This window comes from Chenopodium album, chromosome 4 (assembly GCF_948465745.1).
Source record: "Chenopodium album chromosome 4, dcCheAlbu1.1, whole genome shotgun sequence".
Taxonomy (NCBI): domain Eukaryota; kingdom Viridiplantae; phylum Streptophyta; class Magnoliopsida; order Caryophyllales; family Amaranthaceae; genus Chenopodium; species Chenopodium album.
In genome coordinates, this window is record NC_137837.1 from 21,248,910 (window position 1) to 21,320,790 (window position 71,881).

The window sequence follows — 71,881 nt, forward strand, 5'->3', positions numbered from 1 at the left end:
CGGGGGCACAACTTAGATGTTTGAAAAAAGCATGGGCATATCTTAGAAAACGAAGAAGTTTGGGGGCATAACTTAGAAAAACCCAAGCACTTTTTAATAGATACTTCGTATTAAAGTATAGATTGATGGTATGAAATGAGAAATAAGTGCTTTCTCAAAAAAATAAAAAGTAATGAAGGAGAGTCACACGTGGCACATAAACAATGTTATTCCACTCTTAAAAATAATGTGTTACCAACTATACCTCAAAATTGTGTATTAAAAAAAACTTGGGCAAATATGTATGTATATCTATGATCATTAATTGTCTTTATACTTCTTGGAGCGCAGTGATTGGTTATTGTTTTTATTATTCTCTTTGTTTTTACAAGTAGTTGTAGTTTTCTTGTTTCTTTAAAAAAAAAATAATAATAAAACCATTAAAAAAATTCAAAACTTTGAATTTAGTGTCCTCTCTTTAATTAATTAGGTCCCTTGCTTCCTTCAAAAATAAAAAAACTTAAAAAAAAAAAATAGCTCATTTGCAATCCCTCCACCCACCGTTACCCTTTCTGTCTCTAAATTACCAAGAAACAGTTTATTTGAAATTTCTATCAAAATAATTCAATCACGATCAACCCATTTCTCTTCTGATTGAATTTCCTACAACGAGGCGCCATTGAAGCCAACTGATTTGGGCTTGAGGCTTGAGTGTCCATGTTTTCCATGCACACCGAGCTATGGTGCATACCAACGCCCCAAGGTTAGTGTTATTTTGAATTATGTATAACACTTAAATATTAAATTTATTATATATCCATGCTAATTGTGTAAACTAATCAAGATTAATTTCAATCATTTATGGAAATTTGATAAACAGTATTAGTGAAGTGTTTAATTATGTATCACTATTCAGCTAATTTGCCGTTTTAATGCTACTTATCTAAGCTAACCAAAACTAATTTCGTAGTTTAGACAAATATGGTGAACACTAATATGAAGTACGTTAAATCCTATATATAGTACTTGTATATCATTAGCTTATAAACTAATTCTCCTTTGGGGAATTTGGCGAACAATGTCATAAACCTTTGTGGAAATTGAATGCAAATGAGTTTACCTACTGTGTTTAATGAGGTTGTGCTTTAATTGCTTGAAAAATTAGCATTTAAGCTAGTCATATTAACTGGCCTGTTTTGCATGTCTTTTTACAATTGTAACACATAATTAATTAGGTAAGGTTGTAAAGGTGATCCGTGCTTTTGTATACCGGTTCTCAACTTTTTAAATCATGCTTGGTTTATGATGATACATTTCTTTGATGACACATAAACGTCATTGAATTGTGATCAGATTCATATTAAATACAATAGTTATATCTGAGAAGATGTTATCAAAAAGTATAAAGAACTTAAAAATCCTAAAATCAAGGGAAGTCGATGATAGGAAAAAAAAAAAGTGGTATTGATTTTGAGAGGGAAAATGAAGGAAAAAAAATAACTAAGTGCTTATTCCTTTAGCATTAGATGGTAGTAATAAAAATTAAAAAAAAAAAAAAAAAAAAAAAAAAAAAAAAAAAAAAAACTAAGGGCTTGTTTGGCATTGTTTTTTGTTTTTTGTTTTCAGTTTTTTTTTTAAACAAAAAACCAAAAACAGGAAACAAGAAAAAGGTGTTTTCACTTTTCTGTTGTCAGTTTTCAAAATTAGCATGATTTTAATAAGTTTGACTAATTTTTTATTCATTATTGACATGTATCATACACTTTTAAAATACAAAAACCAAAAAACTGAAAACCGCAACAATGCCAAACGAACCCTAAACTAAACTTATGTCATTAAGTTTTTAACTGCAAAATTTCACATATTATTAATTTGTATGACCTAAGCTCACAAAAAAAATATTTGAACAACACCACGCTAGAAATGTTACCGAAACATGCAAATCAATTAAGAGTTCTAAACTAACAATTGCCCCTTATTATATAAAAGGAAAATAATATGATATGAAAGGATACAAATCAATTAAATATTGTACCATTAATAATTTTGGAAAAATACTGTCAAACTTTAGAGAGTTTTAAAAAATAATCGTCATAAAAGATTTTGGTGGCTTTCAATCCCTTCTACAAAACCACCACATAGGCATATAAACCAAATAGTACATATTAAAACTAGCACCCAAACCAAGGGAGTAAACACAAACCAATATAACTTTTATGCAAGAGCTAGCCCATTTGCTACCCTAGTCTATAGCATAAGTATAGATAGATAAAAATCGATATAGACATATATTACAACTTAGACTAGAAAAAGACAAAAAATAGAAAGTAAAAATTTTGAATGGTGCATTTATAAGAAGGCAAAAGCTAATGAGCTCCCCCGGGGCATTAAATAAGAGAATTAAAGTGCAAATATTAGAGTAAAATTAATATTAATTACACCGAACGACGCGTGATTTTGTCATGAATTCCTAACTTAATACCATTTCAACCAATATAAATTAGGGAAATTCCCAATGGTAACCCTCTATTTTTTTAATTTCTCAATGGTAACTTCCAATTTTCAAAATTATCAAATATAACCCCAAATTAATAATTAATCATTAAATGTGACATTAGTGAGTTAAAAAAAGGGAAATTACAATATTTTCCGTTAAGTTGGGGGTGAATGAGTTATTTTGCTAACCATGGTTAAAAGTTAAATTATCATATATGTATTACTACTACTATATTGACTTACTGCTAGTGCCGCCAACCAATTTCCTGCTATAGACATTCTTCTCTTCGTAAAAAAAATAGCAAATTCTCCATTCAAGCTTTTGTGGAAAACGATTGAAAACGAGGGACACAACATATTCAAAGGGTTTTTTTGGGTCTTGGTGTTTTCATTCCAACTTTTTACCTTCAAAGTGTTTAGGGCTTCAGATTACAAGTAAGTGCATTCTCTCAATTTTAGGTTAAAGTGTCAAAATTTTTGGTAGAATTCTAGGTTGGGTTTGTATAATTTGTGTCAATTTTGCTAAAAATTTATTTGATTAAATATATAGAAATTAGTGGGTGGATTATGACAATAGAAATTGACAGAATTGTGAGAAAATTCTTGTAATTAGCTATTAGTTTTTCTTTATAATTTTTATATCAGAGTACTCTTTTGATCAAATTTGTGATCTTACCTGAAAATTGATAACTTGTTGGACCCAATTGAAGAACTAACGACATGTTGGTAATCAATTTACACTGCCTAACCAACTAGTGTAGAGTCATTGACTAATTGCAGTAGAGGATGAGGCTAGATAATATCAGTAAACTTTGACATAAAACAAAAGGTAGTGAATGGCAAATACAATTGAATAGAAAGGGAAAAAAATGTGTTGGTATATGTATTCTCTGATTGATATGTGTAGTGTCTTATATACAAAATAGTCATATGTTTGGAGTAATCAATGGACAAATGGCAAGCTAAATTGTGCAAGTATATATTGAATGGACAAATGGCAAGCTAACTAATACAAGTATATATATGATGCAACATATGCTAATTAGGCTAACAACTAACAAGTAGATTGCAAAAAGAGAGCCCCAACACAAAAGCAAAAAAAGGCACAAAGCAAGAAGAAGAATGCAATGTAGAACATTGTTGATTGTCCCATTCAATAAGAACATTAGTTTTCATTATACTATTGCGTTAGTTTCCGCTAGTTTATTATTGGACTACTTTTGTGTTTAAGCTTAGATTTAGCTTAGCTTTAATCTTAATTTAAGTAGTTTAGTTTAAATTATTTATTTAAGGGGACCTGACATGTTATATATCACCATTTACATTTTTTTTTACTGTTTATTATTATCATATGTCTTACATCATATTCTACTTCGTACTATTATAAGTTGGAGTACTATTTTTTAATATACTAATACAAAATGTATGTAAAAATATGGGGAAGCAGGTTTTCCACTTACTCACATAGTACTCCAACTTGATTGATTTTTTTTTTTTTTTTTAATTTTTTTGACGGGAACTTGATTGAAATTCTAAATATACTACAATATTTTTATTTGCCTTTTAGGGGCCTATTGCTAGTTGCTAGTAGCCGCCACTTTTTCTTTCATTTCATGGAGGCAAAGCATAATCAATTATCATGAACGTAAGATAGTTTCTGGTTAGTTGGTCAATTATCATGGAGAAAATTAGATTAACTATAATAATTAACCCAAGGTTAGGACTATTTAACAGAAAAAGGTTCATTAAACATGCATATAACCTACTAATGTCACATTTAATGATTAATTATTAATTTGGGGTTATATTTGATAATTTTGAAAATTGGAAGTTACCATTGAGAAATTAAAAATGTAGAGGGTTACCGTTGAGAATTTCCCTATAAATTATCCTTATCTAACGCCCCGGGGCGCTCGTTAGCAAGATCGTTATAAGAAATATGAATTATGTCAATCTTAAATAATAAATACAACACCCATTTGGGTCAACAAATTCAAAAACATTACAGGGTAGTAAATACGGTGCACATATACAAAGGCTAGGCTGCACATTTACATAGGCTAATAGTGTTTTGCATGTAATTTTTACTTTACCTACTTTGACTAATGTTTGTGATTTATACATAAAATAAAATTTTTTGTTGTAGGCATTTGTTGAAATTGTCTCAATAAATTCACTACTCCCTCTGTCCCAGAATAATTGAAGTGTTGGACTTTTTTTTTTTTTTTTTTTTTTTTTTTTTTTGTATATTAACTTTGACTATATATATATTTTTTTATTAACATATATATTAACTATATATTTTTTTTATCATAAAATGTCCTTAGATAGATATTGATATAAAGTTTCATAATATCATAAAATAATATAAAAAAAAGTTTCATATATTACTTTTTCTATATTTTTCATTAATATTTACTAATGTAAAAATAAAGTCAAACTAGTTGTTTCAGTTATTATGGGACAAAGAGAGTATTAATTTTTTATTGTTATAGTTTATACAAATACGTACTTATTATAATAAAAAAATATTAGTTAAAAATTTGTATCAGCATATTTTTCTAGCATGGAGAAGTAGAGCACTTTAAAAATAAAATAAAAATAGGAGTGAGTATATGATTTTTTATGTGTTTGTCATAATTCGGTGCATGTATGTGTCAAACATGAATACGAGTCCTAAAGTATGACTGGACATTGACTTAAAATATAAGTATTTACAAAATTACCAACAAATTGATTGCCAAACGTAAAAGTTAATTGCCTATCTCAAATTATTCAACACGATAGTTGCACAAATCTAGTAGCACAAAGCATACAACTAACCACACATTAGACCACTAAACTGAATCTTTCCCATCATCATTAACATAATCTTTCTTTTAGATTTATAGAATCTGGTGACGGAAGAATATAAATTTAGAAATAATTTACGATGGAAAGACAAAAAATGTAGTACTAGTTACTAGGAAATAAAGGGGGAAAATGCTTAAAAACAAAGGAAGGTTTGGGATAGCTTTCAAATTGAAAATGACAACAGTAAAAGGGATTGATAAAAGGAAAATATAAAAAAAGTAAAGAAAAGAAATGCAATATGGAGGGGAGAGGGGAAAGGTTTAGACTAATGAAGACCATCTTTTCTTTCTTTCTCTTTCATACACTCATTCAATCCAACCAATTATTACTTTATTTTTTGTCATTCTAATTTTAATTTTTTAATAATACTATACACAATACAAGTAGGAAGGACTTTAAAGAGAATTGTCACCAGCCTATGGAGCCCCATACGAGTCAAGCTGAATTCGAATCCCATCCATGTCTTAAATTCTTAATTACCGGTGTCAAAAATTAGCCTATAATAACCCGACTTAATCCAATTCAAATTTTAATTTGTAAGAACACAATAATATAGCACGTCCCGCATCCAAGGTAATCCGATCTAATTCGGACAAATAACCATAACCGACACTCGTAACTCTTAAGATACAAACCCTGACCTTAGCACAAAATTACTACTTGTCTCACATCCAAAGTAATTTGATCAAATCCAAACATATAACCATAACTGACACTCATAACTCTTAAGAGGCAAACCCTGACCATAACTAACGCAATAACATATCATGTCACACCTCTTAAGTAATCCGCCCTAATCTTGACAAATGACAATAGCTGACACTTGTAGGTCTTAAGAAACATTGACCACAACTGATTGATAGATGTCCCACATCCAAATTAATCCGGCGAGAACATGACGATACCATAACCGAGACTCGTAACTTTTAAGAAACTCTGACCACAACTAAGAGATGCCCCACATCCAAAATAATCCGGCGAGAACATGACAATACCACAACTGAGACTCGTAAAGCTTAAGAAACCTTGAGCACAACTAACGACAGATGTCCCACATCCAAAATAATTCGGCGTGAACATGGGAATACCGCAACTGTCACTCATAAAACTTATAAGAAACCTTGAGCACAATTGATGACAGATGTCCCACATCCAAAATAATCCGGCGAAAACATGACAATACCACAACTGACACTCGTAAAACTTAAGAAACCTTGAGCACAATTGACGACAGATGTCCTACATTCAAAATAATGCGGCGAGAATATGACAATACCATAACAGACACTCACAACTCTTAATTCTTAAGATACAAAACCATGACCACCAAATCGAGCAGATGAATACATTTATACTCTATATAAATACTCCATAAAGTCTATTTAATTAATCAAACAATTCTTGATTATGTGTGTATTTCCCTTTATTATATGAATCTAAACACAACCTATCTTTAAGAAGAAGAGGGTTCAATAATTTGATAATATTTTGATGGGCAAAAATCCGTACCCTCATTCTGACAACGACCACTGAAGGATGGGGGCACATGCCTGCTGTCATATCAGTGCGGAAGCATCAGCAACCCAACGCACGGTCACGATTTACTGCGTACGGCTTTTCCTACGGTTCTGATTTCCCCTTTTTCCATAAACATGCACCCTCTCTTCTTTCTTTCTCTCTCCTCTCCATTTTTTTTCAAATGAAATTGTGAAATCTATTTATTTTTTTTTATAATTATTACATAAAATTAAAATTAAATACTACCAAAAATATCCTCCTCTTCTCTCTTTCTTTTCCTTCTTCTTCATACTCAATTTTCTCTCTCCTCTGCTCATACTACTGCCTGCTCAGGTCGACTTCTGGTCGGGTGGTTGCTCCATAAACCTGTTCTTAGTTCATTAATTAAAAAAAAAACCCAAAAAAATTAGGAAAAACCCAGAAAAATAAAAAAAAAGAGGGAGTTTTTTGGTTTATGTTTGATGGGGTTTTAGTTTCATCATGCCTTGAAACTCGAGCTTTCATTGTATTAAGCTAGTGAACAAGGAAAAAAATAAAAATAAAAAAATTCCCTGTTTATATTTAATAAGAAAAGAGAAGAAAAATTGTTTAGTTTTGATGATTCTTACTAATTTGATGAAGTGGGTTTTTGATTAATAAAGGTTTAATTAGTGGTTTTTAAAGTGGGTTTTGTAAAATTTGATGTGGGTTTGGTTTAGTTTGGTGAAATGTGGGGTTTTTGACCCAAATTTGGGGGATTTATGTAGTTTTAGGGTAGTGAAATTTGAAGTGTACTAATGAAGGAATGGAATGTGGTTGTAATTAGAAGAAAAAGGGTTTTTATGGGAAGTAAGGGTTTTGAATTATTGGATATGTTGAAGTGGGAGATTATTAAGTTATTGCATATTAGTACAGATTGTTTGAGTTAGCTTTTTACCCAGATTAGTATTAAGTGGGATATGAAGCTTTCAACTTCAGGTTTGGGTCAGCAAGGTCATGAAGGTATTATCATAATCTATTCTCAATTTATTATTTGTTTTTTTAGTTCAATCTGAAATTTATGCATGTTTTTATGTAATTTTACTAGATTTTTAGATGTATTTATGCTTGCATAGAGATCTCTTTAGGGTATATTTAAAGTGTTATTAGTGTTACTGTATTTGTATCGATCATGTGTTTGAATGGAACTGTGATAGGGGGTGAGAAGAAGTGTTTGAATTCAGAACTATGGCATGCTTGTGCGGGCCCTCTTGTGTGCCTACCGACTGCCGGAAGCCGTGTTGTGTACTTCCCACAGGGTCATAGTGAGCAGGTTTGGCTGCAACAATTTATGTGAGTTTTGTGTTTGAGATAATTTGGTTTGCTGCTTGTAACTTTAGTTATTGAAATTTAGGTTGCTGCTACTACCAACAGAGATATTGATGGGCAGATACCGAATTACCCCAGTTTGCCTGCACAGTTGATCTGCCAACTTCACAATGTCACAATGCATGTTTGTCCTTTACTCCTGAACTTGAATTTTATGTTTAACTCTGGTTATGTGATTTAATATTGTCAATGAAGAATGTATTGCCTTTGCGACGGAGCAAGAAGTTCTGAGCTGGAAAATAAGAGCTAGACTGAAATTTTAAATGTTTGGGATTTCAGGCTGATGTCGAGACAGATGAAGTCTATGCTCAAATGACTTTACAGCCATTGAGTCCGGTAATTCTTGTACTATGATGGTTAAATTTGATTGAGTTGCAATGTTGCACGATCTGCTTGATCATCTAGCAAAGCCATTAATATCTTTATGCGTTCATGTGTGCAGCAAGAGCAAAAGGATATTTATCTTCCTGCAGATTTTGGGATCCCTAGCAGGCAGCCCACCAATTACTTTTGTAAGACATTGACAGCTAGTGACACAAGTACACATGGAGGATTTTCTGTTCCTCGTCGTGCAGCTGAGAAAGTTTTCCCCCCACTGGTAACGTCTTTGGTCCCTATTATGCTCTATGTTTAAAATTTTGACCCTTCTATTATCTTATAGATTTTGCTTTAAATTTTTTTTGCAGGACTATTCTCAGCAGCCACCTGCTCAAGAGCTGATTGCTAGGGATCTGCATGATGTTGAGTGGAAGTTTCGGCATATTTTTCGAGGTATATGCTTCCTGCTTTTAGTTAGTGTCTATAACTAGTAAGTTTGATATTTTAATAATAATAATTGTTATCATTCAAGATGCACGGTGAGCTTCTTGTATTGTACTTTTGAACCAACCTGTGCCAAAATCAGCAGAGAACTGTTAGCCCATTTCTACTCTTTCTTTCCAAAGAAAAGGAAATTTGAGAATTTCAATCAGTACTGCTTATAACTGACCTTAATCAACTATCTGTAACTGGTATCTTAATTAAATTGTTGCTGTTTTCAATCAAGGGAAGAGTGATAGAGGAAAGTGCTCATAGCCTCTTTCTTATCCCCTGTAATTCATCAAATAAATTTCATTAGTATAGAAACCTTCCATCATGCTTTAGCATACATGTATGTGTAAGAATAAAAAACTTTTGACGCAGTTTTGTTATGCTGTCTGAAACATTAGTCATTGCTATGTTGTGCCAGACATTGTGTTCAGCATCTGAATGGTGGGATGGAAGGGTGGTGTATGGGTACAAGGTGTTAGACTGATAGTAGAACTGAGTAATCATGATCTATAATGGAGCTCTAGCATAAGATCTTCGTTTGTGGCAGTTGACCTGGGATTTCTTTTTACCTTGGGCTACAACTATATAGGGACCTGAAGAAGTTGGAAAAAGGATACTATGTATCTTCTTTCCAAGATTAGGTCTATACTTGTGGGATTAAAACTGTCAACTTGTATCAGGGATGAAGCCAGAAAATTATTCCAACTGGGGCCAATTTTGCAAAAAGAATATAGAAGAAAAAAGTAGTTCTATTAAAAAAAAAGCAAATGCTGCTAGTGAAAAATAATAAAGGTAGCTAAAAATACATGTTGGTGTTGGTATTGGTATAACTAATAACTAATAAGATTTGATCACTCGACTCTAGACCCCTTACATTCATAAGAGATTCTTAACTAACACTTAACACTGGAGCAAAACCCAAATTTTAGTGGTAGACTGGTAGTATTGAAAATAATCTTATACAAATAGTGACAAGGCCATGATGTTGATGTTTATCTATCCATCTTTCAATGACTTCTGCTGAACTAAATTTGATTGTGATAAATGCCTTTAAGGACAAATAGTTTTTAATGGATTCTTTGTGGCGAGATCTGGTTAAGTTTTCAGATATTCGCAGTATGAATTTCTTCCACAAGTTTCGACTTGTTTTTTTTTTTTTTTAAATTTCAACTTGTTGCTTGTGTGAAAATGAGTTCAAAGATGGGGTGTCCAATTTTTAATGCAAGGGGTAATATATGCAGAATCATTATTACGATTATATTTGATTAGTTGAATTGATATTGGGTGGAATCATGCTAACAAGTATATGTTAGGTGATTGGGTGCTGAATATTTTCCATTCTTTTAAGTTATACCATCTTAATTTTCATTTTTGCCAAAGGACAATTTTGACCATTAGTATAATACTTCCCCTGTTCTTTTTTTACTTGATCTGCTTTGACTTTTACACTATTCACTACCCCTCCTTTGACCGTTTTTTATGAATAATATGTAAGGAAAAACATATTCATGTGGGATCTTTTTGAATTCGTCTCAATAAGTACTATCAAATTCACGTGGGATCTTTTTATAATTTTTATAAGTTTTTCATTGGCGAGCATGAAATTTGTCTAAAGTTGATAACTTGGAAATATATATAGACATAAATGCAATGACCTTTTACCTGAAAGCTTTTGTTTTTATATACAAGTAAAAAGAATATGGTGAAAGTGTGGTTTGGGAATAGCGCAGAAGTCGTGGTAAATGCTGTGTATTTAGGTCCGGCCTGAAAATTACATGATAGTTTTATTATACATGCAAAAGCTGCTTTTCTCAGTCAAAAATCAGGTTCTTTCTTGTGTAATCACTTGGTTTTTATGGAGATGATTATGAAACTCTCTCCTAATAGGCTAATACTTTGGGACATCGATAACTCCATAAGTCTTGTTCTCCTATACAACTATTACTTAGAAAAATGAAACATTGTCTTGTTTTCCTGTACAGCTTCAGATTCTAATTGTACATGTAAACAGTTACCTTTTATTTTTTCTCAGACTCTTCCTTTTGTTTCCTTGTTACCATGCGTATCCCATGGGATCTTATACCTTGTCTAGTATATAACAAACTCTCTACGTAGGATTGCTTTCCATGATGTTTTCTGAGCATGTACAATAATTTTTTTACTTTTTATTTTTTTTTTATATTTTTTATGTCTATGACATCCCATACGCATGTTTATGTTAGCTTCCTTTAGTTCACTAGTCTTGGCAATTTGTTCAACAACCGTTGCCAAGCAACACAATTCTTTGCCGGAGTCTTGAAAGACCGTGATAATATTTGCTTCTACCTTTATTGAGAAAATATTTGAGAGACTGTTTCTGGGAGAAATTTCTTTAATTTTACCTAGTTTGAGAAAATAGTTGAGAGACTGTTTCTGATAGAACATTCAGTAATTTGTTAACTTATGTTCTCCAAGATTGGAGGACAGGAATGCACATCTAGTTAGTGCTTGAATTGTATATATGGTAGCTGTTTACATTTGGGTTTATTATAGTTATATTTGCTGATGCTTAATTCATCTCATGGCATACCAATAATAAAAGGTGTGTGTGTGTGTGATTTTCCAGTATTCTGATACCCTGTTTCTCTGATTTGTATAACCTTCTAGTTATATCTCTCTTTAATAATTCACTCTTTATCTTATGCAGGACAGCCCAAAAGGCACCTTCTTACTACAGGGTGGAGTGTCTTTGTCAGTGCTAAAAGGCTTGTTGCTGGAGATTCTGTTCTGTTTATATGGTAATCTATTTTCTTTTCTATTTTTTTTTAAAAATTTTCCTTGGAGAATTCATGGTTGATTAGTTGAATGCCTTAGTTTTATCTGAAATTCATGGATTTACGTCTGAACTTAGGAATGAGAAGAACCAACTGCTTCTGGGAATTCGCCGCGCCACTCGACCTCAAACTGTGATGCCTTCATCTGTTTTATCAAGTGACAGTATGCATATAGGACTTCTGGCAGCTGCAGCTCATGCTGCTAATACTAATAGTTGTTTTACCGTCTTCTTTAACCCAAGGTCAGTACCTTATCGTTATTGTCTTGTTCTCCTTGCTCTTGGTTTTCCATGGTTGGTTTCCTGGATTTCTTTGACTATTTGGTTTTCTTTTTCATTCTAACTCATCGTGTTTATTGTTGTTTTCAGGGCAAGCCCATCTGAGTTCATCATACCTTTGTCAAAATATGTTAAAGCTGTGTATCACACACGTGTTTCTGTGGGGATGCGATTTCGTATGCTGTTTGAGACTGAAGAATCTAGCGTGCGGAGGTATAATCTCCATACAAATTACTGATAGCTTTTGTTCTTTTCCATGAATATATGTGGATTAATCTGCGGCTAGAATGAATACCTAGCGTTCAATCATCTGTGACACACCTTCCCCCGTTCTTTTATAATTGACCTGTTTCATATATCTTTTCTTGTGTGTATATCTAAAAAATGGTCAAAAGAGAGTCTGTGAACACTGAACAGTAGCAAAGTCAAACTGGATCAAGTAAAATAGATAGGAGGAAGTATTAAGTTCTTTGATGGTATCTTAGAATACCTCTGACATGCCTTCATACTGAATCTCTGTCACCTGGGTCATGCTTACAACAATTCAACTTGTTTTTGAAATGAATAGTCTTTCCTTGCACTTTGTGCTTTCTATGACTTGCACAAGCAACGATTTATCCTTTTTTTTTTTTTTTGATCTGATGTGATTACTTTCAGTCTCCATTCTAAAGTTCTTTGCTCCTCGTACAATACAGTGATTATAAATTGCAAACATGTCATGATGTCTTTATGGAAAAGTATTTTCCACAGCAATTCTAAAGTATTCGTGAATCTAAATTCTGTCATCTAATCTGTAGAACCATATGGCTACTTCTCTGAAAATTTGACTTCTATCATTTCATTATATGTTTGTGTTACTCATTATGCTAAATTACTAATTGCTTCACCCTCATAATTTGCAGATACATGGGTACCATCACTGGTATTAGTGACTTAGATTCTGTTCGTTGGCCAAATTCTCACTGGAGATCTGTGAAGGTATCATTGATATGCAGTTTTATTTATTAGTTAATATTCTACATCTTAATCTTCTGTTAGATTTTTACTTCCCATCCATTCATGCCCACTTCGAATACTTTGACTGAGGAGTGAGAAGAAATATAATTCTGCAAAATTATCAAAATTTGTCTCATGGAATTGATATCCTGAGTAGTTTTCTACTGATTATTGCATACTAATGCAGAAAAGCCTCCACATAGTAAAATTTTGTTGAATAGTTAAATTGGGTTATACCTTGTTTGTCTATATTTTAGCATCACTGAAAAACAATTTTAAATGAATTGGGTGCATATGGATCTGGCAGACTACTGAACCTACTTATCTAGAGTTCATGCGAATCCTGAATTACAGTTGTGTTTGTCAACCTTTATCATAGCTGTAGCTCTCCTCATAATTATTTTAGATGAAATTTCTTTGTGCTGTCACCCATTCTGTTACAGTTCTCAAAATCTGCTGACACTTAACCATGCGTACTCCATAATTGACTTAGTTCTAAGTCAAAAGCTCAATAAAACATGGTATTACCTTTCACATACAACTTGTATTAGATTATCTTATTGTGTTTCAATTCGATGTTTTTGTTCAGGTTGGTTGGGATGAGTCAACTGCTGGTGAGAGACAACCACGAGTGTCATTATGGGAGATTGAGCCATTGACAACCTTCCCCATGTATCCATCTCTTTTTCCATTAAGGCTCAAAAGACCTTGGCATGCCGGCACTTCATCATTGTCAGGTAGTAGTATTGATTTCCCTTTAACTCTTTCTTTCTAGTGTTATTGTCTCTTTTTCATTATTTGTGTGGCAACAAGAAACCTATACAAATTTGAAGTATACTACTATACTAGTAGAAGTTAGCAATGGCTGGCAGGCTGGTGGTTACAATTGAAAGGAGAAAAGAAAATGGACAGACAATTTATGAATTCTATTTGTCTTGTTTGGTGTAAGGTAATAGTTTTAGGACATAGTAATGAATTTTGTGTATAATGCAGAAGAAAATATTCCACTTGAATGTTCAGGTTAATGTATCGCCATTTACTAGTATGCATATATCTTCTTTAGTTTTCATCACCATTCATGCCTACATATCTTTGAAGTCATGAATGGTATTGACAATTATAAAAGAAAAACACATGTTTTATTGGTGTAGATGCATTACCTTGGATGTTCATGTGGGACTTGGGACCTATTAAATCTTACAAAATCAGCATTCCATAATTTATTACTCCCTCTCACACTTCCTTGATATGGAATATGGATGCGCCAAATTGCTTTTTAAAAACACCTATTTCGTTCCCCACAATACCTCTTTGGGCACCAAATGCAGATGGTGCTTTCTGCATTCTTCTCTTGGAACTTTATGTTTATGTCTGACCTGAATTCTAGATTTCTAGCCTTGATTTATTTGCTTCCTTATTGTCAAAAATAACAAGTGATGGAAGGACTAGGTGTATGGTAATGGTATACCCAACTTGGCCATAGAATTGACCTTTTTATAAACTTCAGAGATCTGCTGGGGAAAGAAAGTAAATGCAAATAATTTTTTTACAGTTATCATTGGTTAATTAATAGATTAAGTATTGTTTGTGTTCTTTATTGTATGCTTGAAGCTAATTGTCAAGCTCATATAATGTCAAATGTAGCCTCATTTATGCAATAGCATCAAAGTTTTACAGTTCAATGTTTTCTTATCTGGCAATGTAAGATTGTAAGGTTTTGGATACAGATATCTTGATACTTTGATTTGGGCAATTGAACATTTTAAAATGAGGCATACGGGATTGAATTGACCATTCTGAAAAGTTTATGCTACTGATCTTTCTCACACCTTTAATGGCATACAGATATTCAGAATTCCAAACAATTTGCCTTTTGCTTCCCTTTTATCTTTGGGCTTTATGGCTCTTATCTGTTCCTCTTGAAGGGGAAATTATTTTTGCTAGGGTTATGATATTGCTTCCTGTTTTTGATGTGGGTTGTGTCTTCATAACTATAATAGGATCTGCTGACAAATGAAAAGGCTTTATCTGTTTACCAAATTTATCCGTTTAATTTCATATTGCAGATAATATAGATGATGCTGCGAACAGCTTAATGTGGTTGAGAGGACAAGGTGGAGAACAAGGTCTTAATTCCATGAATTTCCAATCCCTTGGAATGTTTCCTTGGATGCAGACAAGAGTTGACAACATGCTTCCACTTGGCAATCAAAACCAGCAATATCAAGCCTTGTTGTCATCCAATTTTCAAAATTTAAGAGGTGGCGGTGATGTTCTAAATCCCCAGATGATGCAATTTCAACAGCCTATGCAATACCTTCCGCAATCAACCAGTCAACTTCCCATGTTGCAACAGCAGCAACAAATGATTCATCCGTCAATTGCCCAACAGTTCATGCAAGGGCAGTCCCAAGTTTCCAAGGATAACCTTCCTCAGCGTGTTCTTCCACAGGAGTACTTCAAACATAATGAGGGACTAGCAAATCAGCAGTTATGTGGCCCTGAAGCATTTTCACTTTCGAATAATGGAATGCAAAGCAGGCAGCAACATACTATGTCATCATCACTTGGAAAAGCAGACACTAGCACTGCAAATGCTGAGCTATCCACTCATTCTCCTGTACAAAACATTATGTCGTCCACATGTACTGAAGGGATTAGTAATTTGTCTGACATGTCGAATGTAAATCATACAATGTTAAATGAACAGACTTCCCAACATCCCTTAGTATCATTGAATTCGTATACACCCGCTAACGCCTTTGGGGATGCTGTCTCACTACCTCCATACCCTGGAAAAGAGGCTTCCTTGGAGACTGGAAATTGTAGCTTAGATGTGCAGAATCACAATGTATTTGGTGCTAATCTTGATTCTTCTGGGCTGGTGTTGCCGATGACAATGCCGACCAATTATCGTACTTCTTCAAATGATACAGATCTGTGTTCAATACCATCTGGTGCTTCAGGGTTTCAACTCTCAATGTATGGTTGTAATAGCAACTCCCCTGAGTTGCACAGTGAAGGGCAGGGTGACCTGTCAACCCCAACAAGAACATTTGTCAAGGTACATGCTCTGGAAATTACAAAGAATAACTGTTTTTGCCATTTATCCTTAGTATCAGAGTAATTATGGTATTTCTTGGTTTCAGGTGTATAAATCTGGATCAGTTGGGCGTTCGTTAGACATCTCCCGGTTCAGCAGTTATCATGAGCTGCGTGAGGAGCTGGGTCAGATGTTTGGAATTGAGGGAAAGCTCGATGACCCTCTGAGATCAGGCTGGCAGCTTGTATTTGTCGACAGGGAGAACGATGTGCTTCTCCTTGGAGACGATCCATGGGAGTAAGTAATCATTGTTTCCACTTATTTGATGAACACACATTTTGCTGCTGACTTCATTTATTCTAGTATTGTTGAGTCTGTTCTTTGTTGCATGCTTTATTATTTATTCATGATTTTTGTTGAGTTGTTTTTTGGTCTCTGTGTACCTCTATCCACCCTCGTCTTTGGTGTTTGCTTGCCGCCCTTGTTCTGTTTTCATTTGTGTATCTATTGGAATTTCTTTCATACTTTATCTGTTGAATTACTTTTCATTTTTTTTTTTTTTTTTTCCCTGCTCCTGCTTGTTATAGATATTTGCTTCTTTCCCTTCCTGGATTTTTGTAACAAGCTACTTATAATTTCTCTTACAGGGCATTCGTGTACAATGTCTCCTATATTAAAATACTTTCACCTGAGGATGTTCAGAAGTTGGGGAAGCACGGGACTGAGACGTACTCATAGATTTGCCGTTAGAAAGATGCAGATTGAAGTTACAGTATAGTCCTCGCTCCATATCTACCCTCTTCCATATATCAAGCAAGTGAAGATAAAATCCTTTTATTAATTTACTACAGCATGTCCTGAGTACTACTTAACTCAGCTTCTGGGAGGCATCATGCCGTAAAATTCTAAACATCAAATTAGTAGCTTTTGTTCAGATACACATTTTGTAGCTCACCTGAAGTTTATATTCTGAGCTTTCGCAGGATCTATGTAGAAACTGTTATAATTTGTAGCCATTTTGGGTGAGTAAGATTTCCTTGGCCAGGTTCGTGAACAACCGGTCATGAAATTGTTGTTATGATAGTAGAATTTGAGAATCTATTACTATAATGTCTTCGTCGTTTTCTCTGTTTTTTTCCTAATTTTTTTTCCATGCCTCAAATTGTTGCGAAATACGAGTTTCATTGTTGCCTGCGAATTTTTATAAGCTTTGAAGTTGAATATATTCATGATAAAAACTGGTTTATGTTAATTTTGATTTACTGCAGATGACATAGAAAAAGATTTTGGACATAATCCAGTAATTTAGGATTTTGAACAGGAACTTGTCGGTATGATATCCAAAGTCCTGTCCAGAATATGCAGAAAACAAGCAAATGATTACAACTAACTTTATCCAAATTTGTAATTAACTTATGCAAAGGTTGACCAATCCATTTTATTAGTCTAATTAATAGAATTATCTTAATCAATGTCATGAGTCAATATTGCTTTGACTTTTTGGTTGGACTAGTGTGAAGTGTTTTCTGGTCTACGTTCAACCAAATTATTTTTGAAAGTACTGAATAAGATCAATAAAATCATTGTGTTTAGATTAATTAAGATTCATTAAAATCTCTTTCAGAAAAAAAAAAAAAAAAAAAAATCATTAAAATCAATTTGTTTTTGTTGACCTAAACTTATTACTACTAAATTGTTTATACGGTTTTTTCACCATATATCACCGAGTTTTAACTTAATTTACCATATACTCCCCCATCCCCTTTTGATAGTCCCTTATGGACAAATTTTAGTCTCAAAATGTTCACCCCCATTTGCTTTTTCCAACAACTATTAATATTAATTTTTTTACCAAAATTCCCTCCAATTTGCAACATTATTTGTGCAAATTTAATTTTTCCATATAAATTTTATTTTTCCATGTACTTTTATTACTTTCTCTCTCTACTTTTTTGCATACTCAATGTCAATTTACTTTTTCAATGTACTTTAACTATTTTTTTTTGTTTATTAATTCCCGTGAAAAATGCCCATAAGGGACTATCGAAAGGGGACGAGAGGGAGTACCATAATAAACTTTCAAATTTATACCATTTTGTTTTAGGAAAATATCACCAAATACCTTTTTCGTTTATTGTGTTAGTTATTAAAGTTAACAGTGCTACATGGCGTCCTCTAATTAGTTCTTATTTAATTAATTAAAAAACAAAAAATCATTAAACAAGAAATTTTTTGTAAAAAAAATGACCACCCCTCCTTCTCAACCTGCTCACCACCGTGCTGGCGCTCCTCCACTGTGTCGGCACCTCTTCATTGTGCCGGTGCCGTCCCTCACCCCGACCCCAGCCACCACCTTAGACAAATTCCCCCACCACCACATTAGTCGATTTCCCCTTGAACCCAAAACCCCTCTCCACCTTTCCACCTTACCCGAAAACCCAAACACCACCCCAAAACCCCGTTGTCACCACCCAAATTGTCGAAAACCACCACCCAAAATCCTAAAACACCAAAATCAAAACCCTAGATTTTGGTTTTTGGTTTTCGACGTATGTGGTGGTTCAGTGGGGTGGAGTTGTGGAGATGGCATCGGGAGGGGCAAATTCGCTTTGCCGATGCGAGGGAGGGGTTTGTGCCGTCGGCTGGTGGTTAGGGGAGGGTTTTCTGAAGGATGGAGGCACGGTGGTTCAAGGGAAGGGGAGAATGTCTCAAGGGGAATCTGGTCTGATTCCGCGCTGGCACGAGGGCTCTAGTCGGATCCTGTGCCGGCACGAGGGTTCTAGTCGGCTTCGTCTGCCGACGTGGGTGGCTGTTTTTTTTTTAAATTTTTTTGATTAATTAAAAAATTATTTTTAAATTAAATAATTTAAAAGGCAACTAGTTGTATGTTGATACGTGGCATTATTAGTTTTAATGACTAACGGTGTTAACATCTTAGTCATTAGTGGCATGTTGTGACATTTTCATAATAAAACTGAAGGTTATATGATGAATTTAAAAGTTTTTGATGGTATATGATGAATTAAATTAAAATTCAGTGGTACATGGTGAAAAAAAGTCGAACCGACCTTATAAAATTTTATCTTTTCAAATAGGACTTACAAATTGTGATAGTTCTCAAAATTATTTCGAGCAAATTCAAGTTTATCGGAATGAGAAACAAGTTTTGTTTATCAAGGGGTTTTGATATACTTTCATTTGAAAATTTAAGGGCAAAATTGATATTTTCTATAAACGTGAATTTGACGACGTGAACACATAATTGAACATTTTCTCTCTCTTCTGGTTATTCTGAACATTTTCTCTCTCCTCCTTTAATTTTCTCTCTCCTGTTCTTTTCGAAAGAAAAAAAATTTCTCTCTCCTGTAAATTTAAAGCTGAACATTGGTTTTCTCTATCACAAAATTAAGGCAGGAGCACTCACCATTGAAGCTGGGCAATTAAAATTCACTAAATTTGGGCAGGAGGATGTAACCCTTTCCTCTTTTCACCTTTAATTTTTCAACTGGGGTTTTCGTTTTCGCCAAAATTGTGGTGGTGACATGGTGTTCACGAGCAAGAAAGCAAGAAGAAGGTGGAGGATGAAGAAGATGGAGGAATGAAGGTTGAAGAAGATGGAGTAGGAAGAAGCAAAGGACAAAAAATAATGAAAAAAATACCAATCTGAATTTTTGAGAATTCAATTCAATTTTATTGTTCCAGATTCATTTGTTTTTCAGCTGATTTTGTAACAAGATTAATTAGCTCAAATGTCGTCGGAAATCAAATAGTTGAAGAAGAAGTCGTCCAATCAAAAGATCGATCAATGGCGGTGGAAGCTTCATCGTCGACTTCAATGGCGGAGGAGAGAGAAAATAAGGAGAGTTTGAAAGACGATGTATACTGCTGATGGTCTTCTAGAGTTAACGCCCTCGTTAACTTGGCGTTAATTGTGGTCCATAAGTGTCACCTACCAACTAAGTAGAAATTTTTTTTTTTAAGTCATTTCACGGAAAACAAAGCAAAATATTTACATAATTGCTATTTGATCAACAAATTTCGTTTATCATGTTGATAAACCGGGGCTCCCTCAATTATTTCATTGACCAATATTAGTGTTGATGACGGATAATAAATTCAATTGTGCTCAAAGAACGAGAAAGTATTGGTATAAATAAATTTAGGAAAATGTTATACCCAGCCTTTAGGGCTGCATATAAGCATTAAATTTACGCTTGAAAACCGTAAAAAGTTAAGAAATCATAAAAATATAAACACTAATTACACTGATTTACACGTGTTTTTGTCCTGAATTCCTAATTTTATACAATTTTCAAGAGTGTATTTAATGCTTATATATAGCTCTTAGGGCTACACATAAATTTATCAATATTATTCAACAACTAATATTCTTACCCTCTCCAACTACTGATATTTTTAAATTCTTTTGAAAACTTTGTTCATTTACCTTTCTCAAAATGTGTGTCATAACAAACCTTGACCATAATTGGCACAACAAACAGGTATCCTACATTTAAAACAATCCGACGAGAACATGACAATACCATAATTGATAATCGTAAATCTTAAGAAACCTTGACCATAACTGACAAATGTCCCACGTCTAAATTAATCCGATGAGAACACGACAATACCATAAACTGACACTCGTAAATCTTAAGAAACGCTGACCGCTACTGACAAATGTCTCACATCCAAAACAATCCGGCGAGAAACATGACAATATCATAACAAACACTCACATCACAACTCTTAATTCTTAAGATAAAAAACCTTGGCCACCGGATCGAGCAGGTAAATACATTTGTACTCTATATAAATACTCCATATAGCTTATTTAATCAATTAAACAACCCTTGATTATAAGTGTATTTCTTTTTATTATATTAATCTAAACACAATCTATTTTTAAGAAAAAGAGGGTACAATAATTTGGGTTCAATAATAATTAGAAAAAACCGAAAAAAAGAGAGAATAATTAGTCATGATTATAATCTACATATATAGTAATTGGACATAGTAACAGCAATAGATAATTTAAGTTGTAAAAAGACAAGCTAACATTTTTTATTTGGGCCCCTATTATCTCACCACATATTATCCCTTTCTCTGTTCTTCTTCACCAAAATTTGAGGAGCTCAAGCTTTCAACTCCCACTTTTCTCCCATTTTTCTAAGGTAATACTCTCATTTTCTTTCTGCCTCAATATGCCACTGCTCGAGTGCTCGGTGACAACTGGTTTGGTTGGTTGTTTCGCCGATTTGTATTCTTAATAATGCTCAATAACCCCATTAGTTTCCACTTTCTTGTGCTTGCTATTATTGAAGAAACTATGAAATGGGGTTATGCAACACTGCAAGAATTCACATTGATATTCCATCCCATTTGTGCTTGGACCGTCGTATTATCAATATTCTTGTCATATGCTTTTATATGTGCTACTGCATCCATTAGTATACTTCAGTTTATGGATTCATGTACTTAAATGTTATGAAAAGTCAAGTTATCCTGACAATAACAAATGTTCTGTGTTTTTTCAGGGGGAAGCGAAGCATGAATGAACTGATAGTTTAGTGCAGTCTGATCATCAGATATCTTTCTACTCTATGGCGATTGCATCGTTGGTCATCGGAGCATGTATGCAATATGTTACTCCTGTATCCACCTGCTGCACAATGTCCTCTCCGATTGTCAAGGTGAATACTCATAAACTTGTGCCGTGTATCAGCAGAAGAGTCGGAGCCATAGCAGTAATGAATTCATTATTCTTAACAACAGAAGCAATTATGAGTGATAAAACTGCAGAGAGTTTAGACTTCAGGATAACTGTCCCTGACCAAACAGTTGAGGAGGCTCAGAGTGTAGTCAGAGATCACGCGCAGGGGTTATTAGGTGTCAAGTCGCTTTTGGACTCGGAATATTGGAGAGACGCACAACAAGAATTACGAAAGAATTCATCATACCTGAAACAAGACTTCTACACGATTATACAGAGCAAAGAGGGCAGCGCCAGGCCTCTTCTGAGGAGGCTCTATGCTAAGTTATTCAATAATGTTACCAAGGTACCGTGTTAGCTGCCTATTTGAACTTATCTAAACTTGTTGGGTCTGATTTTAATCTGTCTGAACTTATTATGTATGCATAATGCAGTTGGATTATGCTGCAAGAGACAAGGATGTTGCACGAGTCCAGGAATGTTACAACAACGTTGCAGCTGCTCTGAAAGACGTTTTATCTAGAATATGAAAATTATTGCTGTAATTCTACAACCCCTTTTCTTGATGAGTAAGAGTAATGGCATTTTTACCCTGTAGCTATTCTCAATCTACTTGTGAAAGAGAGCAGAAGCACATAAACTGACAGTCGGAGATTACGGTGGCCTCAAAAATGTTGTTCAAGTTTAACATTCACAGCAAATTAATGCTTGTTAATCCAACAATTGTTAATCTATTACATTTGAGGAATGTGCAAAATGCAATCTAGTAAAGGGGATTTGCAATGGTTTGACAGCAAAGAGATTGAATTAGTTCCCTCGTATATTTTTTCACTTTAAACAACTGCTCATAATACAAAAAAGCTGTAATAAGTACGACTAGTATCAATTATACGGGATTTATTAGAAGCCTTTGTAAACTTGTAAAGTTAACTAATGTTTACTCAAAAGTAGTACAAGGTGCAATAGAAATACATAAACTATGAAGATGTAAGGAAAAAGCATTGGTGTGCAAAGCTTGCAGGAAAGACCAACTTCTCAAGCAATAAGAAGCTTGACTCCGAAAGAAATTGAGCAGATCATCAGACCCAACATGGCAAAGAAACCATATTTCCTGTAAGCAAAATATAGAAACAGTTAGTTTCTAGCAGTTCAATAGACTTGGAAGCAAGTCAAGCAACAGTCACTTTTTGAAAGGGGAAAAAAAAAACAAATATCACATCATATATACAAGATCTGACAGTTTATGAAGAAATTTGAACTCAGGACCTAAGGAAAGACCTAGCTATTTTTTTTACATGTATTCATCAGTTAACATACTAGAAAGTAGGAACATGACTATTGTACTATACTACTCAGACTATGATATTTGTATTGGATAAATGCCAGCTTAAGTAACCTAACAACAAAATCAACACCAACAAGGCAACAATCGACGCTTAGTATTTTCCAGGATGATCTCTATCAAATGCAATTCAGTGCGGTCAGCCAATTCATGAAAATTTCTATGTTAGCTCAAAATACAGGATTAGATATCCAAATCCTCATACCTGTATGAGAACGTGGAAGGATGATATAGGTATTCTCAATGCAGACTTAAATCAGAGCTGGATATCAGAATTTAACTTTTGTAACCCCCCTCCCAATCTAAATGTTTATGTTTCTGAAGCTAACTGTAGTTCTTTTGGCCAGAAATGGCATGAGTATTTGGGTGCTGCGCCATCTTAATAACTTTATTTTGTATGCTTGACTTGTACATGGTTTTTACTACCTCAGAGGGGTGGTATTTAATTAATTAAATTCTGATCCTTTTAACAAAAAAAAAAAAAAAGAAAAGAAAAGAAAAGATATCCTCAACGCAGTCCTCTCACGGTGAAATAGTTCAGAACAATTTAATGACACTAAAAGTTATCCCTAGATATAGTGAAATTCAACCCTTAAAATAGCAACAGTCACCCCAGTCTCATAATCAGTTATTGTGCGACTGTCTCACATACAAGATGTACCCCATAAATAATCCATTGTACTTGCAGCCTTGCAGGAAGATTATTTCTGTTATGCAGCTGAATATTTGAATGTGGAAACTTAAACTACCCTGACGATTCTTCACAAATATGGAGTTTAAGACATTTCAATAATTTTTTTAACAAATCAGGATGAAGAATTACTCTTCCATTCATATCTGGTTCTTATCTAGAACTAATTGTCTCCAACAGAACGGTCCATAAGCCAGCCATTAAATATGGTTCAAAATTTTCAAGCCTAATGCTCATCTCCACAGAATTCCCTACATCTACTTCATGCAATCTAAAATTTATAAGGTTATATGGAAGAAAACAGGATAACACAAGATAAGACTATTTATCATTTTTCGATAGAACTGTTCAATAGTTAAACAATGCCTTTTTTATTGGTACTTCATAAGGTGACACAAAGGATAATAATAATAATAATAATAATAATAATAATAAAAAAATAAAAAATAAAAAATAAAAAAATAAAAAAAATAAAATAAAAAATCAAAACTGAACCCATGTCATGAATAACACCACATAGAGACCAGCTAAGCTAGCTGAAATCTGACAATTGGCTAATCAATGAGTTGCAAGCTCCTTCCTTAACAGTGGTCACAATTAGACTTAAAACAAATCTAAAGCTTCATATAAATCAATCATATAATTGCCACATGAGTTGGTTGAACAATCAACACAAGGATCAAAACTAGAGATGAAGGACATTATAAACAAATATCTTTTGTCTAATTGCAAATGAGCCAGCCAAAAAAGTCTTCACCAATATTATATTCATCAGCTAGCAGCGTCACATAGTAAAAGCCCTCAAATACTACCCAAACAATTCCGGCTATTCAGTTCCAAAAGTGAATTAAAAAATATAGAGTGAATTAAAAATAAATAGGTTGTGGTCTTGTGGAAGGTTTGAAGATCCTGCCGTTTTCTTTCTTAATTTATCCATATATATTTAAAAGTGCAATCGCTACACATTTTGTCCCAAAAAGCCAAAAACAATGAATATAAATATATTAAAACAAATGTCACAATGCATCCAATAAATAAATAAATAAAACAAGCCCAGGAGATATATTGTAACCTCGTAATATAAACAATATGATGATAAAGACGGCAACATATGCTCTTAAGAGTTTACGTATAGTCACATGCCATACTAGTATCCCAGACAAGCAAGGATAGAGGTTATAAGTTATTAAAGAGCGCAAATAGTTGTGGCAAAACACATTTGATGGTTCAAAAATCCAAACTCATGACCCAAAAGGAATGAAACTCCTTGGGAAGAGTTGTGGAGGAAAGAACATTGAAAGCCTAAACGAAAACAAATAAAGGTAGTGAAGAAAAATACTCATTGACTCAAAAAGCTACTGCTACAGCAAGGGCTAGTGTGAAGGCTAAGGTCAAGGGTAGTGCTCTTAGTTTAATTCTATATCATCATTGATAAAAACAGAGCATCTTCATCTTTGAGGGGGTTTTTTTAGCAAGAGAGCTAACTTCAGTTTCACATATCTCAACTACGAAAGGTTGAAGCTCCCCTATGAAAGACTATGAGATCAATTTGTCAAGATGTACCAACAATTCAACATACAAATCAGAAAAATGATTACAAGCCAGTGGCAATATAAGTTTCAGGAAAACTAGCAAAACTAAGCATTCCTTTGTCAAATTAATGGATGGTCCATTTACTTCTTTCTAGAATGGTTACCATATTACCATTGATTATGTGCTTCCAAACTCACTCAGTAAGTTCTTTACAAAACGTATACAAAGGATCAATTTTTATAAACACGCATATAACACCTCTTGATACAAATTTCTAAAATGCATTTAAGTAAAAACAAAGTGATATGTGTGGAACATGACATATGCCTCTTTTTTTTTGGGCAATTATTGTGTGATTCTGAACTAAAACTCTCCCCATTCACATGATCACCATTCATCATTTATAATGGGTTAGTTTCTAATTGTTGATTCGTTACGAGTAATTGTCTAGCCCGAGACCATACAATAATACTTTAATTCGCTAAGCCGCGACTTGTCCCTCAATCTCAAAATGAGACAAATAAAAATGGCAAAAGAAAAGAGACATACCCAACAGTTAGACGTTTCTCAGGATCACCAGATGAGTAGCCAGTGAAGTAGAAATAGCGAGAAATAATGTAAGCAACACCAAGCCCAGCACAAATACAAGGATGCCCCATTCCACCCAAAATCATCAATATGAAAAACATTGGCATCATTTCCAATGAATTCTGGTGTCCTCTCTGAAATAATCATCATATAATTATACAAGTTAGGATTAAATTCTTTCAAAATAGTTGATCAGCATTAACACTAAAGGAAAAATTCAATATTTTGGAAGAAATACCTGGACACAATTGAAGAGTTTGGCTTCCTTGTTCTCAGATTCCAATGCATATAGAGTTGGATAATAAACCTTATACCTGGAAAAAAATAAAAATCATAATTTTAAACAACAGCAAAATCCCACAATAATTGATGTCAAAATAATCAAGATTCAAGCATATACTGTTAAAAAACAAAATCATAAAAATTGCCAGGAAAAATTAATCAATATGCTGATGAATATTACTCCGTAATTAAAAAGTATCCATTCGAAAATACAAATAATATCATAGAATTAAAAACAACAACAACAACAAAATAAAAAATATATATATATATATAAAAAAAAAAAAAAAAAAAAAAAAAGTCAAAAAACATCACAAATTTAATAACAACAAAAACCCACAACAATTGAAGTCTAATTAATCAAAATGTTAATTAGAAACAACAAAACCTCGCCAGCAATCAAAGTCAAAATATTTAAAATGTTAATGAGCATTTACTAATAATTAAAATAACAAAGAAAACCCAAATCATAAATTAAAAACAAAAAAAATCCCACAAAAAAGCTAAGCCTCAAATTTGTAAAATAATAAAAAATGGGTGTACTTTTTTCTTGCTTTGCCGACTTGAAAAGCCATCCAAAAATTGAAGAAGCAATAGAAAACCAAAACTAAAACAACATATCCATATTCTTTAGCAAGAAATCCTTCTCCTGTTGCACCCATTTTCTCACTCATTTGACCAACAAATTTTACAATTTGACTATTTTTCTTCAATTTTTTTTTTTTTTTTAGGGTTTGTCGAAGATTTTCAGAGTTTTTAGTTGTATTTTATATGCACAATGAATTGAATGACCGATTGAAAATTCGATGGTGATGTAAGGGATGACGTAAGGATTAGCTGTGTCTGAGATTGTAAATGTGGCTTCAATTTCTGATTTTCTGCCTTATTTGTAAAAACTGATCAACAGATATGTTCAGACAGAGCGGGTCTTCTTACAAGGGTCTAGAACTTTCCTATAAACTTGGTCTTTTTTCAATGCTGGAGTACTTTGAACGATTTCCAATTAATTCCCATTATGCTTCGTTTTAAAAACAAATTCCCAAAGTAGTGTCCACGTAGAATTGGTTTTCGGTTCAACTTAAAACCGCTATCGGTATTAGCGGTTTTGCAATTTTTGTAAAATAAAGTCAAAGAGACCTGTTTTTATTGAAAGGCGGTCTCTTTGAAGTTATAAGTGTAATCGTCAGCGCTCTCTTTTCTTGTTGTGGACTAAGAATTAACAAGGACACAAAGAGACCTGTCGTATTGAAAGGCGGTCTCTTTGAAATAATTTTCCTGTATACTATGCCTTGTGAATTAACCAAGGATGCAAAGAGACCTGTTATTGTTGGAGGCGGGTCTCTTTTTTAAAACCGCTATTACCATTAGCGGTTTTAAGTTGAACCAAAAGCAAAAAAAAACGATCCTACGTGGACACTATGTAGGGAATTTATTTTTAAATCAATGTATTATGGGAATTGATTTTTATTTCAACAACATTATGGGAAATCGTTCGTAGTACTTTTGTGGAGAAAATCAAAGCTTGTGTACTGAACTTGATTTAAGGAGTTTTTTTTTTTTTTTTTTTTTTTTTTTTTTTTTTTTTTGGTAAATAAGTTAACCGTAACAATGGTGTAAATATAAGTTAATCTCTTTCCTTCAAAAAAAAAAAAAAAAAGGTTAATCTCTAAAGATTTATAATTCGAGTTTTTCTAAGTTGTGTCCTCTATTACCTCAAAAAAAAAAAAAAAAAAAAAAAAAAAAAAAAAAAAAAAGTTGTGTCCTCTAAAGTTTTGTGTTTCCTCAAAGCCCTCCGTCCTCTTCTCCTTCTCTCTCCTCTTTATTTTTTCGAGTTTTTTTTTATTTTAATTTAAGAGTTTAATTTCTAGGTTTTTTTTATTTTTTATTTTTCTGGGTTTTTTGGTTTTTTGGATTTTTAATTCTGGGTTTTTCGATTTTTCTGGGTTTTTTTTATTTAATTTCTGGGTTTTTCGATTTTACTGGGTTTTTATTTTAATTTCTGGGTTTTTTTTTTTGTTTTCCAATTTTTCTGGGTTTATTTTGGGTTTAATTAATCGATTTTTTTGGGTACATGCATGCGTTTTGGGTTTTTTTTTTCGAATTTTTTGGGTTTTTATTTTAATTTGTGGGGTTTTTTTTTTCTGGGTTTTTTATTTTAATTTATGGGTTTTTTTTTTTATTTTCTGGGTTTATCGATTTTTCTGGGTTTTTTTTTATTTAATTTGTGGTTTTTTCGACTTTATTAGGGTTTTTATTTTAATTTCTGGGTTTTTTTTTTATTATTTTTTCTGGGTTTTTCGATTTTTCTGGGTTAATTTTGAGTTTAATTAATCGATTTTTTTTTGGTACATGCATGCGTTTTGGGTTTTTTTTTCGATTTTTTGGGTTTTTTTTTTAATTTTAATTTTTGGGTTTTCGATTTTTCTGGTTTTTATCAGAAGGAAAGAACGCGACAAAACTAATCCTTACGCCAATAGAGGAGGTGCCACGGCGTAGTAGCCCACGAAGCGCCGGAACAGACTCCACCCGCGACTCTCCTCGGTTGCGCGAGCTGGCCCCGACAGGAAAGTCGTGGACCGCTCCCCGACGCCGGCAAGGAGCCAAGCCTGGGAAGTACTCGTAGAACCATATCTGCAACAAAGTGATACTTAGAACACGAGTCGAATAAGCTAAAATGAAACAAAAAGGGAAAAGATCATCACCTCTACGACTCTCCACAGGCCGTAAACGGTGACCGGGGACTCGTCATTCAGCTGACGACAGCCAAGACGCAGAGACAGCAGAAGATCCGCGTACCCAATACTGGCCCAGCTGTAGGACCCTATCTCGGGGACCCTGGTCAAAGACGGGAGGTAGCAGAGGAGCACGCGTGAACTCCTGTCGGGAGAGAGGGTCATAGAAATCAGGATCAAGATGAAGATCCGCACCCGCTGCTCGGCCGTCGTATACTCCATATCGAAGCCGCGTGCAAGAACTGAAGCCGACTCCGATCGTCCACTCCTAGGACCACCTCGTGACACCGGTCGAGTCCTGATGTGATTAACGACCGAACCCAACAAATCAGCTACCTCAGCCGATGTCCAGGATAGATCAGACATCTGGCCTACTGCCCGGTCAGTAAAGCGCAGCCCGCTGATCATGCTGAAGTCTAAGGGGGTCACCGTCATCTCACCCCAAGCGAAGTGAAACGTGTTGGTAGTATCCCATAAATACTCCAACAATGCGCGAACAGCCGTCGCGCCGCAACCCCGGGGGCTGCGAAACCCTACAAATGCCGCGTAGAAATCGACCAAGCCGGACGACTCCCATAAGGCGCTCGTAGCAGGATCCCTCGTAATAACCTGGTGAAGCCGAGGGATCAAATCACCGGCCCCGGAACCGTGCTGGCGAAGTGTGCCATCGACTATGCCGGAAAGTGCGCGGTGAGAGACGTGGTTTTCACGGCAGAAAACCAGCTGGTCTGGGGTCCATGAAGGTGGAACCCACCTACCCCTACTCGTAGATGTCCGAGGCTCGGACTCCAAGACGTCGTCATCCATGCCCTCAGGGACCGTGGGAGTGTCCTCCCGAAAAGCCCGACGCCGGCCGAGGGTGGAAAGGTCGCAGTCTCGTCGTCTAGGCATGCTATTGTCAAAATCTAAATGTTTAGCATCATTTCCTAAACATTTAATTCAAGTTGCATATTTATAATAAAAATCTAAATACTTAGCATCATTTCCTAAGTTATTTAGTTGTTTATTGAATTATATGCTAAATTTTATTAAAATCTAAATGTTTAGCATCATTTCCTAAACATTTTAAATTGCAAAATAATAATCTAAATACTTAGCATCATTTCCTGAGTTATTTAGTTGTTTATTGAATTATATGCTAAATTTTTACCTCAAGGCTAAAAATTGGCAAAAATTATGGTATTTAGTTTCTCCATGATAAACTAATACTACAGTTCTCCTAGCCGCATGATACTATGTTCTCCATGACAATATAGTACATATGCAAAATATGAATCAACACATCATTTCACAAGGTTCACCACCATCTTTTTTTTCACCATTTCAAAGCATGAACATTATTTCACAAAGTAGCACCCAAAAATGGTGATTTGCTCAATTCTCCATCAAATCATGCAATTTTTGTCTCAAATTTCTCACAAACATACATGTACACATATACAAGTAAAATCATGGCAAGAATTTCAACATAAAGCTTCAAAATCAAAAACCCCCAAATTGATTTTTTAGGGTTTGTCATGAAATTGTTAATGTGAAGCAAATTAAAAGCAAAAATCAAAGGGAGCTTACATGGATGTTTGTAAAGGGTCGAAAATGAGGAGAAGATCGAGAAATTACAACAAAATTGGTGAAATTCGAACTCCAAAACTTGAAAATGTGTTCCGGCCACCAGAGCAACTGCCGCGACACGGGCGAGACTAACCGTGTCACGGTCAAGAGTAACCGTGTCACGGCGAACTTCAAGCTTGACGGAGCTCCGGTGAACTGGGCGGCAGTACCGGAACAGAAACAGAAGCAGCAACGAAACAGCAGCAGCGCAGTAAAGTAGCCAAAAACCGCAACAAAGCAAAATAAAGGAGAAGAAAAAAAGAGAGAGACTAACCGTGTCACGGTCGCCGTTACCGTGTCACGGCAAGTTTCAAACGGCCGGCGGTTAACCTCAGGCGTGGCGCGGCAGCTTTTGGGAAGAGGGAAGCTAAAGTGGTGAATGGTGAAAGCAAGTGTGAAAGCAAGAAGAAATGTGAAATGGAAAAATGGTGCACGCGGATTTAAAGGCAGAAAAGGACAAAAAAGAGCCGTTGTTGACTGATTCAAACAAGCGAAAATAAAAAAAAAAGAAAAAAAAATAGATGTCCCGTGACACGGGATACTAGGCCCGTCAGACGGGAATCCATGACCGTGTCACGGGAATCTGATGACGTGGCGCGGCGAATCTGAGCCTGGTCAGGGAATATTCTTGGCTTTTTGACCAGTTTGGCTGACTTTCCGAGTTTATTGGGCGATTATTTTTCGCTACAGTTACGCGGAAAATCCCAACTGATATTTAAGGGGGGCTAAAATTACCATTTTACCCCTGGCAAACGTCAAAGCCTATTTTTCGGCATTTTAAGCATTTAATATGGTCAGATAATCGGCTAAAAATTGTGAATTATCTGCGGCCCACGTTCGGGGATAATCGAACCACCATACACTTATCAATTTTCAGCAATCGTCGGCTTTCCTCAGGCTTGGAAAGCGTTATCGGTGGATTTTTCTTCAAGTATAGAAAACCGCCAAGTCGGCTTTCCTCAGATATGGAAAGCATCATTAGTGGATTTTTCTTCAAGTATAGAAAACCACAAAATTCCTTTGTCGGCTTTCCTCAAGTATGGAAGGCATTATCGGTGGAATTCTTCAAGCATAGAATGACACCAAATTCGTTCGTCGACTTTCCTCAGGCATGGAAAGTATTATCCGGTAGCTTTCTTCAGGCTTAGAAAGGTACCAAACTCTTCAGTCGGCTTTCCTCAAGCATGGAAAGCGTTTCAACCAATGTCACTCGGTAGATTCCTTCAAGCATAGGAAAATACCAAACTCGTTTGTCACCGACACACTGGTGCCAGATATGTATTCTATCCCTTTACTCTTTTATCTGTGGAATTAACATTTTTTGAAAATGAAAAAGAGTATAAACCCTAGGTTTTACTTATTTTTTTGTTGCGATGTATTTCGAAAATGTAAGCGAAACATCAACCATGAAAAATGTACATCAATGTAAGTATTATATAATAATCTTAGTAATTTTATTGAAAAACTAGTAAATTATATTAGTACACTCTTCTGTTTTGTTTGCAGAGCGAAGAAAACCGTTTAAGAGAAGAGAAACAAAGATTATAGTTCGTAGTTTTTTTTTTTTTTTTTTTTTTTTTTTTTTTTTTTTTTTTATAAATGTTCATTTTGTTAAATGTTCATTTATAGGTTAGTATAACGTCATTCACATTTTAATAAATGATAAATGTTAATTTACGTATTGATAAATGTTCATTTTCATTCTTATTCATGATCATTTCATTTTTAACAAGTAAATGCATTAATTTTAAAATGAACATGTGCATATACTTAAAAGTTCATTTTTATACTACTAATTAAAGCACCCAATTATATCATGAAGTAGTTATTTTTACAAATTTAATAAGGAATTTCAATAAGAGTGTGTGCTATATTGTAATTGTCATGGAAATGATTCTTACAATTACAAAAAGGAGTGTGTGCTACCTTCAAAAATTTTCAATAAAAAGTACAAAAATTATAAATTTTATATATTTTTCATCTATAATAATGCTCCTTAATTAAATGTTCAATTATAAATATTTGTATGTTCATTTACAACTATTAAATAAATATGTTCAATTTTGAAATATTATATGTTCAATTACAAATATTAAATAAATATGTTCATTTTTGAAATATTACATGTTCAATTATAAATAATTGTATGTTCATTTACAACCATTAAATAAGTATGTTCATTATTTTGGAAATATTATATGTTCAATTATAAATAACTGTATATTCATTTACAACTATTTAATAAATATGTTCATTTTAAAAATATTAAATGTTCAATTATAAAATTATACGAGTATACTGTTTGTAAAAAAAATTAAAAATTATACACTTCTCATTAAAATCAGAAGCAAGTTTTATCAATGGTGATTTGAGTTTCTTTATATTTTCCCTGTTTCTTAATCCCTTACACTTCCCCCCTTGTAGACACCTAAAAATGTCTCCCCGAAACCAAACCCGATGATAAATAATCTTTCACCGCCACTATTGGTCGGGTTTAGTATTTAATCCCGAGAGTGCTTGAAAAATCGTATTTTATTAAATTCATATTTTTGAGAGGTCTATGGATCAGTCTTGGTGTTTGGTAAAAGCATAGTTTTAATTTTAGCCCAAGCTTGTTAATTAATTTTAAGCCCAAACCTTTTTATTTTATTATTTTATTATTTATTTTTGGCCCAAATATTTTATTTATTTTTATTTTATTATTTTCTTATTTTAGCCCGAATAATAAAAGTCAGAAAAAAGCCCGAAATTATCAATCGGCACTTAAAAAGCCGAAAGAAATTAGGGTTAAAAATGAATTTAGACGGAAAAATGGACTGAAACTGACCGTGTCACGGGAACTCTTCCCGTCTGACGGTGGGACTTCCCGTGACACGGGAGGTCTGCCGTGACACGGGAAGTTCCGTGTCCTTTCCGCGTAAACCCTTAACGCGTTTTCCGTTCCGTTTTCTGAAAATTTCCCGCGTCACTCCAAAACTGACCGTGTCACGGGAACTTGTACCGTCTGACGGTACAGTCTAACCGTGTCACGGTACAGTCTGACCGTGTCACGGGATACTTTTTTAGAGTTTTTATCATTTTAGGGTTCCGTGTGCTCCCTCAACACATTTTCCCTATAAATACCCCCTCATTTTTTATGTACAGGGCAACGAGAATTCGATTATTCTTATTTTTCTCTCTTCTATGCTCTTAACCTAAACACTAGCCTACCCTTTTCACTTCAAAATTCCTTCTTCAAGCACTTAAAGGAGTCCATATTTTACTCGAGGTTCTGTCCTTAAACCAAGGCGTGAAAGGTAGAATCGTTTGAGGGTTTGGCCCCAAAATCAACAGATTCAAAGTAAGGATCATGCTCTTTTTATTATTGTTATTTTTCTAACGATTTTTATGTTGTTGGAATTATGATTAAATTGGTTTCTATATTAATATTGATTATATTATTTATTTTGATCACCATATTGCATGTTAAAGGGAATATGTAATTGAAAGTCACGCCTAATAAGATAATTTGGACAACCGGTTTAGGATCCCTTTTAATCTTATTATTAATTGAAGTGATCACCAAATTTTTAGAATTATGTGTGCATTAATTTTGAACCAATTTAGTTAGATAATAGTTTGGAGCGAATTGAATTATTGTTTGTATGCCTTTGAGATCACAGGAATGCTTTTCAATATAAGAATCGAGTAGAGGCCAATACGGGCGAATGTGACTCCATGACTCACTTCGTACCATCATCCCCGATCCTCCTTTCGTGGTTCCGAACCATATGGAGTTAGTAATCTCATGGATTATGAATGGGGTGTAACCTTCACGGGTCAATCGTTGTTGCCTTCGTTGTCCCTTATCGTGGTTGCCTTTTTATGATCCGTGAACGGTTTACAAGTTCCTTAAAAACTTGTTGGCGGCTCCCTACTTTATTTGTCCCTAATCGTTGTCTCTAATCGTAATGTCAATTCCCACTTCCTATGAGTGCCAAGCATATTCACCACATGCTTCTAACGTAGGCGCACTTCAAACGACGCCTACACCCCTCTAACCCACTCAACGAACTAATTAAGCAACAATAACCACATCATCTCGCCACCACCGTTGCCATAACAACTGCAATTTGTTTGTAATTGCTTTGATTAGGCTTGCAATTTTCTTATTGAGTTGATTGCTTGTGAGTTAGGATCATTAATTGCTTTTTTAGTTTTTTGAAATAAAGGATCATCAATTGCTTTATTATAATTGATACCATGGAAATCTCTTCACACTCTTTATTTTATACGAGTATAATAATTTTTACATCGAATTGAAACTCAAAACAGTGAATTAACTTGCAATGGTATATAACAAAAAAAGAAGGAAAAATTGATAAAAATAATCCTAACTTTCGCCGGTTCGCTCAAAATAATCCCAACTTTGGATTATTTTTAAATAATCCGAACTTCGGGGGTTATTCGCTCAAAATAGTCCCATGTAAGTATATAACTGGTAGCCTGTTTAAGAGGTTTTTTTTGTTTAAAATACACATGTCATCTCATGATTAGTCGAAAAAACAAAAAAAAAATAAACTTTAAAAAAAAAAAAAACCCAAAAGCAACCCCATCCACCACCAATGTAACTTTCCGGCAGCTAACTCCTCCCACCACCCAAGTACTTCGAACCCCCCTCCCCTAATCACTGCCTCGACCAGAACCCCCCTCCCCCGCGTCGACTCTAGCGCTGCCACTCCCCCAACCCCCTAAACCACCAAGACCCCAACCCGAAAGCCTCCTCTCTCAAACCCGAAACACCTAAAATAACCGCAACCCCCACCGCACAAACCCCCTAATCGGCCCTCTCCGACCCTTAGATTCCTAATTGTTAGGGTTTCGAGGGTAGGGGATGGTCGTTTGGAGGATTTTGCGGTGGGATTGGGCGTTTTTAGGAATTCGAGTTGTGATGGAGGTGGGGGGTTCCGGGAAGGTCAGGTGGCAGGGATGGTGGTTGGGTATGGGGCTGGGTTTTTGTTATATTATTTAAGTTTTTTTTAAGTGTTTTTTTTTTATTTTTTTTCAACCATTCATGTGGTGACACGTGTCACCGTAAACCTGTTATAACAGGTTGGTGACCGATTGGGTCCATTTTGAGTGAATGACCCTTAAAGTTCGGATTATTTAAAAATAATACAAAGTTGAGATTATTTTGAGCGAAGTGGCGAAAGTTGGAATTATTTTTATCAATTTTTCCAAAAAAGAAAGTAAACACAAAAAAGAACCAAATGACTTCAATTGGGGAGTTGGGGAGGGTGTAGGTAGCAGAAGCTACACCAAGGTGTAGTGTAAAATTTTCATTACGAATTTGTCATGTCAATTGAGATTTGTTTTGTTGAATTATTTATAAAATTGTCACATGATAAACATAAACCAACAACAAAACTTGGGCTTGCTCTACCACCAATGTGAGTAATAAAATGAGTTAAGAGTACAAGTAGGTACTCAATTCTTCAATTTTTCACCTTTTAGGTACTCAATTTTTTTTGCTCACCTTTTAGGTACTCAAACTTATTTTTAGGCTAATTAACTCGCCACTAACTCACCACTAACCATACCTAATTAAAAAAATAATTTTAAAAAAAACAATATATAACTAATTTTTCTGTTGAAGCATTCAAAAAGCAGCAAACAGAATCAATCCAGTTTTCTTATCCTAAATTCATCATCAATGATTTTCCCAGAAAAAAAAAAAAGAAAAGAGAACAGCTGCTGCTTCTTCAAGATCTCCTCCTCTGTACTGCAGTCAAGTTGAAGCAAAACCTCCCCTGTTTTACTTCGCAAAACACATGCATTAATCAAACCCTTGCGCATAATAAACAACAATCGACAAAATCCATCAACAACACTAGCATAATCCATCAACAAACAACAACACAACTACAAATTATGTCTAAAAAAACAACAAATAAACATCATCAATTTCGTTCACAAAACCATAAACCCTAACTTGCAAAATAAGATCATCAATTGGCCAAAAAATTCGAAATTTAAATCAAAATAACAACAAAAAACAATGAGTAATGAAGGTTACCTCAAAAAAATGGCTGCACTAAGTGTCGTTTTCCCCAAATTTGCCCAAAGGAATGGTCGTGTTCTTCACCAAATGCGCAGCTATTTTCCAGAATTGGAAAGAATAAAGGGGGAATAAAGGAATGAAGAATAAGAAAAGGGGGAATTTTATTTTTTTTTTTGACCCCGCGCTTTTTTAATTCGGGTGGGCCCCACTTAGAGTTAACCCAAGGTACTGAATTGTTTACCAAGGGTACTCAATTCTTAAGGAGAATTAATTTTTTTTGCCGGAATTTGGTACTCAATACCCAAACGGTGAAGAAAATAAATTCAGTACCTAAACGGTGAAAAATTGTAGAATTGAGTACCCAAATTTGTGCTTAACTCTAATAAAATAGTTTGTGCATGTGATATCTATATATATATATACATATATATATATTTTAATCTATGTTATCTACTAAGTAACGTCAAAATAAATTATTACAGTGTTAACTTCGAGTATATTCCGATTTATTGAAAACAACTTAATTGAACTAAACTGATTGGTGCTAAACTGAACTGAGCTGAAATGAACTGTTTATAAGAGAAGGAAATTAGGAACTAAACTGATCTGAACTTTAATAAATTGTGGATTGGAGTTGAACTGAACTGATTGAAACTGAACTGAACTGAACTTAACAGATTGGAACGAACCGAACTGATTGAAGTTGAACAGAACATGCCCTTATTGGCCTTATATGAATAAATTGTGGATGATCAATTAACTTAAGTAGTTAGGTGGTTAAAAGTCTTGAGGGGTAGTTCTCCAGACTTGTGATCAAATTCCTTATATAATAATGTAATACAGGGTTACAAATGATAGAATTCACGCAGCTGCAAAAGAAATGCAGTAAAGCTTTAAGCTAGAATTTTTCTCTTTAAGGTATGATGACTAATTGGAATAACTCAACAAATCATACATTCTTTTATTAATAGCCGTGAGTAAAAAATAGAATACATTTTGATATACAGAACGAACAATAATCTAGCCCTTCCTATAGGTATAAAAAAATTTCTACCAAAAAACGTAGAAAAATAGAAAGAAAAGAAAATGAAAATGTAACTTATGGTATGGGGAAAAAAAAAATTAAAAAAAAAATTGATCAGCTTCCAAAACTTGCAGCTTTCCAGAAGAAAATTTCCGACGAACATTATGCATATGCTTACAATGACAAGGAGGCAACCACTTGCTGAAGAGATCTGGCCTTTAGTACCTCAAAAGTGCAGCCTCAATACAATGGGGCAGTTAGAAAAACATCATAACCTTGGTCAGCCTTTGGTGCATCAGTATTATCCAAACTAGCACCCGAGGGAGATCGACTTTGTCGACAGCAGATTGCTTAGTTTTTTCCAATGGATATGATGCAAAAGAATGTGATCATATTTGCAAAACTACCTCTAGTCGTCAGGATCCATTTCCTCATCCTGTTCCAATGATGGTTTTGTATCTGTTGAATTGTCTTCATCAGGTTCCATCTGCTTATCCAATTCAGCATCATCATCTTGTGAGTCACTCCCGCTTAAAAGTGTCTCTTGGCTGACTTTGAGACCTTTCTCCATCCATTTAGGGCACTCATCGATATCTTTGTATATTGAACCAAGAATCTCAGCAGAGTTTGATGTCCGACATGAGCACTCTGGGATGGGGTAAGAAAGGAACGAAGCAGGTTTTGACAATTGTAATTCTCTTAGAAGGCCCTCCACAACAATACTCTTGTTCAAATGCTCTCTCACTGAAGAAATCCAGCTGCGTTTGGGATGGTATAGATTCTCACTGCTACTATTGAATAGTTCTGCCAGTATTTTCCTGATGAACACAATTTAGGCCTCGTGTCAGAACATTAATATTATAAAGTGAAACAATTTTAACTAAAGGGGGTCCATTTCTCCTAGATCTATTTTTTACAGACATGCATTGGTCTTCATCTGATATGAAGAGCCCCATCTTTAATTATTAACAAAGTTACTATCATAACTTAGACGTCTGAGTTCTGATATGAACACACAAATATATATTCACATGAAAATGCCTTGGAAAAAACGCATTTACAGCAGAAGGAGATTCCGCTATTCATAATGAGGTGAGGAATCAGGTATGAAGTAGTACTTGGTATGATAATAAGTCCTCCCCAAAAAGAAAAGGAAAAGACAAGACAGAAAAATAATAGAAACATTAAATGCAATGGTATAAAGTACCTATCTGGTCTGTATGTTCTTAGTGCTGCAACTTCATAAAGCCGGTGCCCCATAACCAAATTTGAGAAATCTGGCCATCCACTGCCGTCATTATGAAAACCGGGAAAAAAAACATCTGCTTCAACTGACACTATATAATCAATAGCAGCCCACAAGAGTCTATGTGCCTGATTCCTCAAATCTGTTGGTGAGGGATCTGGCTCTACATCCTTCTCAGCAACCCAACCATACCATCCTTCCTTCTCATGACGGTAAATAGGTCTGTCAGGAGGAGGAGGAAGGGGCCTAGGCCGGGGACCAGCCTTGTCCCAATCTTCTTTGGACTTCTGTGGGCTTTTAGATGGAAGCGTTTCGAGAAAACTATCCTCAAGAGGCTTTTCAGGGCCAAACAAGTTCAACAACTCCTGCTTATTGCACAATGAGGTGCGGTCTACCAAGTTGGTGTACATGGCCCGGAGAGGGATCAGTATCCTTTGACCACCAAAGATTTCCGAGCCAGCCACATATATTCTGGTGAGCGGAGGATATCCCATGGCTCGAAGCAGCAAACCTACCTGTAGTACAGAAAAACTGAAGTGCATTACAAACAAGGAACTTAAGGAACCAATATCTCCTAAGTCCCAACCAAATTTCAGATAGATAACTAGACTCTAGATAATGGCATGGATAACATCTCCAAAACCTACCACTCAACACAAAGTGGAAAGATGAAAGTCTGAGCCTAGGGGAGTACAAATGTATAGATGTGGCAAATAGTAATTTAATAATGTCTACAAAACAATCAAGCATGCTAAATAAAAATTATCAAAATTAAAAAAGTATCTAAGTTCAGCCATGATAAGCAGAAAGAACTTCCCAATTATCAAAAAATACAAAATCTCAAACAAAGCTTTAGTAATGCCCTGTCATTTCAAGGTTATTGCAAAGAAGATTACCGGAAAGGATGAAAGACATGCGTATACTATTTACACAGTTGTTTGTTTCTATATGGCAATAATGATGTTGCTTTCAGATAGTGAGAACAATGCATTGGAACTGGCGTTGCAAATACCAACACAGTATCATCAGATTTATCACCAAGAGAATTTCGATTAGGAAAGATAAGGTAGATTGTAATGAGTATTATGTCAAAGTTGGGCATAGTGATCAAACAAGGGGATTCTCCTCCCCAGCTTTTAATAAGCTAATCAAGACTAATTTTCAATAATTAATTTCAGTAGGCATTAATTCAGCCCAATAATAGGATCCCCAATTTCAACAGTGCAACTTATCCTCATTGAGGGTACATGTGATGAGCCAACAATGAGAGACAAATTGCAGACTCAGAAAAAGGAGGGAACAGCTATGCACTAGGAGACAAATGCAGTTAATATTCCACAAGGAGGCAACATGAAATAGCAGACCTGAGATAATCCAATATAATGGGGCCAAAATACATTAATGTTAGGGTTTGGAAGCGCTTGAGTATATAAGAAAAGTAGGGTAGCAGTAGGAAGTTAAGCAGAAATTGAGTTACATTTTGAATGTAAGATTAGTAGCCTCAAGCTACCACCGAGAGTTATAGCCTAAAGCTATTTTTATCTTTGGAACCCTTTTGCTAGTTTCAATCAAAAAGACTCGGGCTTATCTCTAGTATTGTGTAATCTGTAATCTCAGTGGAGGGTCGGAGGCAAATACTTTAGATGGAAAAGCTTTTTAAGTTAAAAGAAGTCCAATCGTGGAAATTACAGTTTCCAGCATGTTTCTTACTTCTATTAAAGTAGTTTAGGGATTAAAATCAATTCATACATTGCTTAGATATGGACTGAAATGATGATATTACCATATATTTGTAAAATAAAAATATGCACAAGGTGCTTCACTTATTTAGGGAAGTCCAAAACAATAAGATGAAAATTCTGGTCTGAAGTAGAGCTTTGGTATACACTAGGACGAGCAGAGGTATCCAAGCATCAAAAGCAATTTGTTTTCAAGTAAGGTAATGTGACTGAACAAGAGAATATGAATTCTTTGAACTTTTAGTTCAATGTATCCAAAAAAATCCCCAAAATACACATCTTTGGTCACTTTCTTAGTTTTCCCTTTAAACATTTTTCAATCCCCTCACCATGCAAGAAGCCAAGAATAAGAATGAACAGTTCAGGATTCTAAAAATTTGCTTGGTCTGATACTGTAACACAATTGAAGCTAATATAAAGATCTTGGTTGACACCAATGTCCTCTTCTTAGACTTTAGTAGTTATACTTGGCATTTCACATCAAAATTCACTAATTCAAGTGCCAAACATAATGGGACAGACGTTAGTGGGCTAGTCACAGAGTTTTCCAGTAAAGACCAACGTAAAGGAAGTGTAATACTATAGTTCATAGAATAAGAGATACTGTGATGGCATAATAGCAAGTATATCGTATCTTGGTAGGTAGTGACACACTTCTCCAACAAGGGGTAGGCTCTTTTTCAAATTACTCTACCATGTAGTGAGTATCAAGAAGAATTTTCCTTCTGAATTCACAACAATATATCCATTAGCTTCCAAAAAGTACTTCTATACTGAAGTTTTAACAAAGATAATCAACATGCTCCAGGAAGAGCCCAAGAAAAGCTTTAATTTTCATGTGGTCCAGTTTTATTTCCCTCTTCCAGTCCCTCTAATTAATTTCCCACAAACCCAGCCATGCCCCCAACAAGCCACATACTCCCATCTCATTACACAATGGCACCTAATCACCCAACAGGATCCAATCTTCTTTCTCTTCCGATGTCTTTCTCTCCTTTATTCATCTAATCTTTACTGCATCTCTCATATGAATCATATCTCTTCATCCAGCCCTGCAACACCATGCCTCCAACAAGCTCGCATCCTCTTTTCGACAATGATCTCTCCCAGAACCTGATTTAGTTTTTCCGCACTATCACACAATAGCAGCTTTTTTAGATAGAAGGTTTAGGAGGAAACGGGAGAGATGCAGTTTCATCTGGATAGCAAATTAGGAGGTTGAGTGATACGAAGGAAAGGCAAATGGAGGATTTTTATTACCTTCATTGTAGTAAATGGAAATTTTAGGGATAACAATAATAAAATAACTTAGTTACCCTAATAATTTCCTTTGTTCCTCTACTGCCATATCTCACTTTCTCATCCATGATCCTTCTCGTTTTTTGTTCTTCATTCTTTATTCATCCACAAATGATCTACCCCTTTCTATACTCTGCTCTATTTTTAATAATGTCAAACTACTTCCCCCAATTTAATATTAGGATTTTATTTTCATCTTTGATCAAGAAATCATGTTGCCGACATCAACAATGGGCAAGGTAGACAGGATCTTCAATGTTACAAGCACCCATACGTTGGAGAGGAAGTGGTCAAAGACAATTTTGGCCGTGCCCAGATATTTGTTACAACCGCTGATGGCAAGGAAATGGAGGAGTGAGAGGACATTCGAAAGCATTGATGAATTTGGAATGGTAAATATGACTGATCAGTTTTTGCAAGATTTACTTCAATGGCTACTTCCTCCGTTGATGTTGTGTGTGAAAACTACCAAGGCAAAATGGAGAAAAATAAACTCAAACAATGTTCCCTTCTCTTTTCTTCCCTCATGCTCTTTGGAATTGTATCACAGGAATTTGTTTTTTCCTTCCTTTCTTTCTTCCTACCCTGCCTCCTCTCACCTTCCCTCCTAACTGCCTACCTAAACAAATTGTAAATTCCTCTCTTTTCTCTATAACAGTATAACTCCCCACTTCCACGGTTCCACCTCTAGGTATGCCATCAACCAATTCATCTAATTTACCAAAAAATCATTTAAAATACATCATTTGAACTTTTATAATGTTCAAATTGATTTGACCATCTTTAGTGAGTGATGCGTAAGGAAATATATAGTAACGTGGAATCTAGATAGATTCATCTTGATATGTTTGCTCAAAAAATATCAGTTTCTTATATTTTTTACAAAAAGATAATAAAATGTTAATGGCATAGGTATAAGTCTTGTATTTGCAAGTGTGAAACACCAAAGGGAGTAAGAAATTTTTATTTTTATTTTTTTTTTTAAAAAAAGAGGAAGTACATATTCAGGGCATGGTGGTGTGGTGTGGTGTGGGCCGTGTGGCATAGTGATGATGTTGCATGAAGGTAGCTATCGCTACTGAAGAGTCCTTGCTGGTGTTAAGTGGTACGGCCAAAGGGGGTGCTAGGGAAGGGATGGTAGGTGTATGGACAGAGGTTCTTGTCTCTTGAGACATGGAAGCAATAATGATAGGCACAGTAGAAAAAAAAAAAAAAATCATAAGAGTGACATCTCTTTCCTTTTTTGAAAGTTCTAATTTACTGAAATGCATTGACAATAAAGGCAAGTCATTTGTTGTTTTCATTTGTGTGCGAGTTGGTGAATGAGTGAAGAGTTGAAGGGGCCGAGCGGGGGAAGGTGAAGCGAAGCAAGGAAAGACAGTTGAATGAGTCAACGAAATCAATCTGATTACATATCTTCCTCTGATCATGACTACCATAAGAAATGGGTTTGAATGATACAAATTCATTCTTAAATTCAAATGAAGGTGAACAAAACACCACCTTTATCTGAGAGCCGTGTTGTATAAAAGATTTTACTCAATAAAGCTTAATCAGATCAATGCACATCATTCAAATGTGTGGAGCTCAGAATTAAATCTCTGTATTAAAGACAGCAGAACGACAAAAAGCCTCCAAAGCTTTCTACACATTATAGGATTTCAGTCTCTTGAAACCATCAATAAAAAATTTGAAACAACTGTCTTTAATAAGCATCGACACTGTGATGTGTTCTAGTATTTTTTTTCCCAAAGCTCGAACAGGTCAAAGTCACAGAAGACACGGTTTATGAAAATAAAAATCTCAAAGGTACTGAGCAACCAGAGAAGTGCAACAAAAATAAGCTATTAAGTCAACTATGAGCTCTTAGTTCAGGTTTCATATGAAAATTCCAGAAACAAACTTCTTGTTTCAGAATGATCAAGATGAGTTCAGTAAAACATTGGTTACATAATAAGCAGGCTGCTAAAGGTTTATGTTTCATATATTGTAACAATAAGATCAACCAGAATAAAAAATCTCATTCACTGTCTTTTTAACACCTCCCCCCCCCCCCCCCCCCCACCAAACAAAACACACACACACACAATCCTGTGCAGGAGTTGAGCCCTTATGTTTCAAGAGTGGACAGAATAATAAAAAAAAAAATGTGCCTTTTTGCCATATTCATTAAGGAAAGGTGATAATTCCTATGATTCAGGTTATAAATACAGATATTAAGCTGATAAATACCTCTTCAGGCATAAGGGGGCAAGAGCCATTTATCTTACGAGCATGTGAATCAACACTTAGCTCTTCTCTGATAATGCGTTGCTTGATCATCTGTCCTCTCCTATACTGTATGAGTTCAGTGTGAATATCCTGACATGTAGAGTACTAGTCAGCACATGATAACAATTAACCTTGTAATGAAATAAAAAATTGTTCCACGACCAAACCAGGTGGCCTAAATGCACATAATAACAATTACATGTTATGTTGCTTCTTAGTCCTATGCATATGCAGAATCCAGCTAGAGGAAAAGGCTAGTAGCATTTTCAATCTGCAACAATTTGATTTATTTTGACTTATCTTTAACCTTTGACAAACAAGAATTTCAAATATTATATGGACCAATCCATCACCCTTTACATGAGGAATTGAATAATGTGGAGGTACATAACCTAATAGCCATTAGCCCATTATAAAACAGAAAAGGTAAAGTTAATTGCATAGACATGCACTGACTTACTCGTCTCCTATATTAAAGCCCTTCATAGATTTTTTTCTAACACAAATCCAAACACCTGATAGCCATTAGCCAGTAGGTGCATTAATACATAATCAATAATATATAATCGTGCTGATGCACGCCATTACTGTACAGCAATTCCTAATTCCTACCCCAGCTCATGGGAGTTGAAGACATCAATGAGCACCTTTCATCGCAAGTTATTCTCTTTACAAATTAGAATTTAAAGCTAAAAAAGTGAGACTGTAAAAGTGAACCTGAAAAAGCTCTGCACAACCATGATAAGCTAATGCATCTCTCACAAGCCCCGGGTGATAAGCTATGTACGGTTGGCCAGAAGCCCTTAACCTGAATAGAAAAAGCACTCTTCAGATAATATGTTTTGTAACTATTGATGCAATAGAGTAAAAATTTGCAATCATGGAATTTTTATCATTCTCTAAAACCAGAAAATACTTTAAATATGAACCAATTCATCAGAAAGCATTTAAGAAGAGTAACTCTTAGCTGAATATCTAAAGGAATCAGAGGTGAAATCAAAATCTTTGATACATGTTACTCTCTCTTCCATTATCAACAGCATAAGATTCAAAATCAATCCAATCAGGCATTGCACTGAGCTAGGTTAAATTTATTTTCTCAATTACTCAGTTCAGATACTAAATTATCCATCAACAAATGCCAGAAAAACATAATTATAACTTTTTTCCGATTAACTAACTTTCGATGTTCCCACGAAATGGTGGCTATCTATACATGATTACGTGCAATTATATTATTTACCTCTTCACAATTTCATGCCCAAGTGCCAGAATTTCTGCTCTAAAGTGCAGTGCATGATAAGCAACCCTACACCTAAGCCTTTGATACTCCGCCAAGCTAGGAATAAGGTCATCCTGGAGGAAGAACCATGAGCAAAAAGTTCATAAAACAAGTCTTCGAACCAATCTGATGTACTACATTGAATTAGATAGACTGACACCTTGTTTTTGTTGATTAGCAATTACTTCTATATGCAATTCATAATTGCTTTACATCTATACACACAGGACTTCCTTAGAATTCTTCGAATTAATACAGTATCATTACTTCTTAATCATATGAATAAAACACTAAAAACAGGAGTAGCCATATAACAGAACACAAAAGTAATAAGGATAAGAGAACAAATAAGACAAATATTTTTGCATTTGAAAGTGTAAACAAATAATTGAGATAATCACGCAATTAAGATTATTGAAGTTCGCAATAGAATTTCCATTTTATATAGGCCCAAGTGAATCTATTGACTTGAGTGTTGGACTAATCTCTCCGACTATTAAAAAGAAAAATTAAATTGAGGTCTCCAACAATCCATGAATCAAAACTTATTCAAGAGAAACGGGAAAGGGGAATATAGCAACAATTTAATTCAAAAAATAATCTACATTATAATGTTCGTTGTAAGAGGCTAAATGTTCTTCTATCTAGAATAGGTGGTCATACATTGCATTAAAAGAACAAAGTCATTTAAAGATCAATATAACTACTACAGGGGTATTCACGAATTACAAAAAAAAACTACTTCTCTCTCCTCCTTTCTCTCTCCAAAACCCTAGCCTCAATTGTTGAATTTTGAAGGGGCTTCCATCGATTTTAATCGGTGGAAAACCCCAATCCTTGTTTCTTTATAGTTTTTTTTTGGTTTATAATAATGCTTCCTCCTTTTGGGAGGAACTTTTCTCCCTCAAAAGAAAGGGTTTCCGATCTCCTTCGAAAGAAAAGGGTTTTTCGACCTCCTTCGAAAGACAAGGTTTATCTCCTCTTTTTGGAGGAGAAATTTTTTAGTTTTGAATCCATGGTAGTAGATCTAATAGATTGTCGTGAAATTATTTTGTTGGTGAAAAAGTTATGATGAATCAGAAGGAAAACAACCTCACAACTAAAAAGGATTGTTAGATTGTCTCTCCAACAAGGCTATAATTTTCAGCGATATAAGCGGGAGATTCTCCGCAGTGCAAGATCTACTCGACGATCGTAGTTTTTATGAAGGAAAATTCTATTTGATTCAATATCTTATGTATTTGTTAACGTCGAATCTCTATTGTAGATGTCATATGACTTTTAATTAATGAAATATTTTTGCTATTCAAAAAAAAAAAAAAAAAAAAAAAAAAAAAAAAAAGTCATTTAAAGATCAAATACACATTACACACTGTATTATGCACTCAATTATTTACATGCTACCTCTGAAATTCATTTTTCCACCCAATAGCATCAATACCAATCATAGTGAGCAAGACGCTACTAGCAAGTAACAAGAATACAAGATACTAAAGTAAGGAGGCCACAATACCTGTAAACATCCACCATCATACAAGACTAAGCCAATAACCTTTGTTTTTTTCAACACTGGTAAAATTTCTGTAGTATAGTAACTTGGCAAGGCAGACCGTGTAGGCTTAAAAGTAGGAAACTGTTTCTTCTTTCTAGCTTCTTTCAACTTAGAAGGCAAGGTTTTTACAATTTTAATATCATTTTGCAAAGCTGCTAGGAACTGCTCCTCATTGTATATGTACGAAAAGCTACTGTACTTAGAGCTGGAACAACATGCGACAAAGAAAAAAATTCATCATTTGGATTGATTGATTGATGAAACTATAGGCATCGCAATATTTAGAAGGAAACAAATGAAAATAAAGACAAAACAAGGGAGAACCTGATGCCTTTAGACTGGAGACTTTCTTGAATCTCTGGGATGACCAAAGTCGCATTCAAAAGTCTAGCTACAGCAACAAGATCAGCAATCTTGCAAACAAAAAACATATTAACCTTATAGGAAAAGGAAAAAAATACAGCCCAGAGATACATAGAAAACTTCAACAATATATACCGAATTTCTTATCTTCTCAAATCCACCAAATATTTTCGCATATATAAAACCATTGCTCCGGACAGGCTCTACAACAAGAATTAAAGATATTTCAAGATCAATATAAAATTAAGAAATTGAATGCAGAAAGTTTCACAATGGAGGGAAGGAGCAAATGTAGTAACCAAACCCTTCCAAAAAAAATTCAAAATGGGAAAGAAATGTTCATCATCATCAATAACAATAAGTAGTGCATAGATAAGAACAATAATTAGCGTATGTCAAACTATGAATTCCTTTACATAATATACAAAATTCGACATTTGCCCACGAAAAAAAGGCCACTAATTAGTGCATAGATAAATACAATAATTAGTGCATATCAAACTATGAATTCCTTTACATAATACACAAAATTCGACATTTGACCACGAAAAAAAGGCCACTAATTAGTGCATAGATAAATACAATAATTAGTGCATATCAAACTATGAATTCCTTTACATAATATACAAAATTTGACATTTTCCCACGAAAAAAAAGGCCACTAATTAGTGCATAGATAAATACAATAATTAGTGCATATCAAACTATGAATTCCTTTACATATACAAAGTTCGATATTTACCCATGAAAATAAACCATTAATTAGTGCATGAATAACACCAAAAATAACAAATGCTACCAAAATCTGAAGAGCCAATTGAGCTACAAATTTGAAACTTCCTTTTCAACTAAAACAAATACAATATAAAATGCCCATCAAAATATTTTACCAGGAAATGAAGTTCTAGGATTAGAATAAGGCTGTAATGACTGAAGAAATCTCACATTTGCCCACAATTTCTTGTACCCCAAAACCTGCACCAATCAATAATCATCAAAATCAACTTTTTTTAATAACACCCATCAATTATAATCTAATTCTAATGCAAGAACAATAAAAATTAAGCAAAATTAAAAACCCATAATTTAGTTTCAAAGCAGGAAAAAACGATCTTACCGGGCCAACACCAACAGATAAATCATCAGGAAAAACAGTGAAAGTAGCAGAATGAACAACATCAACAGTAGAATATTTGGCAAGAAATAAATGAACAACTAATGAAACAATGGATAAGATCAATCCTCCTAAAGCTGCCCATTTGATTTTGGATCTGAATATCATAATTATTTTCTCAAATTTGAGATCTGTAAAAACATTTGAGTGAAGAGAGAGAGTGTTTGAGGGAGTGTGTCGATGTTTTTCTTGCCGACTCTCTCTCTTTCAGAGTGTGGAAGGAAGCAAAGAAGAAAGCAATATTCTTGAATTGTTAATGTTAATTTTTTCTGGAAGATTTGATTATTAAATAATTAATCCTGATTTAGATGACTGGGTTTGTAAGCAACAGATTAAGATTTAAGAGAAAAAAGGTATACACAATACACTCGTGAATTGTGATGCGAGCTGTGGGTATTCAAATTTCAGCAATAAATGAAACTATGATCTATGAATGCATGGAAAGACGATTTTGTATAATCGTATATTTTCCTTACGGGCGTAGAGAGAGTCGTAAAAGCAGATGATATACTCGTACTTCATATATAGAATTTGATTCTATGTTAGTTTGTATTTAATACGGAGTAGGGTTCTCGAATAACTACTTGTATTTCATAGTATTATATTATAACAAAATAAATTTTTGGGCAATCTATTAGCGAGCTATTTTGTATATTTTGTTTGGTGATATTTTATCACCACTTTTTTATATTCTCTTCGTTTTCTAATATTAGTCTCATTTAAAATTTTTTACTATAACAAATTAAAGAGATTTATCTAAATTTTTTGGAAATCTTTTGAATTTCTCTAAATGTATAAAAATATTAGAAAACGGGGGAAGTAATATACTACGTAGGTAAGATTATAACGCTAGAATAGTGTTTCATTCAACACTTGATTAACTTATGGTAGAGCCGTAGAGGTGATCAAATTAACTTCACTCAAAAACTAAAAACATAGAATTTTAAACAATAATGACTTAGGCTAGGGGCTACGGCATTCAATTTTAAACATAAATTGTGTGAAGTCCAATGCAAATCTAGTATTGAAGATGTAGTATTTGGTACATTTGACCTCCACTTTTCGACTAAATATACGTAGTAGTTAAGATTATAACGTTAAGAGTGTCAGACTTGTGGTACAGATGATCAAATTAACATCACTCAATAACTATAAACATAAAGAGTTCAACAACGATTTAGGCAAATGCAACCGATTTTTAACTTAATTTGAGGTAAGCCCAAAGCAAATCTAGAATTGAAGATGTTACCAACTTATAGTTTAATAGATCATAGCTCTGACTTTCGCATGTATACAACTGGTGTACTAACTGGTAACTACAAGTGCTTGACAACCCTTTGACAACCGCCTGAAAAGTGAAAACTAGGTGGTCTTTTCGTATCTTGAATAAAATCACATCTCAGAAGCCGCCCAAAAAATCTCTGGAGTCGAAGAAGTTTAAGAGAAAATCTTCAGCCGAGGTCATCACCTTAGCCTCTTTGGCATCTAAGCACTTTAAGAGAAATCTTCTAGCAAAAACTGAATCCTCCAATCATATCAACACAATTGAAGAAACCTGTTCCAAAAAAGATATACAAAGGGTTTAAAGGCAAAGGGGCAAATAGCGTATGGACGAAGAGTTCCTGGAACTTATCTGCAATCTTAAACAAACAGCTACAATTCAAAAGCATCACATCCAAGTATCGCTAAATCAAAGAGAGTTTACTACAACTCATCAGTAAAATGCACGAAGCATAGCTCAAAATCCAAAGTAGATTCAACATGAGGAAGAATTTAAAGATACAAATTCCAACACACGGAGTATATGTATATTGTAATCGCTCTCCAGGATACTGGAAAGGAGAAGTAGATGCATGATAGCAAAACTCTCGAAGGGCTTGAAGAAAACACTGGAAAGAGTCCAGCATTATCCACAAACAGCTACCTCATCTCTAGTGCCTGCGGCTGTGCTTCTTCTTACTCTTTCGATTCTTGCCTGAATCAGAATCTGAGCTGGAGTCAGGATCTGATGATTCAGATGAAGAACTGTACTTCTTGCGCCGTCCCTTCTGTTTTTTATTTCTCCTCTTCCTACTCCTTTCATCTTCTGAATCTGATGAGGAGCTGTAGCTCGAAGCACTCTCTGATGAGTAATCCGACCCAGAAGCTGAAGACCTGCTATCAGAATCAGACTCTGAAGCATCACTACTAGATTCTGTATCTGACTTGTGTTTCCTCTTACTCTTCTTCTTTCGCTTGTCATTCTTCTCTACCTTCCCTACCTTCTTCTCTTCCTCCTCCATCTCTTCCCGTTTAATATCAGGATTATCCTCATTATAAGATTCCATCAACTTCTGCCTTAGTTTAGGGTTCTTGAGGATCTGGCTCCTGGAGGGGCGTGAGATATACACCCTCTCATTTTTGCATTCATAAGTCCAATGCCCTGGCTGAAAACATTTTTGACATTGAGAAGCAGCCCCTCCTACAGCAGAGACATTGGTCTTCAGATCCTTTCTCTCACCCAATCTCACTGCCTTCTCAGTACTCATCAAGTACATCTGTCTTTTAGCTTCCTTCCTCTCTTGCCATCTGCTAGGCCCCTCTTCCTTCTGTCCATAAGCATTAACATTTCTGGCCGCAGCAGTCGCTGCTCTCTCAGCTTGGGCTCGGCTGAGACCTTTTGCAGCAGACAATGCTGCAGCTTTTATTCTGTCAGCTGCAGCTTGTGCTTTCTCTTCCTTTTTACTCGACATAGTAAACTCTCTTTTCTCCTATGAATCACAAGTAACAATAAGTTTCTTATACCATATAGCAGCAAACACAAAGTATAGTCCTTGAACCTGGAAAATCCAAAAAAAAAAAAAAAAAGAAAACAAGATGATCAGTAATATGTAATTCACACTAGGTGTAAATAAATGATCCAACAAAAGAAGAGAAAAAATATAAGGAAAGGAAAATTCTAGCTGTAATTACAACGATCAAAATATCAATGTTCCAGGCACAAACATAAAATTTCTTGACAAAAAATGAGAAGCATTGAGAGAATTAAGGACTCATGTTAACAGAATAATGTATCCAGGAGGAAATTAGTGGAGCATCCCATTAGTTCTCTAATGGTAAGAAAAAGTTCATAAAAAATGACACACCACATGACTTTTAGAAGGTTGCATACTTGCATGTAAGATGATTATGCTACCTTTTCCCGGCAGGAGAGGGGTCTATAAGGACTATAACATGAATAAGCATTCTTTTTCAGCCAGAGGTGAACGAACTAGAAGAAAAATCTATACTCTGCACTAATGAAGAATCTGAAATTTTAGTATACGCAGCAATTAAGAGTCCTCCTAATGAAATCTCAAATAGTTTTTCATTAGTATACGCAGCAATTAAGAGTCCTCCTAATGAAATCTCAAATAGTTTTTCATTTCTATTATTATTATTATTATTTTAATTATTTTTTTATTTTTTATTTTTATTTTTTTTTTTTTACAAAAAAAAGAAAATCTTCTATGTAAAGCCAGTATTCTGTATGGATCATAAATGTTTTCTACACCATATCCTAAACTATGCCTGAACTATGGAGACTTTCGGCATATGTCCTTTTATTAATCTGCTGCAAAGACTTTTCAAGAAATAATGAATAAGTGACACATTAGGATTCCATTTAAGGACAAAATTTGCTGCTGTACCATTTAAGCTTTAGTGAGAAAAATTCCTGCCAAAGAATTAAACCACTTTTGACTTCCATCTCATAGTTTCCATTATCTTGCAGCTGTTTGATTTATTCTACTCCCAACTACGAACTTTCCCTAAAATTGAAGAGCTAATGTGTCATCAATATTGAATAACATCTAGCTAGCTTCAAGCTCTAGGGCAGTGTAATTCTAAAACATTTTATGCAAGGAGCCACTTTTGATTTTTTCGAATGGTCTTCATTATCTAGCAACAGTTGAGTTTTTCTACTTTCAAGTTTCAATTACGAAGTATGAACTTGCCCCAATATCAAAACGCTTGTGCGCCATACTCATCAAGATTGAATTGCTTCAAGCTTACTCCAAGCTCTATATTACAAATTTTGGCAACATTTTACGCAAAGAGGTTAACGCCTTATAAAAACTGGACATTTGCTGTTACTTACTAGCTTTTTATTTCTGCCAAAAAGATAAATAGACATCTAATGGGTTTTAGTTCATATTCACTGGTAGAAACTTAATTATTGAAGTGTACATGAACATGAGCTTACGCCTCACGGTATTTTAGAGCTTTTTCCACCAACAGGTGAGTTCCAATTACAAGAACTCAATCCCAGTAAACCATTCCATGAATCAAAAACAAAATCATTCCCATTTTCCAGTCATAATTTATCCTCTAGTAATCGAATCAATTCAAACACGTAGCCATTAAACGGGAATTATTGTTGAATTGAAAATTAAGTGAACCAAACAAATTTATCAAATCAGTGAACCAAACAAAGGCCTGAAACACAATAGAACCATATTTGACTCAATTATCAAAATTAGGCTTGAATTAATCGCATAAAATTCTCCAATATCAAAGTAAATTGCACATAGAAAAAATCGAGCTAAAAATCAATCGTTATAATGTTTTATAACTTGAGTAATTACATAACTAAAAGTTCAATAGTCCACCTTAGATGAACCCTAGATTGACTATACTTAAATTGACAACAGTGTGAAAGTAAACCCTAAATTACGAAAATTGATACGGAATATTCAATGATTTAAAGTAAGAAAGATAAAACCTTACCTCAGAAAATGTATCAATGGAGGAAAGAAAGCTCAGAAGGCGGAGAATTTACAGTACGCTTAAAATGGGGGAGAGAGAGAGCAAGGGGGTGCAGCGTAAAAGAAAAAAGCTCAACGAAAATTAAAAAATTAAAACAAGCATTGACGGCTTGACGTAGTCGCGAACTTCGTATAATCTCCACTTTTAGATCTAATCTAAAATATGAGGGCGCTCAGTCAAGCTTCCACCTGATTTTTTTTTTTTTTTTTTTTTTTTTTATCTGAACTTAATCAAACCTATCTCAACATGATTACATGACAACATGTTACATTTAAAAATTAAAATAAATAAAAATAAGGTGAACATAATACACCCTTAATTTAGCCAAAGAGATTTGTGTATTTTATTTTAAAATTAAAAAATACAATAGCTACATAAGCAAAGTTAATGGACAAGATTTGAAAGTTTAGGACTTGTTTGGCATCATTTTTTGTTTTCAGTTTTCTGTTTTTTTTAAAACCAAAAACAGGAAACAAGAAAAAGGTGTTTCCACTTTTCTGTTGTCAGTTTTCAAAATTATCATGATTTTAATAAGTCTATATATTTTTTGATTCATTATGTGACATATATAATACACTTTTTAAAACCAAAAAACAGAAAACCACAGCGATGCCAAACAAACCCTTAATTATAATATTATCTATTTGGGATTTAAATTATTTTAAACCAAAAAAAAAATATCTATTTAAAATTAAATTTTATTAGTGACGGTCGTAAAATTTTTGTGTAGAACGGACTCACGTGAGTCCGGTCATACAAACAGGAAAAAAATCTTAATGGTCAGAAATTAGATTATAATAGTCAGATACTTCCTCGGTTCTATTAATATTGTAACAATGGATCGGACTTTTTTGCACCATTCATCACTCTTGTTTGACCATATGATATGATTTATACGTAGATAATGGTCAGAAATTAGATGATGGATTGGATTGGATGTGGATGATGGATCGGATTGGATGTCGATAATGATTTTTTTCACTGGTTTATATAAAGATTTTAGTCTAAAGATTTTAATTTAATAAAATTGAAATATGTAAAAAATATACTTTATTTTTTGCAAATTAATTTTTACAAACAATATGTAGTACTAGTTAGTGCTTCTTTTTTATTTAATAAATAACACTCCCTCCGTCCCTAAATTACATTCCTTCTTTCTATTTTTGGTATTCCAAAATTACATTCCTCCTTTCTATTTTTGGTAAGTTTTTTTATGTAAATCAACTCTCTTTTTCTGTTTTATATTTAATGCTTTCTCACTCATCCTTACCTAATCTCACTCATAATCCTTGTGCCAAATTACAATGAATATGATTGGTTAAAATTTTTTAATTAGGAGCATGTGATTGGTCCTTATTTTTTGCAAAGGATTGATGACTTGTCATGAGTAATAACTAATCTATCTTTGTACTTCCCATTGCATTATCTAATTATTGTTATTTGTCTTATTCTTCCCTCCTTAATTCCCGTGTAAATTTCCAAAGAGGAATGTAATTTAGGTAGGGGTGAAACAAATTCGGTTTAAAACCAAACCGAACCGAAAACCAAACCGAATAACAAATATGGTTTGGTTTTTTTTTAAAGTGGTTTGGTTTCGGTTTTGAAAAAAAATAATAATTCGGTTTTCGGTTTGGTTTCGGTTTGAGAAAGTGGAAAACCGAAAAAACCGAACCAAACCGAAATATAGGCCCAAACCCAAAAAAATAACCCTAGCCCAACAGATTTACCCTAAGTATATAAATGAAAAAAAACCCTAATTCTCTCATTTCCTCTTCTCCGCGGCTCCACGCTTCACCCTTCTCTCTCCTCTTCTGATCTTCTCAGTCTTCTCACTCACTCTCCTTTCCTCTTCTCAAGTTCTCCATTCTCACTTCTCCCCCTTCACTCTATCTCCTTTTCTCTTCTCACTTCTCCACCTTCCATTCGCATCACCATCGATGAACCTTTTAAGGATTTTCGAACTCCATCAAGGGCATCAACTAAAGGGTTTTCATGTCAAATTCGACCATGAAAACACTAGATCTAGTGTTTTCATGGTCGAATTAGACATTGAAACCCAAATTCGAGGTAAGGGTCGTTGTGTAGGGGTTTGGTGTATGACTGCTCTTGCTGTTCTGCCATCCTGTTTTATTGAAAACTTGTTCAATTCTGTTGTTAAAACTTGTTTGTATGGATTGGTTGGTTTGATTTTGTTACTTTGTTGTTAAAAATTGTTTAATTATGTGTATGGATTGGTTTGATTTGATTTTGTTAAGTTGAAACTTGTTGAATTAAAAGTTTTAGAACTTGTTAATGATATTATGCTACTATAGTATTGCTTTGTTGATGAATGAGGCCCAAAAAATTGAAGATTATTGGCCCAAATAAATGAGGCCCAAAAAATTCGGTTTCTTATTATGAAACCAAAATAAATATGGTTTGGTTTGGTTCGGTTTCTAAAGTAAAGTGGTGCGGTGTGGTTTCAAAAATACAGAAACCGAATTAGAGTGGTTCGGTTTCGGTTTGGGCAAAAAACCAAACCGAAAACCGAACTTTCACCCCTAAATTTAGGGACGGAGGGAGTAATAGATAATGGTAGAAATAACCATAAATTAAATTTTAGGAAAAATTGACGAGAATAATCCCAACTTTGCTCGATTCGCTCAAAATAATCCCAACTTTTGATTATTTTTTAATAATCCGAACTTTAATGTGAATTTGCTTTCAGCGGTCCCAATCGTTATATAACTTGACATTACAAGTTACCTAACACGTGTCGGCACTTGATAGGTCAGAAAAAGTAAATAAAAAAACCTTTTAGAAAAAAAAAAAAAAAAAAAAAACTCAAACTCAGCGGCAGCCCCTGCCGCCGGCACCCCTCCCCTTCCCCGTCCCATTATCGGCGGCCATCCCTTTCCCCACCCATTTTCCAACCCACTAACACTTTCCACATCCATTTTCCGGCCCTCCTACCCTTTCCCCCGCCTATTTTTCCGCCCTCCTCCCCTTACTCTGCCCATTTTACGGCCCTTCTCCCTTTCTCCCGCCCATGATCCAGCCCTCCTCCCCTTCTCCGCCCATTTTCCGGCCCTTTCCCCTTTCCCTTGTCCTGTTTTTGGCCCCTCTCTCACTCACCATTCCGTTTCAGATCTGGGGGTGGGTGGGTGGTTTCGGGTTTGGTTTCAGTTGGCTGTGGTGGTTTTGGAGTTGGGATGGGGTAGTGGTGGTGGTTTCGGGGTCTGGATGGGGGTGGGGGTGATGTATCCGGGGCTGGGCTTGAGTTTCGGTGGGGATGGTGGTGGTGGTTTTTGTAATATTATTTGTTTTACTTTTTTTTTTCAATTTGATTAATTTTTTTTTTCATTTTGACCAACCACGTGGTGACACGTGTGCAATTAATCTTAAATAACAAATATTAACCTGTTTAACCGGTTTCAAGTCACTTGGGACTGTTTAAAATTAATAAGGTATAAAGTTGGGATCAATGAAAAATAATCGATAGTTGGGGTTATTTTGGGCGAATGAGGGAAAGTTCGGATTATTGTGGGAATTTTTTCCTAAATTTTATGTGTTTTTTTTTCTATGATAAAATTTTCATCCATTAATCACCTGATCTACCCGTTTGTAGAGGTGTTTTGTAATATCCCTCATTCTTGCTTTAAGTGGATTTGATATACTACTCATATCAACAAGATGCATCATCATTTTAGGGAGCTCATATGCTAAGCTACTCCACAGTTAATTAAGCACCCTTGGCAGGGAATGGTCTTAAGATGGGTGACTTCCTGGGAAGTTTTCTTGTGCTGCGCAAGAATGAGGAAAAAATGCGCCGGAAGGACTTGTGTTGGTCTATGAGGATAGTTGTTGGCCCTTGATGCTCATTTCGTTATAATAGGCCCCTCTCTAATTTGTTTGGGGTCGAGGTGTTACATGTTTATTCAATTTTCGATTTGGATTTTGGCCAAATCCAACCCGATCTAAATAAAATTCAGTGTTTAATTAATTTTCATATCCAATTTGATCCAATCCAAATTAAAAATTCGATTATTTGGATCCGATCCCAAAATCTAAATTAAAATACATTTCAAATTTTTAGGGCCTAAAGTAATTATAAAAATAAAAATGCAATTATAAAAATCTTAGTTGTACATGTGATTAATACAAGTATTGATAACATAGTTTTACATAATTTATATTAATGTATGGTAATTATAAATATAATTTTACGTGATTAATATTAACAACCATTATTTTTAAAAGCATGGTTTCATATTCAATTAATTTTTTATTTTATTTTTTTTTTATCCAAACAAGTTCAAACCGATCCGATCCGAAATCTGATTTTCAAAAAATTTCAATCTGATTCGATCCGAATCAAAGTTTGGATCTAATCCGAATTTATAATTCGGTTTGAATTGGATTGGATTTCGGTTTTTATCCGAATAATGTATACCCCTACCCCCTTTTCGTCCTGTCAATGTCTAGCTTAAGTTCGAATCGTTAATCTTGTTTTTAAGCTGGGTTTTAATTTTGGGTGGTAGGGTAGAGAGAGGTGGGTTTCGACGGAGTTTCAGGTGGGGTGGCTAGGGGGAACGAAAGGAGGGGCAGCATGGGTGAGGCTTGGGGGAAGGGGAAACGTATGGGCTCCGACAGCTGGCGGTAGGTCAAGGCTGGCGGTAAGGGTGGCTTAATTTTGACTTTTTTTAATTTTTTTAAAAAATTTAATTAGGACCAATCAAGGCTTGACATATGTCAACTAACCAAGTATAAAAGGTCATTGACTTTTGTTGACCGGCCATGACATGTTAAAAGAAAACGCCCCCTGAAATAGAGATTATTTAAGAATAATCAAAAGTTTGAATTATATAAAGTAAATGGCCCAATTTTGAGATTAATAATACCAAATTTTCCAAATTTATATTACGACCCTTATATTAATATCTACTCCATATATAACAATATATTAAATTTATCTTTATTGCGTTAATAGTATTTTTTAAAATAATAATAATAATAATAATAATAATAATAATAACTTACAATCAAAGTTAATATATGAATAGTGAAAAAAGTCCAATAAGACGATCTTCTCTATGTCTCCAAATGTTGCTCCCTTTGACTTTTCAGTTTTTAAGACACGTTTTAAAGCATGAACACCTTCAATTATATACGCATAACTAGGTTAAAATTCCGTGTAATGCACTGTTGTTAAATATTTTTGACAATAATATTACAAAATATAAAGTGTATATATATAAGATAATCAGAAATATTTTATTTGGTTATATATGGAATATGATTGTCAAACTGGAAAGAAAATATCATGAGATATAAATAGTTTACTTAAAGATCAATTTTGAAAAGAAAAAAAAAAACAGAAACGAAAAAGGCGGGAATTTTTTTTACAAGTTAATGACAAGTGTCATGGAAGGATTTGCTTTTAGTATAGGTTAATAGATAGATAGATAGATTGCATAGCAAAGGAGCCCTAATTTAACTTCATGATAAACAAAAATGGTTTATCTACTGACATTTTTATAAATAAATCAACAAACTATCCCAATTAGCATGATATTTTTGTAAATGAATCAATAATATATCAGTAGGACCCGTATTTAATAAAAGTTGTTGACTGTAACACCCTCAAATCTCCCTCTACAAAAATACTAATATAATACATATAATTATATCGTAGAGATAGACTTAGGCGTATTACCGCCGCGTGATTACACAACGCTACTAAAAAAACTACTAAACTCAAAAACAAAACTTGCAGCAGAAAACTCAACTTTCTTTTCTTAATACTTATAAAAATAGCAACATTGTTATGAGTACTCAAAATAAAAGCAAAATCAATATTCCTAAACTAGGTGAAGCAGATCCCGAGACTCTCATATGCTCATTCATGACTCCACCTGTAAATAGTCAACACTGCTTATCGTTACGGTAAACAGGGCGAACCAAAACAAATAGGAAATACAGATTAGCAAAACATGTCAAGTACAAAAAGTGCAAGATAATGTATCCAATTTATTTGCAAATATGTTTTTAAAATCAATTCCAATAATTCCAAACTCATGATTCAAAACCAATTCTCAATATTCTCAAAACAATTCCAATAATCCACTAATTCAATAAAAATGATTAATAGAAGCAATTCCTCTTTTTAAACCCAATTCCAATCAATCAATCTATCTATCTATCTATATATTATACTAAAAGACAAGCGCCTCAATGTGAGGATGACAAATGTCACTCTCTCATTGGCTTATCTTATGTATAAAATATATCTATATAAGTACTGGTTTACATATTTAAGCATAGTTATTTTTATTAAACTTCAAACAATAAAAGCAAGTTTCTATACATGCATAAGATTTTCATGATTTCCTAACATAAGTATTGATTTAATTTTTTATAATAAATATATACTTTCCAATACTACAAATAATCCATAAAATCTTTTCAATCTTTATTTATAGTTAAGTTAAAGAATCTATCTATCTATATATATTATACTAAAAGACAAGCGCCTCAATGTGAGGATGACAAATGTCACTCTCTCATTAGCTTATCTTATGTATAAAATATATCTATATAATTACTGGTTTACATATTTAAGCATAGTTATTTTTATTAAACTTCAAACAATAAAAGCAAGTTTCTATACATGCATAAGATTTTCATGATTTCCTAACATAAGTATTGATTTAATTTTTTATAATAAATATATACTTTCCAATACTACAAATAATCCATAAAATCTTTTCAATCTTTATTTATAGTTAAGTTAAAGAATAATAACTAATTTGAAGCAATATGATTAAAGTGACATAATTAAGCAAACAAATATTCGTATTTTGAAAGGCTAATATTGTTTTTTTTTTTAATGAAAATTAAATAAAATCGATAATATTTAGTTTGACATCAATTATGAAATCAATACAAACATTTTAAAAAAATCAGATATACAATAAAATATTGTGCACCTATTATAAAAGCTACCCTGTAATGAATGAAAGTTATTTATGCTTTATTGATAAAAGTTACCCAAAATAGTCTACAAGTTATCCTAAATTCAATTCAAGTAATTGGATGAATACAAAATTTTTTGATAAAGATACAAAATAGTGTAAAAATTACTTTTATCGTTTGTTGTACTCCTTGACAAATACTGAATGTTGAGCCGAAATGTTGTCTTGGAAAAAAATATATAATGTTGAACATAAATTTAATTTTAATCGGCCTTTCATTTTCTATACAATGTCTTTTACAATGACTTTTTATTTTTCTTGCATAAAAAAAAAATAAAAAAAAAACACTAAACCAATAACCAATCTAAACAAGAGGAATAAAAGTTAAATTGAATTAGACATTTGACGGAAAAGGGATAGATATAAAATGTATTATAACTATTACTCATGTTTTAAATTGTAATATTCGTATTAACAATGCTATTACTTATGAATTTTTTTTAGAAAAACTAACATTTTGATTTAAAAATCATGCATTGCTAATGTACTATACTAGATATACAACAATCATGTGCAATAATTTATGTTGTTTTATACATAATAATACTTTTAACTATAATAGTATGTGTATATAATATAATATTTTTTATAATATAAAAAAGTATACGTATATAATATAATATTTTATAACACGTGTCCTCCATACCAAGTGTAGTCCCAATCACCACTACACCAATTGGTTGTTGGTGTAGTGGTGATTGAGACTACACTTGGTAGGGAGGACCTGTGTGCTCCCCTGCAACAACAATCGGAAGGGGAGTGGAACCTAATAACCTAGAACTGATCCTCAAATCTGGATTAGCCCAAAGGGTGAACCGGATAGAACACTCAAAACTCAATGCATATATGATGGGAATTAACTTATCCTTTATCTATCTTATACAAAACTCCAAAGTCTATTTTTTTTTTCAAAATATGATAATAACATTTGTAAATTTTTGTTAATATGAAAGATATAAACCCTATCAAAATGTATATATAGTTAAATTATTTAATAACTTATATCGAATGCGTAGTTTTATTAAAATTATTTGCATGTAATCATTAAATGTGTTGGATGTTGTGTAGCTATGCAATGTCCAAAACTTTAGTTGAGCGACTTTGATTTAGTGATTGTACAGTAAAAAGATATTGACTTCGATCTTGAAACCTAATAGTCTAATAAATTCTAAATAGAAAAATTAAAACAAAAGGAAATGAAAATAGTAAATGGCTTTAAATATTGAAATAAACATAACATTTTAAATCAATTTAGCGAATTCAAGAGACAATTTTAAGGCTTTTAAAATTAAATATGGGAAAATGTATGTAAAAAGAACATTTTTAGATATATAAATGTCCATGCACTATTATAAGAGTTTTGTTAACCTTTTTATAATTAAGGTAGGGATAAATCTTAGTAATATATACTCCGTATATTTTATTTATATAAAATTGTCAGTACCATACCTATATACGAAGTATTTGTGTCGTATACTATATTTAATCATCTGTTGGTTATATATATGACTATTATATAATATATAGTTTTTGGCACAATGCTTAACTTAGGAAAATATATGTTCTGGTAGATCAAATATAAGGTTATTATTGTGTCTATAGATTTAATGAGTGCGACGGGTAAATAAAACATGTATATATTAGATTGATTGTAGCTACTGATGCGGATGGTATGATAAGAAAATTTTAGTTTTTTCTCAACGGGAGATATAAATAAATTAGTCCACTTCTTATATAGCTATGTGGAGTATTATTCAATTATTTTTCAATTAATAAAATAACATTATAAAAAATCAAAAGAAATTCTAATAACATAAAATACTATTCAAATAACGTTCCTTTAATAATTTTTTTTATTAACTATTAGTACAAGTCCTTTAATAGTAAATGAATTACCTTTGTTTTATTTTTTATTTTTCCTACGGGTTTAATAATTTGATTTATAATCCGTGCATCGCACGGGCACTATGCTAGTTATTACATACTACTAAAAGCGAATCTAAGAGGACACTTGTCAATGTGTTATTAAAAAAATTCCCGCCAAAATTACTTTCTATAAGAAATTTTATTACATTAAAAAAAAGGATTGCATTTAGATTATGACTTTTATTTTATATAAAATCTAAAGTAAACTTTCTAAAATATCAACTTGCACATTATAACTGTCACATATTTAAATATTTTCTCTCTCATGTTTTTATTGTTTTAATACGAACTGTATTTCATACGGTTTAATATTGATCAATCGATTTAGTTTTTTAATATCTAATTATATTTTCATTATAATTAGTCAATATTCGTGCATTGCACGGGGTTTCACCTAGTGAGCAATATATTTCAATAAGAATAAATAATAAAATCAATTCCTGTTTTAAAATCCAATTCCTCACCCAAGTTTGCTCACCCCCCCTCCTGCCAAGCTAGTTTCCTTATATATTACAAGGTTATTCTTGAGGAAAGACTCGGTCATACAAAGTTCCAAGTCTTATCAACCAAATTCACATAGTGGAATTACTATCAACATGCTTGTAAAGCTTTAATAATAATAATTCAATAATTCTTCTTCAAATAAAATCAACCGGTTGCACATGACACTTATTGTTATGTAATTTGGTTAAATATTAATTTTTTATTTTTAATCATTGATAAAACTGTTTAACATTTAATTGATACCTAATTATAACATTAATTATGATTTAGTATTTATAAGAAAATTATTTTTAAAAAAATAAAATTTCACCCATCCCCTCCCCCATCACCCAGCCACCACGTCTTCCACCACCTCGCCACCTCTTCTCCCCTCCCCACACGCAGCAACTGCTCGACGACGCTATGACCGACGCCCGGCTTTGCCGACCAACCCACCATCTCTTCTTTTCCCCTTACCCCAACCTCACCCTTCCCCCGTTGCACCACCATACTAGGCCAAACCCTAACCCACGCAATTAAAAAACAGCAAACAACCGTTGGACTTGAATTCGGGGGCAATTGTTGCTATCTCAAGTGAGGGAAATCAATTTCGGCATTGGTTGTTGCTGCCCTGAATCAGCTCAAGAGTCAGAAGAGGTGGGGGAGCTGCACGTCGACCGTAGAGGGGATAATAAAGTCGGGGTAAGGGGAAGGGGAGGTCGGGGTAGGGGGGAAAAGGGTAGGGGTTAGGCCGGCCGACGCTGGGAGACCTGGGCGCCGGCCGTACCGTCGCTGGGGGAGCAGCTGCGCGTGGGGGAGGGCCGGAGGGGGGAAGGAGGTGGCTGGGTGGTGGAATTAGTGGTGGCTATGTAGTGGTTTAATTAAATTGACCAAACCAATAAAACGACAACAAGTGTCACGGTAACCTGTAAAAACAGGTTACCAAACGGTTTTGTCTTGTTTAAAATTAATACCCCCTAAAGGTTGTAATATTGAGGAATAATCCAAAGGTTGTATTATTAAAAAAGAACCGGCCAAAGATTGTATTATTTTTAGCAATTTTTCCTAGGTTAAATCAAAACCCATTTTAATTCAATTCAACATGTTTTCAAAATCAACCTTTTAATTAAGGTTATTTTAGATTTTAACACCTCACATAAACGCGAAAATTGATTTTAACACCCCCATAAAAAAAAAAAAGGATTTTAACACCAGATTTTAACACAAGTTTGTAACCTTGATAAATAAAAATTGTTTATCAAGGTGTATATGTAAATTATATCTAACTTTTGGTTAACTGTTATTTTCTCTTTCCTCCTTCAACCTTTTGGTATTTTCTTATTTTCTCTCTCCTCCTTCAACCTTCAACCTTAAATCTTCTGTTTCAATGATGGAAATCTGAAACCGAAAGTTCTAAACCCAAAAACCACTTGTTCCTCCACGGCACCAGGCCACCACCTATGGTAGTTCAAAATGCCGCTGCGAATGAAAGACTTTCTCTAAGGGGTTGATATGACCCTAATTTACACTCTTTTTCTAGAAGGATGTCTTTTTGTTTCATTGCGAAGCGCCCATTGTTGATGAAGAAGAGGAGGACTACGGGAAGAAGAGAAGACGACGGGACGAAGATGCAATGAAGGCTTTTGTGGGTTTGATTGGCGGAAGGCGAACAAGTGGTGGTGGCTGTGATGGGTTTCGGGTGGTGGTCGATATGATGGTGTGGACCAAATGGTGGTGCTGCCATGGAAGATTTAAGAAAAGGTGGGAGGAAGAAGATGAATAGTAACAAACGGTGAGTTGACACCATTAACTCAAAAAATCTGTCCAACTTGTCATCATGGTGGCCCTCAAACAGGAAAAAAAAAATTTAATCAAAAAACACAAATTTCAATACAACTTATTTACAAAAATGTCATTTGATAAACAAAATTTGTTTATCAAGGTTATAAACTGGGGCTTGCTAAAAAAAATAATTGTGTGAATAATATATTTTGTATTAAAGAATTAATTAGAAAAAATACCAATTATTCACTAAATAAATTCACTAAGAAAATCAGATTTTCTACACTTAGAAATTCCAAAAATCTCATTAATTAATTTAGGAATTTCGACCCTTTAATATATTAATAAGAAATATAATTCTTTTGAAAATATATAATTCGATTTTTATTAAAATAAATGGATAATAAATCTTATCCAAAATAATCATTGAGTTTTGAAAATGTTGTTGGCTCCCAAATTAAATACTACCTCCGTTAAGTTTTATTTGCAACTTTTACTATTTTCGGATGCTTAGTATTATTTGCAACTTTTTCAAATATTTCCATTTATAGTAAGTAATTTTAGTGAAAATGTCAATATTGCCCTTACTTAATAAATCAAACACTCACTTAGACAATTAGCTAAAACACATTATCATCATAATCTGATTTCATTAATTTAACAACTCCCACCAAAAAATTAAATCATTCTCCCACCTACCACATTAAATGGCCTAGATTAAATCATCAATTCATCTTTAATTAAAACCCTAGTTCTTGAAGTTTCTTCATCTTTCTCATTTGGGTGTTTCTCTCTCCTCTTTCAGTCGCATATCCCATCTCCTTTCTCTGTCCTCTCTTCTTTGTTCTCTTTCTTCTCTGTCATCTACTCTCTAGTCTCTACCATCTAAAAAACAAAGTCCATTAAAATGGATCTAACCCCACTACACGAAGCTCTTTTCGCAAGTGATGATGAAATCGAAAAGGGTTTCATAGATGCTCTGATTGAAGCTTTTGAACAACGGGCGTCGTGGCCTAATTTGTTCTTTATGTCGGGCAAAGGTGGAGAAATTTTCAGCCAACGAACCTTCGTTGCGATTGGTAAAGTGCTCATATCTATTGAAGAGGAGGAAACCGCCCAAAAATTAAGCACTGTAAGCTCGAGTGTTGGGAAAGGGGAAGTGATAACCGAACCTGTTGGGGAAGGGGAAATGAAATGCGAACCCAGATCTGTCTCTGAGTGTGGTGGTTCGACACAACTCAGATCTATTTCTGAGATGGGTGGAAGCTTAGGGTCGGGTCGTGGAAAAAAACCCAAAATGCAGCACCCTACGAGACCTATTTCTGGGTAACTATTTCTGATCCCTAATTTATCGAAATTTATGTTATTTTTAGCTGGGTTAATTGATTAATTTTTGTTGGTGAGAATGTTTTAATTTCAATTCACAAATAATTATTTCATCTAGAAAAATAAGAGAAAGTGAAGATGATCTAAATGATATGCATGTGATGAATCCGATGTATCTAACATAATTCCACACTTTTACTTATAAAATCATGACCGGCCAAATTAAGCTACTTGATTATATTTATCGTTTAATTGGTGAGAATGGTTTAGTATAGTTTAATTGTTGGTTATCTATTTTTGTATGGTATAATTGTTGATTGATGAAATGTTGTTGGTTATCTAATAGTTATCCTAAGATGATACGGAGGGTCTCTGCGACACAGATGAGAAGAATGTATGGGATCGGTGCTAAGATCACACCAATTTACGATGATGATGACAAACATGAGTCCCCCACTGCTGCCGGTGAATCTGATGCTGAGCCTGCAAGTAAGCGAATGAAATTTGGCCTTCCCACTGATTGACCTGTTCTGGGTAACTATTTATGATCCCTAATTTATCGATATTTATGTTATTATGTGCTGGGTTGATTGATGAATTGTTGTTGGTGAGAATGGTTTAATTGTTGTTGTTGGTGAGAATGGTTTAATTGCTGATGAATTGGAGCCTGTAATGAAGGTTTTTGTGCATCGCTTTAGTTTCCTGGTTTGTGTTCATCTAGCTCTCAGTTTGAATGCAGTTGTATGCAACTTGATTGTCTGGTGTTGTTGCCTTGCATATAAGGGACTATTATTGATGAATGATGTGTATGAGCATTTTAGTTGTTGTTCTCGATGACATTTTTTTAGAGAACAATGTTGTGCAGTACATTGAGTACCTCACTGTTAATTATGGATTGACTTGAGTCCCTTCCTGTTGCCTTGCTTTGCTTAAATGTGGACTGATTTGAGTCCCTTCCTGTTGTGCAGTACATTAAATACCTCCCTATTGCCTTGCCTTGCTTAATTATGGACTAATATCAGTCCCTTCCTATTGTGCAGTACATTGAGTACTTCCCTGTTGTCTTGCTTTGCTTAATTGTGGAATGATTTGAGTCCCTTCCTGTTGTGATGTACACTAAATACCTCCCTATTGCCTTGCCTTGCTTAATTATGGACTGATTTGAGTCCATTGCTGTTGTGCAGTACATACATTAAATACCTCCCTGTTGCCTTGCATTGCTTAATTATGGACTGATTTCAGTCCCTTACTGTTGTGCAGTACATTCAGTACCTCCCTGTTGCCTTGCCTTGCTTAATTATGTACTGATTTGAGTCCCTCCCTCTTGCCTAGTCTGTCCCTATTTTGTTTTTCGAATGAGTCCCTAATTTACATTGTCATGCCCATTATTAATCCAAATGATGAAGGGACTCAATTGAATAAAATTAGTCCAAACTTTAATTTGCTCCAGTTTTAAGTGTTGTGCACTTACTGTTGAGGTAACATGGTTTGGGTTTTTTTTTATGATAAAAATACACCCTCTGATGGATTAGTTACCCTTTGATGACTTTTATTTGCAACTTATGTGTGCATGATTGTAAATGTGCAAAAAAAAGAAATAATAGTAAGAAGACTTCATATCACATTTAAATTATGTGTGCATTACTTAGAAGACTTCAAATAACTTTAAAATAAGATACAATTCTAGTCCCTTGACAAAATGTCTTCTAACATGACTGCCTTAGACAAAAACTTCCTAGACACAAAAGTACACATAACCAAAGTTAATAAAAATAACTTACAAATCCATTGTATCAACAAAATGTTGGTTATGTGTGGCAGTCCCTGCTGTTGGCTATTCTCCCTTTAGTTTGCATCGACTTCTAACTGATCACCTTGTTGGTTCTGAGTCCTTTCGTGGTTCTGATCTGTTTGGATGAACATGGTGTTAATGTAGTTGACTGTTTGGTTAATGAGGGCTTGGATGACCTCCAATTGTTCTGGTAACAACCCAAGTCTTTGTAGTTTATGCTTCCCCATATGTGGAATCTTGTATTTGTTACCTCCCTCCACTTTCAGTATTTCAACCATACATGTTTGCAATGTTATCCAAGTATACTTGTTTACAATTGCTGGAAATGCATGATAAGCCTCTTTGACCTTCACTATCATTTCATCCAAGTCTTTTGGAAATGATTGGTACTGTAGAGATTGAATCACCCTAAATAGACCCAAATCCAGCACATTTAAATCAGGAGATTGTGCTGGTTGGAATACAATTCTGATGTTGAATCCCCCTTGCCTAGTTGCTGCAATGAATTCTTCATCTTGTGGAATTTGATGTGGCCGGGCGTTATCCCATTGTATAACCACGTCCTTCGGCATGTTTGCAGGCCATTTGATTACAATGGCTGGTATCACATTGTTAAGCAACATATCCCTAATTGCTTCTCTGTTTATGTTCTGAATTGGCTTTGTTTCAAGTGTTCCAGCATCTCTGTTTTTACTTTTTTTCTTTGCCATTTGTTGAAACACAAAGGGAAATATGTCATATTTCCCATCATGAATCAAATGACCTTGTGCATCATACAATGGCTTTCCAATGATGCCCATGAACATAGCTTTTATCTTGAATCTTCTAGACTGTTGACATCTATATGGATCTTCTTCCTTGGGCAAAAGATAAAATCTTCTTGTCTCCGGGTTTATGTAAAACCACTTTTCATCAATATGAATCATATTGCTCATGTCTTCAAATGTTGGATTTGTAGTTGCTGTTGCTGGTTGTATGTGATTCAGAACCCACCTAAGCCTTGCTATTTTGTGATCCGATGTCAGTCTTGGCTTGTTTGAACTTGTATGTGTTATGAGAATGCCCTTTTTTTTCAATGTGTGGAGGGTCACATGAGAAATGCCAAGTGCAGCAGCATAACTTCTCTCGGTTGTTCTGAGGTATAAAGGGACTGATTGTAACCATTCCTCACTGTACTGCCTTGCTTTTCTGCCACACTTGCCTAACTTCTTGCTCCTGACATCGATAATAGTCCCTTCTGCTAGTTGCCTGCATATTTCTTGAAATAATCTTGTTGTTGTGGACTTGTGAATGCCATAATGCCTTGCAAATCTGGCTAAAGCACCCCTTGGTAAGCTGCCATTATGCATAAGTTTAAGCATTTCATCAACAATATCTCTTTTCTTTGCGATTGTAAGTTGTGGCTTCTGTTTTCGAACAATTTGCTCATGTTGGCCTTGTGCCATAAACTCTAATTCTGCTTCATAATCTGAATTTTGTTGCATTTCTTCATCTAATAGTTGATCCATGCTGAAAAACCCATCATCAAATTCCTCCTCCATTTCTGTATTTTTTTCTGTTTTTTTTTTCTTTTTTTTGTTTTTCAGATAATAGGTGTAGAAGAAAGGGATTTTTTTGCTAATGTGCGGAAGGGGAAGATTGCTGCTAAGCTACAATGGAGTATTGAAGGCTTTTTTTTTCTTAGTGGTTTGAACTAATGGCCTGTAAATAGGCAGCAAAGCTTAAATTTTTGGAGAAACATGGTCTGTATTTTTTTCAGGACTGGACAGAAGAAGAGGGGAAATTAAATGCAAGGGGTGGCTGTATTTGTATTTATATGCTCCTTTTTATTGAGCCCTTGCTTTTGTAATGGAGGGAATCTTGTAATCACTTGCTTTTTGAATGGAGGGAAAATTGTAACTCCTAAATTTCTGAAAAGTTTGAAAATTTTAAAGTAGCCAAACTTTTAGGAGGGAAAAAGAAACCCACCAAAAAAATACGGGTAACTCTCCCACCTTTTTTAAGGGATAATTTGGTCCCCACACTTTCTCTCTCTATATTATCACATGCATAAGATTTTATTAATCACCATTTGGAAGTTTTGACTTGGGTTCCGTGTTCACCCCCAAAGTTGCAAATAAAACTTAACGGAGGTAGTAGTAAAATAAATTACTTAAAATACCCTTTTTAGAAAATACTAATTAATTAATTAGAAAATAAGTTTCAAAAATACGGGGTATTACATTGACTTATTTACAAAAATGCCATTAGATAAACACTTTTTTTTGTTTATCATGAAGATAAACTTGTAGGCAGTTGTTCGAATTCCTTATGATATGCAATTAAAACAAGTTCTTGCTAATGGCAAAAGGGGGGGTTTGAATGTGGGGGCTGTTCTTATTTTACCTGAGGGGTTTGAATTAGCCCCCCTCGACCGTATTTCTCCAGAGATGAAAGAAAAGATAGGGAATCTTTCTTTTCAGAGCTATCGCCCCAATAAAAAAAATATTCTTGTGATAGGTCCTATTCCGGGGCAAAAATATAGTGAAATTATCTTTCTTATTCTTTCCCCAGACCCTGCCACTAAGAAAGACGTTCACTTCTTAAAATATCCGATATATGTAGGTGGTAACAGGGGAAGGGGTTAGATTTATCCTGACGGAAGCAAGAGTAATAATACATTTTATAATGCCACGACAGCAGGTATAGTAAAGAAAATTGTACGAAAAGAAAAGGGCGGATACGAAATAAACATAGCGGATGCCTCGGACGGACGTGAAGTCGTTGATATTATCCCGCCAGGACCGAAGCTTCTTGTTTCAGAGGGTGAATCTATCAAACTTGATCAACCATTAACAAGTAATCCTAATGTGGGTGGATTTGGTCAAGGAGATGCAGAAATAGTCCTTCAAGACCCACTGCGCGTACAAGGGCTTTTGTTCTTCTTTGCATCCGTTATTCTAGCACAAATCTTTTTGGTTTTTAAAAAGAAACAGTTCGAGAAGGTTCAATTGTCCGAAATGAATTTCTAGATTCGTGAATTTATCAGGATCAAGCTTTGTAACAATAACAAAATTCTTGTTGACAATTCAATTCTTTGACAGTTTTGGATGATCAATAAATAAAAAAAAAATTACGAGAAGGTTCTTTTTTGTTTGTTTCTACTTTTCTTCTACATCTACGAGCAAGATTTTGAGTTATAATAATATATTGGATTGTGAAGAAAACTTTTTTACTTTTTTCCAATCGAAATTTGACTCGATACTAGACTAAAAGGGGAATATAACGAAAAGAATAATGAGGGGACCAAATGATTTGATTCTAGGGGGATTTATCCGCCTTCCTGGTCTTAGACACACGACAAGGACTTTTACACATACTTGTCGTGTGTCGAAATAGTAACGAGTCTTGATTCCCTTCGTCAAAGACTTAGTCGGAATTTTTCTTTTTTCTAGATTTCACCCTTTTTCGTTTTAGATTGATTCTTTTTTTCTTAGTATTACATGTATAAGGAGCGGACAAACTGAAAAAAGAGAGAGGTCAATTTCTTGAACAAATGGAACTTCTTGGATTCTATTTAATCTAGAAAAATAGAGCTTCTATTTGGTCATTCAATAAATTAATTGATTGCTTCTTTCTCTTTCTTTTAACTTAACAATTTAGGAAGGACCAATAAGTATGATCGAGGAATATATGTTCTGAATAACCAAATACACTTTTCAAAAACATCGAAAAACGGGTCCGTTTTTCATTTATAGGAAAAAATTCGAATAAAAAATTATGATAATTAAAAAAAGAATTAAATGGGACCTCCCCCTTCTTTGTTTGTCTAATTCGAGGGGGAGGGAAGGTCCCGTTGAGTTCTTATACTTTCATGTCTATACCTCGATTAATCAAATTACTACTTACTACAGCGATGAGCCTAATCCAGAATATGAACCATAAAAGAAAATACCTAGTAAACCGATCACAAGAATACCAGCTACAATACCTATTATCCAAAGAGGAATTCGTCCAGTAGTATCGGCCATTTACCCCACTTCCCTCCACATTTCATCAAGTGGTCGTGCTAGAGACATAAACAGTCATGGATAATTATGAAATGAGGTCCTTCCGAATGGGATAAGAGAATTCCTACTCTATTCGAATTCTATATTCTATATATTTCTTTCCTTCTCTT

The 71,881-nt window shown here is 34.2% G+C and overlaps 6 protein-coding genes across 8 annotated transcripts; 2 read left to right on the forward strand and 4 right to left on the reverse strand.

The window, feature by feature from the left end:
• Window positions 1–6,891: 6,891 nt before the first annotated feature.
• LOC145629020 (auxin response factor 8-like) lies at window positions 6,892–17,300 on the forward strand. 3 transcript variants are annotated; one of them, XM_081681490.1, is made up of 14 exons: window positions 6,892–7,827; window positions 8,022–8,137; window positions 8,219–8,317; window positions 8,473–8,529; window positions 8,636–8,791; window positions 8,880–8,964; window positions 11,690–11,780; window positions 11,894–12,058; window positions 12,185–12,307; window positions 12,997–13,072; window positions 13,680–13,830; window positions 15,157–16,154; window positions 16,240–16,430; window positions 16,781–17,300. In XM_081681490.1, the coding sequence occupies exons 1-14, from the start codon at window positions 7,785–7,787 to the stop codon at window positions 16,869–16,871; spliced, it is 2,442 nt and encodes an 813-aa protein (XP_081537616.1). In that variant the 5' UTR covers window positions 6,892–7,784; the 3' UTR covers window positions 16,872–17,300. The 3 variants fall into 3 exon arrangements, with proteins under 3 accessions (XP_081537616.1, XP_081537617.1, XP_081537618.1); XM_081681491.1 differs by having other exon boundaries at window positions 6,893–7,827; window positions 13,680–13,827; XM_081681492.1 differs by lacking the exons at window positions 6,892–7,827; window positions 8,022–8,137 and having other exon boundaries at window positions 8,219–8,313.
• A 3,879-nt stretch (window positions 17,301–21,179) lies between these two features.
• LOC145629021 (psbQ-like protein 3, chloroplastic) lies at window positions 21,180–22,493 on the forward strand. The gene is made up of 3 exons (XM_081681493.1): window positions 21,180–21,310; window positions 21,674–22,195; window positions 22,284–22,493. Exons 2-3 carry the CDS (start codon window positions 21,740–21,742, stop codon window positions 22,377–22,379), a joined length of 552 nt encoding a protein of 183 aa, XP_081537619.1. The 5' UTR covers window positions 21,180–21,310; window positions 21,674–21,739; the 3' UTR covers window positions 22,380–22,493.
• Window positions 22,494–22,509: 16 nt separating this feature from the next.
• Window positions 22,510–27,157, reverse strand: LOC145629022 (uncharacterized). The gene is made up of 4 exons (XM_081681494.1): window positions 26,829–27,157; window positions 26,242–26,317; window positions 25,965–26,137; window positions 22,510–22,960 (listed from the first exon to the last, which is right to left on the reverse strand). Exons 1-4 carry the CDS (start codon window positions 26,957–26,959, stop codon window positions 22,885–22,887), a joined length of 456 nt encoding a protein of 151 aa, XP_081537620.1. The 5' UTR covers window positions 26,960–27,157; the 3' UTR covers window positions 22,510–22,884.
• A 10,445-nt stretch (window positions 27,158–37,602) lies between these two features.
• On the reverse strand, window positions 37,603–48,909 carry LOC145626821 (protein EMBRYO SAC DEVELOPMENT ARREST 30-like). Its single transcript, XM_081679286.1, has 10 exons — window positions 48,559–48,909; window positions 48,332–48,416; window positions 47,577–47,644; window positions 47,403–47,491; window positions 47,040–47,283; window positions 45,488–45,600; window positions 44,962–45,052; window positions 44,206–44,334; window positions 38,897–39,450; window positions 37,603–38,507 (listed from the first exon to the last, which is right to left on the reverse strand). The coding sequence occupies exons 1-10, from the start codon at window positions 48,721–48,723 to the stop codon at window positions 38,099–38,101; spliced, it is 1,947 nt and encodes a 648-aa protein (XP_081535412.1). The 5' UTR covers window positions 48,724–48,909; the 3' UTR covers window positions 37,603–38,098.
• Window positions 48,910–50,295: 1,386 nt separating this feature from the next.
• Window positions 50,296–53,589, reverse strand: LOC145629023 (uncharacterized). The gene is made up of 2 exons (XM_081681495.1): window positions 53,362–53,589; window positions 50,296–51,434 (listed from the first exon to the last, which is right to left on the reverse strand). The coding sequence occupies exon 2, from the start codon at window positions 51,345–51,347 to the stop codon at window positions 50,547–50,549; it is 801 nt and encodes a 266-aa protein (XP_081537621.1). The 5' UTR covers window positions 51,348–51,434; window positions 53,362–53,589; the 3' UTR covers window positions 50,296–50,546.
• Window positions 53,590–67,775: 14,186 nt separating this feature from the next.
• Window positions 67,776–69,263, reverse strand: LOC145627771 (uncharacterized). Its single transcript, XM_081680119.1, has one exon. The coding sequence runs from the start codon at window positions 69,261–69,263 to the stop codon at window positions 67,776–67,778; it is 1,488 nt and encodes a 495-aa protein (XP_081536245.1).
• Window positions 69,264–71,881: the final 2,618 nt, after the last annotated feature.

Excerpts from the sequence above, each read along its gene's own strand:
- LOC145629020 (XM_081681490.1), top strand. The coding sequence starts at position 7,785 with ATGAAGCTTTCAACTTCAGGTTTGGGTCAGCAAGGTCATGAAG. Across the intron at positions 8,792-8,879 it reads AGAAAGTTTTCCCCCCACTG|GACTATTCTCAGCAGCCACC; the intron begins GTAACGTCTTTG and ends TTTTTTTTGCAG. Across the intron at positions 12,059-12,184 it reads ACCGTCTTCTTTAACCCAAG|GGCAAGCCCATCTGAGTTCA; the intron begins GTCAGTACCTTA and ends TGTTGTTTTCAG.
- LOC145629021 (XM_081681493.1), top strand. The coding sequence starts at position 21,740 with ATGGCGATTGCATCGTTGGTCATCGGAGCATGTATGCAATATGTTACT. Across the intron at positions 22,196-22,283 it reads TATTCAATAATGTTACCAAG|TTGGATTATGCTGCAAGAGA; the intron begins GTACCGTGTTAG and ends TGCATAATGCAG.
- LOC145629022 (XM_081681494.1), bottom strand. The coding sequence starts at position 26,959 with ATGAGTGAGAAAATGGGTGCAACAGGAGAAGGATTTCTTGCTAAAGAA. Across the intron at positions 26,318-26,828 it reads GTCGGCAAAGCAAGAAAAAA|GTATAAGGTTTATTATCCAA; the intron begins GTACACCCATTT and ends ATTTTTTTCCAG. Across the intron at positions 22,961-25,964 it reads GAGAAACGTCTAACTGTTGG|GAAATATGGTTTCTTTGCCA; the intron begins GTATGTCTCTTT and ends TTTTGCTTACAG.
- LOC145626821 (XM_081679286.1), bottom strand. The coding sequence starts at position 48,723 with ATGATATTCAGATCCAAAATCAAATGGGCAGCTTTAGGAGGATTGATC. Across the intron at positions 45,053-45,487 it reads GGGCATGAAATTGTGAAGAG|GTTAAGGGCTTCTGGCCAAC; the intron begins GTAAATAATATA and ends TTTTCTATTCAG. Across the intron at positions 44,335-44,961 it reads GTTGTGCAGAGCTTTTTCAG|GATATTCACACTGAACTCAT; the intron begins GTTCACTTTTAC and ends TCTACATGTCAG.
- LOC145629023 (XM_081681495.1), bottom strand. The coding sequence starts at position 51,347 with ATGTCGAGTAAAAAGGAAGAGAAAGCACAAGCTGCAGCTGACAGAATA.
- LOC145627771 (XM_081680119.1), bottom strand. The coding sequence starts at position 69,263 with ATGGAGGAGGAATTTGATGATGGGTTTTTCAGCATGGATCAACTATTA.